The sequence below is a fragment of the Musa acuminata genome, chromosome BXJ2-3, assembly GCF_036884655.1.
Source record: "Musa acuminata AAA Group cultivar baxijiao chromosome BXJ2-3, Cavendish_Baxijiao_AAA, whole genome shotgun sequence".
NCBI classification, from domain to species: domain Eukaryota; kingdom Viridiplantae; phylum Streptophyta; class Magnoliopsida; order Zingiberales; family Musaceae; genus Musa; species Musa acuminata.
This window is the reverse complement of record NC_088340.1, coordinates 10152663-10204457: the sequence shown is the minus strand read 5'-3', so window position 1 is coordinate 10204457 and position 51795 is coordinate 10152663. Positions and strand designations below refer to the sequence as shown.

General features: G+C 41.1%; 7 protein-coding genes and 1 long non-coding RNA gene across 12 annotated transcripts; 4 read left to right on the top strand and 4 right to left on the bottom strand.

The window, feature by feature from the left end:
- Positions 1 to 2843: 2843 nt before the first annotated feature.
- Positions 2844 to 9339, top strand: LOC135583324 (cyclase-like protein 3). Of its 2 annotated transcripts, none has more exons than XM_065099096.1 (6): positions 2844 to 3278; positions 5869 to 5913; positions 6979 to 7051; positions 7751 to 7848; positions 8257 to 8327; positions 9025 to 9339. In XM_065099096.1, the coding sequence occupies exons 1-6, from the start codon at positions 2888 to 2890 to the stop codon at positions 9148 to 9150; spliced, it is 804 nt and encodes a 267-aa protein (XP_064955168.1). In that variant the 5' UTR covers positions 2844 to 2887; the 3' UTR covers positions 9151 to 9339. The 2 variants fall into 2 exon arrangements, with proteins under 2 accessions (XP_064955168.1, XP_064955167.1); XM_065099095.1 differs by lacking the exon at positions 2844 to 3278 and adding an exon at positions 4813 to 5328.
- Positions 9340 to 10581: 1242 nt separating this feature from the next.
- Positions 10582 to 30153, bottom strand: LOC135607340 (uncharacterized). Its single transcript, XM_065099093.1, has 10 exons — positions 26317 to 30153; positions 18182 to 18371; positions 17900 to 18044; positions 16636 to 16714; positions 13787 to 13874; positions 13426 to 13696; positions 13300 to 13342; positions 13108 to 13211; positions 10970 to 11430; positions 10582 to 10860 (listed from the first exon to the last, which is right to left on the bottom strand). The coding sequence occupies exons 1-10, from the start codon at positions 29945 to 29947 to the stop codon at positions 10833 to 10835; spliced, it is 5040 nt and encodes a 1679-aa protein (XP_064955165.1). The 5' UTR covers positions 29948 to 30153; the 3' UTR covers positions 10582 to 10832.
- Positions 30154 to 30503: 350 nt separating this feature from the next.
- Positions 30504 to 31981, bottom strand: LOC135607341 (uncharacterized). Its single transcript, XM_065099094.1, has 2 exons — positions 31474 to 31981; positions 30504 to 30845 (listed from the first exon to the last, which is right to left on the bottom strand). The coding sequence occupies exons 1-2, from the start codon at positions 31621 to 31623 to the stop codon at positions 30606 to 30608; spliced, it is 390 nt and encodes a 129-aa protein (XP_064955166.1). The 5' UTR covers positions 31624 to 31981; the 3' UTR covers positions 30504 to 30605.
- Positions 31982 to 35625: 3644 nt separating this feature from the next.
- Positions 35626 to 37264, top strand: LOC103978143 (transcription factor MYB44-like). The gene has a single exon (XM_009393841.3). The coding sequence runs from the start codon at positions 35989 to 35991 to the stop codon at positions 37102 to 37104; it is 1116 nt and encodes a 371-aa protein (XP_009392116.2). The 5' UTR covers positions 35626 to 35988; the 3' UTR covers positions 37105 to 37264.
- Positions 37265 to 37659: 395 nt separating this feature from the next.
- On the bottom strand, positions 37660 to 42074 carry LOC103978142 (uncharacterized). Of its 3 annotated transcripts, none has more exons than XR_010485148.1 (5): positions 41324 to 42074; positions 40534 to 41206; positions 39294 to 39423; positions 38506 to 39191; positions 37660 to 38335 (listed from the first exon to the last, which is right to left on the bottom strand). It is a non-coding gene; the product is annotated as an uncharacterized LOC103978142 (long non-coding RNA). The 3 variants fall into 3 exon arrangements; XR_010485146.1 differs by having other exon boundaries at positions 37660 to 37962; positions 38080 to 39191; positions 41324 to 42073; XR_010485147.1 differs by lacking the exons at positions 40534 to 41206; positions 41324 to 42074 and adding an exon at positions 39512 to 39646 and having other exon boundaries at positions 37660 to 39191.
- Positions 38516 to 39518, top strand: LOC135607339 (uncharacterized). Its single transcript, XM_065099091.1, has 4 exons — positions 38516 to 38705; positions 38796 to 38895; positions 39006 to 39105; positions 39192 to 39518. The coding sequence occupies exons 1-4, from the start codon at positions 38516 to 38518 to the stop codon at positions 39498 to 39500; spliced, it is 699 nt and encodes a 232-aa protein (XP_064955163.1). The 3' UTR covers positions 39501 to 39518.
- Positions 42075 to 44304: 2230 nt separating the features above from the next.
- Positions 44305 to 47140, top strand: LOC103978138 (GDSL esterase/lipase At4g26790-like). The gene is made up of 3 exons (XM_009393837.3): positions 44305 to 44738; positions 46269 to 46761; positions 46844 to 47140. Exons 1-3 carry the CDS (start codon positions 44364 to 44366, stop codon positions 47035 to 47037), a joined length of 1062 nt encoding a protein of 353 aa, XP_009392112.2. The 5' UTR covers positions 44305 to 44363; the 3' UTR covers positions 47038 to 47140.
- Positions 47141 to 47202: 62 nt separating this feature from the next.
- Positions 47203 to 48652, bottom strand: LOC103978139 (RPM1-interacting protein 4). 2 transcript variants are annotated; one of them, XM_009393839.3, is made up of 4 exons: positions 48497 to 48652; positions 47874 to 48302; positions 47583 to 47786; positions 47203 to 47490 (listed from the first exon to the last, which is right to left on the bottom strand). In XM_009393839.3, the coding sequence occupies exons 1-4, from the start codon at positions 48500 to 48502 to the stop codon at positions 47455 to 47457; spliced, it is 675 nt and encodes a 224-aa protein (XP_009392114.2). In that variant the 5' UTR covers positions 48503 to 48652; the 3' UTR covers positions 47203 to 47454. The 2 variants fall into 2 exon arrangements, with proteins under 2 accessions (XP_009392114.2, XP_009392113.2); XM_009393838.3 differs by having other exon boundaries at positions 47203 to 47786.
- Between the last annotated feature and the right edge of the window lie 3143 nt (positions 48653 to 51795).

The window sequence follows — 51795 nt, the reverse complement described above, 5'->3', positions numbered from 1 at the left end:
AGGAGCTCTGCATATGTTCAAAGACCTTCGAAGATAATGGAAGACAATAGTTGTCAAATCCTCACCAATGGTGATCAGTGTTACTAAGAGTAGATTATCCGCTTCATTTCCCAACGAAATGCCAATCGAAAGCGGAAGTGATGCGAACCTACTTGGATGTGACAACTAAGTGAAAGAAGAGTCAATGAGCAAATTTTCTGGAGGAAGGACCCAAAACTTCAGAAGTTTGCGAGACGATGCTCGTTAAAGCTCCAACAAGCATCCACCTAGTTCAAGCAGCATGAGGAATTTGAGAGACTGGCGCAGTAAAGATGGTCTTTTCCTTCATCTGGGGGATCCGCAGGAATCAATAATGATCAACACAACTCAGCCAACCCCACACCAGAGTCAGAGACATTGGTGAGTTGAAGCAGCATGGCTGATCAAAGGTTCGACTACTCAAAAACAACAACGGAGAGCAGCCAAGAGGCGTATTGTAGCTGGAGTAGAAGATTGAAGACTCAGCAAAGGCGAGAAGTTGCAGTGTCGACAAAGGCTTCAACGAGGACATCGAAGGAATAAGTGGGGGAGAATGTCACGGACAAACTTCTAAACATGATGTTTGATGTAATGCTTATGTATGTCTGTGTCTTTTGGTATGTTCATGCTTTGTACAACATGTAGAGGGATAGCCGAAGGCTTAATAGTCTCATTTCAGTTAGGTTGATGGCCGCTTTAGGCTTGTAAATAAAGGTTATATCATGTGGACACGTGTGAGAGATTTTCGATCTATAATGGACCATTTTACCCTTTTGTTGTGCAACTGTTCAGAGCTTGTAAAGTCTGTTTGTAATTTGCATTGTCTATGAAGTATTTTTTCGGAGATGTTTGCTTGTGGATCCCAATTGAGACGTTTTCTCTAATCCGTTCTCTCTTTTGTGGGTCCTAAGGGACATGGGAGGTTTCGGGGAGGCTGACCTTTACGGACGGACACGCAAGGGTGCCGCACGACTTAGGCAAAACCAGCTAAGTCCGTGACAGACTGGCTAGATGCCGGTCAGGGGCTTTTATACTATTGTCCGAGGATCGATCGTATCCGAATTTGACATATCGGTCGACCTCCCGAGTAGCGAGTTTGTACTTTCGTGTGGTCGTCGTCCGGTATGCGCGGAACGGCGCCACGCGACGTCGTCCCGAGCTTTCCGAGGTGAGACTTACCGAGAGGACGCCTTCTTGTACGAGCTTTAGCTCGGTGTGGGATGAAGGCGGCCCTTGTGCTGAATCTGCAGGGGTGTGATGTGGTGCCTGGTCCATGTCTCGAGGGCCCATGTTCGTGATGACTAGGCTCAGGTCCAAAATATGTTACCGCATCCAGTGATCTCCACCCTCCTAAGACCGGTGCATTGTAGTCATTTCCTCACTAGTTTGAGCCATTTCATAAGATTCACAGGGAATTGACAATGATAGCAAGTAAGCAACATCATCACTGGGGGTAATTTGATATAGTATATTACTATTATATTGGTTATCCGAAATCAACTTGGAAATAGATTTAAACTCATTTGAAAGATCAAAATTCACAACAGAATGTTTTACGATAAGTGGAATATAACTTAGTTAAGGATCTTTCTATATATCAATGGCTCTGTCTCACAATAACTCAATGGCTTTGTCCACAAAGATATGAAAGAGTTAAAAAAAAATTTCAATGCCAAGACATGAAAATATACGTTTTAAATAATCATAAAGAAAAAATATCATATATTAATCCATAAGGTGTTCTCTCTATTAAAAAGAGGTAGTGTTGTGAAACTTTAATGTCATGGTTAAGGAGTTGGCTAGGTTCCGTCTCGAAGTTGCAAAGTCGTCCATACGAGGATTCACTGATGTGGCAAAAGAATCGAATCGGGTCAAGGAGCACCTTATCGGTCGAGTTGAGGCGAGCCTTCGATTGCTGTTCCTCCCTGCAAAGAAAGATCAATGTCGAGAGGGAGATTTCTAACTCGACCCCTTCGAAGTTTATGTCAACTCGAGATGGTATATAAGTGTTTTTAGTGAGTCCCCTTGTCAGCGAGGAGAAGATTAACTTTTAAATATATTTGTCAGAGAGTCGATCGCACGAGGCTCGTTAATAATCTATGATACCTTAGGAGGTCGATACATACTTTTTGCACGACACGGGCCGACTTGTATGACTCTATGTCATGTGACACCATCGTACATCATCACGGATGGTTGAGGTAGGACAATGTTACCTCGTACAATTTCAAACTGCACGGGTATGATTTCCGTCATCTTCAGTTCCGAGGTGCTTTGTTAGTGAGCATGCACCACGTCAGCCATGAGGTGGCTGTCAAAATATGTCCTATCATGCAGTAATTTTTTAGAAACAATAATTCTCTTAACTAATTAGAGATCTTTGATCCCCAATCCCTCTTCAAATTTGGATTTAGTGATAGCCCACCAACTGATTAGATTACATCCTATACATATATACACACTCTTTACCTGACGGTCGGAGTCGCGGGGCCTTCTTTGGGTGACTCATCTGAGCTTCCAACACATGACTGTTGCACCCCTAGAAATGCTCTGTACCCGTGGACTGATTGGTAGACGAAAGGGACCCAATGGACACTAAGCGTGGACCATGTTAAGGTATAAGGACTAGATGCGTATGTAGAAAGTTCAAGCAAGGTTTAAGGAGTCGGTGCGTATCTAGAAAGTTCACGCAATAATTCAAATGTCACCCCAACGCCGTCCAACGCAGTTCGTATGGGGGACCCACCATTGACTTTTATCGGTTCCCCTTCACCATTGCTGTGTCGTTTTGTAGCACCCGAATTGAAATTTCTATTTAATCGGGCGGACACGACACCGACGACCGGCCAGTACGAGCATCAGCAGCGCCATGGCCACTACCACCACACTCCTCCGACTCCTCCTCCTCGAAATAATTTCCTCCGCCGCCGCCTCGGCTCATCCGGGGTACCCGGAGCCGGCGGAGTGCGGCGGCGAGGCGGAATTGCTGGTGGTTCGCAGGGAGGAGTACGGCGGCGGCAGGATCGTGGACATCACCCACGCTTACCGGGAGGACATGCCGGGGTGGGAGCTGGAAGAGGGGCTAGGCCGCTTCCTCTGGCTGTCCAAGTCCATGGAGAACGGCTCCTCCGTCGCCTATTTCTCGGAGATGAAGCTCCCGGCCCACTCCGGAACCCACGTCGACGCCCCCAGCCACGTCTTCCAGCGGTACTTCGAGGCGGGCTTCGACGTCGACACCCTCGACCTGGATGTTCTCAACGGTATGCTCCATATATTGAATCCTCCTTAAGCTCGCTCATGCTGTTTATTTAATCTCTTCGGACGAAGACGAACAAACCGTTCACCATTCACTCTCTCATCGATTCACATTCTTCTAGCTTATCTTTGGGGAAAAGAGCTCATCCTAATATATTCCAGCTTATTCTACTTCTTAGCAAACTTTAGCCCAGAAGACTGCTAAGATGAAAATTTCACATGTTGGCTCAAATATTAGGTGATTATTTTCTCTATCTTCGATCCAAACAGTATCAGATATCTAAGTTCCTATTCTCCTTCCTTTGTCAACCTCCTCCTGTTCTTTTCTCCATCAATACTGGGGCCTGCATTCTCTCTCTCTCTCTCTCTCTCTCTCTCTCTCTGCTTCTGGGGCCTTATTACACAAGTCGGGTTGACCATATCTAGTTGATCAACCTAACTTAGGTCAAATCCAAATTTGACCCATTTTATTATATTTTAATTTTTTTCTTTTTAGAAAATAAAATGTTGCAGACTAACAATTAGAGATAAATAAATTATCGGAGTAAACAGTTCATTAACACTTTCAGAACTAATTCATTAAAACAGATTTCTAAATCTATTTTACATGAATTAAACAATCTAATAAATTCATGATCTCAAATATAAAACTAGTTGAATTATGAAATTTCACACATAAATACTTAAAACAAAGATATGTTTATTTAAATGAATTAAAAATATTATTTCAATACAAAAATAAGAATTGTGATAATTAAATCACATCTTAAAAAAATAATTCATCAAACTTACGATTTATGCTTAATGATTATCATTCACTAATCATAAAATTTCAAAATTAAAATATTATCACGCATCGTAAAATTCTAATATCAAAGATTTCAAAACAATAAACAAAAACTTTGGACGAAAATTTATTTTATTTTTTAACAATAATTTATATTTGTATTTATATTTTAATTTACTTTATTTTATTTTAATACATAAAAATATAATTCGAAATAATTACATACTAAAAATCACATCACTCATTAGAAAAGAAATAAATAAATAGACTAAATTCTTAACTTGTTCATACCATTAAGAAAATTAATTTTAATCGTTTCCTTAATCATATTATATGAATAAAAAATAATATATTAATTAAGGTAATTTGATTTATGATAGGGAGAGAAATCTCGTTATTACAGTGACGATAAAAGTATTCTTTTCGGACCCGTTTATTCCAATCACCCAATTGCCGCCGACGACTGCAGGGAAAGTCTCGCTCTTTCTCAAGTCACGCATTGAAACGTGTACCCATTACCCGACCACGTTCTTATTTAGGAAGACGAGGGTCCCGCCGGACATCTCCGGACACCCAGGGACAAGGTAACTCGTGCCACTGATCGTGGGTCTTCTTTTACTTTTGTTGCCACGTTTGTCGCGGTCTCTGTTGCTTTGGAGAATTCGCGTCACGTCAATATTCGAATTACGACACAAGTTACGACTTTCGCCACAATAGTCCCTTGGTTGCGTCGAAGTGCCGAGCGATACCCCCTTCTGTTATATTCTGTTATCATCTAAGCGAAATATCGTCTTCTTCGATCGCACACCTCCCGATTCCAAATCGAGCAGTAAGCTACGAGGATCACAGGGCCATCGCCTCCGCCATCAGCGCCATGGCCACTACCGTCCCTCTCCTGCTTCTCTTCCTCTTCCTCTGCCGTGTCCTATGCTCCGCCGCCGCATCGGCTCATCCGGGATACCTGGAGACGGAGGTGTGCAGCGGCGAGGCGGATCTGACTGTGGTCCGGAGGGAGGAGTACGACGGGGGGAGGATCTTAGACATCACCCACGTGTACCACGAGTACATGCCGTCGTGGGAATCGGACGAGGGGCTCGGCCAATTCCTTTGGCTCCCCAAGTCCATGAAGAACGGCTCCCTCGCCAACAACTCCGAGATGAAGCTCCCGACCCACACCGGCACCCACGTCGACGCCCCGGGCCATGTCTTCCAGCACTACTTCGAGGCCGGCTTCGACGTCGACACGCTTGACCTCCATGTCCTCAATGGTAACATGCTCGACAGTGTTTGCCGTATGTGGTAACCCTAGACGGCTTTGTCTGACCTCTTCGTCATTTTTATCTGGAATCAAGTGAAGAAAACATAGAAATGGTTGACAGGATATATCAATCCCAACTTTGATGAGGAAGGAGAACTAATCTTAATCGAGAATAGTCAAAGATCTAAGAATCAAAACCATCTAAGCATGAAACAAGCTAGAAAGGGGGTAAGATATCGCTATGATTTTTCCTAGATGGGAAACAAGTGAGTTCACGCTGAAAAGAATAACTTGATTAGTTGGAAAGATGAGGACTATTTGATGCCTTGATGTCTCTACCAGTGAGGCTTAGGACATCTGGAATTAGTATTGTGCTGCTATTTTTAGACTATGAATTCTCGATTTGTTGCTCTTTCTTATACTTTATTTGCTTTTGGTGCAATTATTTTTCTGTCTCTCACTTTTATTGGATTAGTAGAGAAAATACAGTCGCAACTATGCCTAACTGTGACATCACCGTGGGTAATAAACTTTTCTAAGTTTTGAACAGGTCCAGCATTGTTGGTGGACGTTCCAAGAGATAAGAACATAACAGGTAAGAACTGCTTGTAAACTTTCGACATTTTACATGAAACTTGCATCCAGCATCAAATCCAGAAGTGACATATAATATGGCAAAGGGCTTCTGACAATAGCCAAAGCCACTAAGCTGTTGTGTGAAATATATGTCTCTATAAAAATAATAAATAAAAATTATTAATATTATATGTTGCATTCATATTGCTTTGGGAACAATATTAAATTATTCTTTGAGTTCTAAATTTAATAACTCTAGTATTTGAGCTTTAAGATGTACATGACTGTAGTATTGCTTCTATTCTATTGGTACAGGGGCTCGATGCCTTCCTGACAAGTATAAAAAAAATCTATTTTCTTTAGTGATTCAAATGATTTGACCTCATGATTTGGAAAATATAGGATATTGTAAAGTGTTCTACCATGACTAAAACTGCCTGTACTGATGGCTATGACAACTTCTGAGAATTATGATGCTGAAGTAGCTGAAATCTATGATGCAAAAAATGCAACTCTAAAGCTTAAAAGCTTCAAGATGGATATTTGCATGGTTGTGTCAAATGCTATGCTTCTTAAAAGGTATTAATCCAAAAATTTTAATTGTCATCACTATCCATTTGTGAAAATAAATCAAGGAATTTGTTTTCTTTTTGATAATTAACCTAGTAAAGCTATTTTTAATTGCCTAAAAAAATAGCAGGAAACAGAATTCTACTTTCTGCTGATTTAGTTCATGAGGTCTGTGTAATTTGTTTACCATGTACATGTTCAAAAGAGATTTCGTTTTAAAGGTCTGAGAACTGGAAGTTTGATGCTGGCCATGCTACAATGCTGAAAGCTGTTTCCTTTGATTTTAAGCATCATGTTTAAGAAAATTAAATATCTTTGCTTAAGAAGAACAATATTATGTGGCATCTCAACTACAACAAAAGTTATTATCAGACTTTTCAAGTTCATTGATGGGAATTGTAAACATAATTATTTGAACTGCAAGTGCTTATGCTACTTCTTGAAATTGTCTAGGTTCATTTTAAGCTTCATACAAAGATATGATATAGTGGATAACAGTTTTCAATTTATGCAGCTGATGTAATGGAATCCCTACATATTCCAACTGGAGTACGTCGTGTGCTTTTCAGGACATTGAACACTGACAGGTCATAATGTTCATATTATAGTTTATATATATTGCCACCAACACATTGATCAAATAAGTTATGGTACTCAATGTGTTGGCTTTTTTAATCTAGAGCTTTTTTACGATTATCAAGACAGGTTATACTTGTTATTTGGTGAACTGTAGTTGCCATCTATAAGACAATATTGTTAAAATAGAAATCCTCAGTCAATAACTTAATTTCACAGAAAACAAGGAACCACATGTGTGCTAGTTCCTTAAATAAAATGGTTTGGTAATTTTATCGACTCTCAATTCATAGAATATTATCTTGCTAAGTTTTTGGGAACTTTAAGGCCAAACTAAAGCATGCCATTTTACAATTTTTTATCCGTATATATGCGCAGACTAACTTAAATAGACTTTTTCTTACTTAAAGAATCTTTTATAAGATAGAAATGTTGTGCCTTTTAGTTTAATGCTTAGGATATTGAATAATTGTTTACTTCATATATTTATCTCATGAACTTTACACAATGTCAACATGATTGTGCAAGAACTTACACATCAAGGAAAATTCATTTTTTGCATTAAGGTTTATTTCATATAATTATGTTATTTCATGGTTACTAACCATATTCTTGATCATGTGAGGAAAAGAGTAGTGATATTAAATTGGAATGTTGCAGATATGAAGCAAATTGATACAATTTTTAAAAATAATTGAATTTTTCTACAGGCAACTTATGTCGAAGAAGGAATTTGATACAAGCTACGTTGGGTTTATGAAGGATGGTGCACAGTGGCTGGTGGATAACACTGACATCAAACTTGTCGGTGAGTCGTAAACTTGCTGCCTGTGTACCATAGTCTTTTCATAGTGCAAGACTTGTGCACTTTTGATGGTCGATAGGTCATGACTCATTATCTTGCATGCATAAATTAGTAGAAATATTATGACATAGAGGGCACAATATGAGAGAAATGCATAGTGCTGCAACAAATGAGAGATGGAAGACCGTCTCATTTCTAAGTAACATGAATTTATTAATCTTCTATGTCAGTTTTACTCTTGGCGCGGAACACCAGGTCAATACTTATCTCTCTATAGCAACATATTTAGCTGTGCAAAACCTATTTTTTCCCTTATTAGTATTGCGCTGTTTGCTTTCTTATTTATATATACAAGAATAGTGTTTTTTTCATCGTTCGTCACTAGAAACTTTTTTTTGGCACATTTTCTAGGTGTTGACTATTTGTCAGTTGCTGCATATGATGATTTGATCCCTTCTCATCTGGTTTTCCTCAAAAGTCGGGTATGTAATTCTTTCTATCTCATGTTATATCATTATTCTCTTAATAATGAGAGACTCCTACTCACACCTCTACTAAAAAGTTGCAAAAAATATGTTTATCTGTAGTCATCGATCATATCTGCAATGTGGTGTTGTTGCTCGTTGCTGTGTGTCCCATAATTACACATCCATATATAAAACCTTAACCAAAATTCTTCAGCAATGTTTGCATAAGTAAAATCCTATGGTGAAGACACTGGACTTTCACCATATTTACATATTGCACCCCAACAATGATTTCATGAGTTCTTTTGGAGTGGCGGAGACACCAGACTTCCTCATATTTACATTATCGAACACTGGGAATAGTGTTTTCAGAACTGGTTACACCTATTAAATATTATTTTACTGCATTGATGCCTTTTTTTTTTTTTGGCATAAAGACTCCTTTTTCTAAAGGAAACATGGATGGATGATTTTTTTTTAATTGAAAAAAATAACTACATTAAATTGATGTACATGATTCGAACCTGAGATTCTATCATATATGCAATAATGCATCAATCAATCAATCAATCAATCGGATTACTCAACTAAGACACAGATGACTTTAAATTGCTTCTTCCACTGCGTTTGAATAGCATCTTTTTATTAAACAGCATGTACATAATTGTAATCGTGCCACTTATTATTTTTTTAATTGATTTATTTTGTTCAGGAGATAATCCTCGTGGAAGCCTTGAAACTAGACAACGTCAAGCCTGGTATATACACCTTGCACTGCTTACCTCTTCGGTTACGAGGAGCTGAGGGTTCCCCAATCCGGTGTATTCTTGTCAAATGATCGTCGTCACCCCCACATGACTATCAGGAATGTCTTTGACTCCGTAGCTCAACAAATATTGTCTTTAGATAAATAAAGATGAGCGGTGCCGACATGGTTTAATATTTTCCTACAAGAACTGTTGAAGTGGGGCGTAGAACATGTAATCTATCTACTTGGCTGATGATAGACATGTATGAGTTTGCTTTAGGAATTTGTCTTATGGTCTCTCTCTCTCTCTCTCTCTCTCTCTCTTCAAATTAATATCACTATGTGACAAGTAACAACAATGGTTTAAAGGTTTATCCTTCGTCTCAGAGCTAAAAAGTTCACGAGAGGAGATTAAGATCACTAGAATTAAAATGGAGGCATCTATACCTCACCACAGGCAAAACGAAAAACCTAAAGCACGCGTACTGAATTAAATTTCGTTCAGAAAGAAGAATCAATGATTGAGAATGACCAATGATGTTTGATATATCATTGCTCATTTGAGGGACTAATTATATATTACATTATGTAATTAACTTAGCATCTTGGGTTTTATACTTTAAAAATGAAACAATTAGATTCATTTATCCAAACGACATCAATTTTATCGACGAATAAATAAAGCTTCATTTACATCTGTGTTGACGTTATTGTAGATGCCGAGCGATTGATGTCTTCCGATCCATGCTCACTCGACAAACTATGTTTCATGTCCGACCACCTCCCAGGTGAGTGGTCGTTGTTATTGGACAAGATCATCACCTCTACTCGTGCCTCCCTGATCATCCACAGCACCTCCCACATTGACGACTGCTTCACCTCGATCCCCTTCCTCCCTTTTCTACCGTGCACACTGAGGAGGATGCTGAAATTGTAGATGTCGAAGAGCAAGGTGAAGGAGGGCTTGGGAAGGCAAGACATGGTTGCACGGTAGAAGAGGGAGGATACAACAAAGGAGGGGGCAACAAGGTTGTGGGGCGAGACCGATACAAGAGGTGCGAATAATTAAGGAGGCACAGGTGGAGGTGATGCTCTCGTCCAACAACAACGACCACTCGTCGAGGAGATGGTCGAACACGATGCAAAGCTTATCAAGGGAGCATGGATCAAAGGGTGATGACCACTTAGCATGATACAAAAGGGGAGAAATCTACTACCATCGACGACAGTAACACCATTGTCTGTCATTCGCCATCGACACCGTCCACCATTGAATGTTAAAATTATCTTTTTATCATTTATTTTCATGTTTTCGTTGATAAAATTAATATCGCTAGGATAAGTAGATAATTATTTTACTATCATAACTATAAAGATATCAATATAACCTTTTAAAATATAAAGATCGAAACATTAAAAGCAACTAACTACAAGAGATAATATGCAATTAGCCTGTGATTTAAGTTGCACAAAAGTTGAACACGATGACCAAATCCTTGCATATTTGCCCCGAGAATATCATTAGTATCAATATCCAAACACAAATCCCCTTTGTATTAATGACATCCTTTACAATATCCTTCAAATTAACAGACAAGCATTGTGGAGAGATACCTATGACTTACAAAACTTCTGCTGTTTTGTTTCCACTATAAAAAACCACGGCCTGTGACTGTTTCATCATTCATAACCTGACATCCTTGCGAGCAAACGGCCAACACATCACAGCAATGCAGATGTTGTAAAACACGTACCTGGATCTCCAGCCCCCTTCAGCCACAGCTACAGCCATAACCATTGCTGCAGAGAAGAAAGCAGGAGCCTTACCAAAACCATCCACCTGAAAAAGAATTAAATAAAAGAAAACATGATAGAAGAATTGGTTTGATTAGAGAGGGGAAAGAATCACTGGTTGTTATAATTATATGAACTATCGGCAGAGAGTGGCATCGAGTAATCCTTTCTCATGATGCGTATCGGCTTGATTAAAGCATCAAGGTTGTCTTTCTGCATGAGAGAGTTGCCCGAACTGAACTCAGATTGGTGCAAGTCCTTTGAAGCAACAAAACTTGATTCACCATCGTGGTTGTCAAGGCTGAGGCTGATATAGTCAGCAAACCGGCCACCAAAGCAGAAAAGGTCTTCAACCTTCTTGTCGTCTTCGTTGTCCAAGGAAACTGCTAAGGACTTGCCGACGTCACTAATGCTGGAACCAAAGTAACGGCCCCAGCTATTGCTTTGCACTGTAGATCCTTTCTTAGCCTTGCACTTGTTTTTGATCTTAGGATGATGAAGTTTGCACTTGGATCCTTGCAGACACTTCCCTGTTGCTTTATAGAGGGGGCACACGTAACTGTGTTTCTTATGGCACTGCTAGTGGATAAGACACAATTAAAGCACTCAACAAAGCAAGCAAGACAAACAATGAAAGCTAAGAACAAGAAAAACCCTCAAAAGGTTATTGAAGCTATAGTGTTCCTATAAGAACTATGCACAGTTGCAAAAAGAACATGAGCATATCCAATTAACAGAGTAGAACTTCTGCATAAGATAATTCACGTATGCAAAGAGGCGGTGCAGACAACAGAAGATCAAAGGAGGCTTCCGGCCGTAAACATTTTCTTAATTTGAACAATTTTAGTTACAAAAAGATGAAATAACATTTCATTAGAATTATTAAATTATATTAGTTAGGAACAAACATTGGAAATAAGCAATACCAACAAGAGCAATGCCCGAAAGAGTTCAATCAAGGGGGGTTTAATAACAAAATTAACAAATTATACAAAGAAAATAAGTGGGGCGATTTCTCAAGAAAAGCTCCACATTTGTGGGTTTTCAGCAAAACCTATTCAGTGTTACATTAAACAGGTTCCAGTATTAGATCAAAGATTACTAATAAGTCCATTAAGGTCTAGTGTTAGATCAAACAGATTACTATGTTAGCTTCATTATCAAATTTATAGGTATTGAGGTTTCATATAACATCAACAACAAAAAAATGTAGGAAGCAATCTGTCTACAATGTTTTTTAAATAAATTACTGAACAAGGACGCTCTAATGGAGCTTTAATTAATTCAAATCTCCACAAATTTTAATTATCAACATTATAATGGGAAGTTCTATAAAATAATTTATACAAGAGTTTAAGTGATTTTTGATGAAAATTAAAAAATTCTTGATATATTTAAAAATAAAGGATGAAAAATTTTGTAATTTGTTTTATCATGACAAATTTGTAATTTATTTCGTCACTTAACCTTAGATTCAGATCTATATATTTTGAAAAATCCTATAATATTTATATTCATTTATTGTGAAAGAATTATAATAAAAAGGATGATGCTTAACCGATTACAATATTTTTTAATGGACTTGAGTGTTTTCGATTACTAAATCAAAACATTATAACTGGTCCGTCATTGGACTGGTTCAACCAAACAATTGGTCCTAACAGCTAGGTTTCAAGAAGATAACAAGGGTATTTTGGTCGTTTTTCAAGGGAGGGGTTCTCTACAAGCAAAAACAAAAAAAAAAAGGAGGCTTGTTCTAGGAAAATTTCTTCCATTTGAATATCAGTTCTTGTCAATCAACCTGCAAAAGTAGCCAAAAAATTTCTTGTTCAAGTGCATGTATCTTTAACATGATTTATAGTTCTCCAAACATTGTGATTCTTAGAGTAAAAGCCAAAAGTATCCAATCACTAGGCTCATATCAAAAGCTTGTTGGAAAATATGGTAGGCTTTGGTGCACATCCATGCGAATGTCTTATTGCTAACATGTATCTAACACATCCGTGCTAAAGAGCAACATCACAACATCAATGACCATATACATCATGCAGATACAACTTCAATGCAATGACCATGTCCATGTACTTCTTAGTTCTTACAATGTCTAAAACAGCAAAAACAAAGACTAGAAAAAAAACAACATGCAAGAGGAAAGATCAAAATCTAGATGCAAACGTTAAAAGGCAAGGGCAATGAAGTATAATAAAATTATCCAACTACAGAATTAGATTATATATATAAAGTACAACATACCTCATCACCTTCCACACAGTATCCCTTGAGAAATCCTTCACAAACAGAAGCATTGGGATTCACATTTACATGCCTATAAGGGCAACTTGTATTGGTGCATAAACCTGGAAAAGCATCATGGATGTGTAACCAAATACATTTTCTGCAAAATTAATGTCAATTAAGATGTAACAAAGCGCGGAACAGGGTCACCTTGTAAAAAGTAGGAACAATCAGGCATTCTTTCTGGAATAATCTGTAGGGAATCTTTGTGTTAAAAAATGTTGGGAACAAGCAAACTAAGATATCATCCAGTAGATATGTATGAGAATCTTTTACCTTGTGAGTAAGCTTGCAATTAGCGTTTGAACATGAACCACTAAGATATTTGGTGCAAATGGCAACTTTAGTTGGGTCATGGATGTATGGGCATTTCCCTCCCTTTTTATTGCACTCTCCAAATCGGGTAAAAAACTGGCAATATTGTCGCTTCTTTGCCAAGCGCAATCTGGCAGTATGCAAACTCCATCGTACTTTCTCACTAGCTAAAATGCGGATAAGTTTTTTTGGATCCCTCACAAGTTGGTTACCGTTACCTATTCGTATATATCTGTTTGAAAAGATAAAACCAAAATTTTGAAAAAACATCCCGATTGAGTGCAAAAGTTCAAATCAATAAGCATATATGAAAACATCATACTCATTATTGCCACCCAATAATTTCCTTTGAGATAAAGATATCTTCCTGCTGTTTCTTACTCCTTGGTCAATAGCACACAAGTGTTCATCTGCAGGAAATGCCAGAACAAAGTATTCCAACATATTGCATAGTTAAACTGGACTAGAACCATGCTCAAAAGACCGTAAACGGATCTGAACTAGAGTTATAGTTTTATAGTGAAGCAGAACCGATCATAGGAATCTTAAAAATTCTGTATGTAATAATATAGAACATAGTAATTTTTAGAGACTATAAGAAGAATGCATTAGTACTGGAAGTCTGAAACTGTTACTGATTCCAAAGTAAAGATGCCCCTTATGATACTGAAATCATTAATAAACCAATATTTCCCCATCTTGACTTCCTATGACAAGCATATCTTATGCACCACTCTTTTTTTTTCTTTTTTTTTTTTGCATCTGAACCATTATTCATAGAAATTAACTGGTACGTACACTATCAGATAAGGTTTAAAAGTCTAATGCACCTGTATGTTTTTTCCAATAAGCATGTCTTCCCAATGAAATTACCTATGAGTACATCTTTTGGTTTATTGTTAAGACAACCTCTCAGCAGTTTTCCTCAATGATCCAAATAAGCATGGACTGATGATCATGTACCTACTAAGTACTGCAGCCAATAAATCTCATCTGGGCATTGTGGGAGAACATTGTTCACCCTTTCTTTCACATGCACTATAAAGCTATCATTTTGCCTCTGATCACAAGGTACTGAATATTATGGACCATAGAGTTGTTTTTTAATGAATTAGTAGAACGCACATACATGGACACATTATAATACAGCCATCTATTTGTGTGCCTTCAACACTGTCACTTTAATTCTTTGCACCTCTACAGCCACATCATCCAAAAATAGGGAATAAGCTGTGTATTCAATCTGTCTAATTTCCTCCAATTATGATCAATGATACAGCTTGTGCAGGCTTCAGGTTTGGTGGGCCAAGGGTGTGCGGTAACTCTAAGCAGGGCCCAACCTTCTCTACCAAACAACCCATTAAGGCAAGGTCCCCAGAGATGCTCCTGACCTGTAAAAATAACTATTCATGATGGATTAAGATGACCTGTATCAGTTTAGCTTATGAATCGAGGTTGATGCACGCTATTCTTGAAGATAAATGTGGATTGCATCAAATTGTTTCAAAGAAGAGGTTGCCTCCGACCCAAATCGGCTCAATGATATTTAAGGTTGCACTAATCTGTTGTACTGAATAGCTTAAACAGAAAGCGGTTAAAAGTCAGGTCAAGCTTGTCTAACATCCTATGGCCTTGGTGGTCAGTTTAGGATGCTCCAAGAGATTAGCATAGCATAATATTGGTGTTTGAAAGAGATTCAAGTCGCACTTCTTTATGCAAGAGCAATGACAGCCGTACATTACAATGGTATGATGAACTCTGATGCAAGGAGATTGTTTAGCAAAGAAATCAGCTATACTTATTTCATTGACAAATAAAAAAATGGTATAAAAGAGGCAAAGATCATAGGTCCATGGTACATCAAATTTTATCATCAAGGTTTTGTTGTAGTTTCTAACCATGTAACTACAATAATTTATCAAATGAGACTTTCATGATTGTGCATCAAAAGTAAATGCCAAAACAATCTTCAACACAGAAGACAAAACTATTTCTTAAAAGTTATACTTCAAAGGTACAAATAATCAAATAACTACTGGTCACAAATGCGAAATTACTCAAACACTTAAAGCAAGAGCTCTCTTATCCACATGAGAACCAACAAATATAATAATAATCAAAATAACTTCTAGCATTCGACAAGTTCTTCCGACTAAAGGTACAGGTTGGGGCAGGTTGATGAACAACCCCAGTCCAACCCAAGAAATAACAACCCTAACCCCAATCCAACCCTTGGGACCCCTGCCCAACTCCACACATCGAGCAGTCAAATTCATGTTTAGTCAGCTTATAGATGGGCTGGGTACAACCGCATTGACTTATTCAACATTTTATTTGGTAGAAAGGTAAAAGAGAGCTGTCTCCGGACCATTCATCAATCACAATGGACATTTTAAAATCTATGCTTCACATGAGCTCGATCATTGATTACGATGATCAATTAATATATATAACTGCAAAGCGAAAAACATACAATTATGTGTATACTCAAGGTCAGATCAAATTGGTTGGATCAGGATGGGTTGGGTTAGAAATCAACACGTACCCAACCTAAACTCGAGTCAGGTTGAGGAATCTCAACCCTAACCCAACCCCCCGTTAACCAAGTTGGATCAAGCATGTTCAGGACAGACCCAACACCTTTTGCGCCCTTACTTCCAATAGTTGAATGGATGAATCTTCAACATATCAAGATCTTCACGTCCATATCAAAGACATATTAGCAGCTACAACTGCCAAAAAGAATCTAGATTTTCACATGCAATTATATATCTATATGCATGTATATTTGTATGTTTGTATATCACAATCCTGATCCTCGGTCCACCATGAAACATAGAATCTTCTACACTTAAAGTACTCCTCAAATCAATAATCAAGGTAAGCTGGCCAAATTACCTAGAATATACCAAACTAAGTCCATATGAGTTTATGAGAATGCTATTACGAGTGCAAAGCTTAAGCAAAAACAAGATCGTAGTAAGTGACTAAGGACATACAACTTAAAAAGATGTCATGTCAGTGATATATAGTGGAAAACCATTCCACACTTGTATAGGATTTTGAAAAGAAGGGCATTAAAGATCAGTATACTTTGCGAGCAGTAACAATTGTCAACTTGATTTGAAATAAGACTAAAATATAGCTTATGGAGTGAAGAATTTCCATTACTTTTATGGTCAGAAACAGAGGCCAACTTCTCTCTTTCTTTTTTCTTCCTCTCAACTTCAGCAACTGCCAACGCAGCTTCCTGTGATGCAGGATAATAACATCAGTTGAAAATTCAAGCAATTACAGATACATAATCAATATTTGGTATAAGAACTACTAGCTTAATAGAAGTAAAAGATTATCATGCCAAGATTAGAAACAATTAAGTGAGACAGAAAGTGGACTGCAATAATGCAACTAACATTACTGCAGAACTCCACCCTCATCCCCAGCCCTTCAACTAAAAACATAGCACTCCCACATGAACTATTTTGATCCTGTTCATGGCAGTTGACAACCATACACGAAAGATTATGAGGAAATGGTTTGTAGAAATGAAATTCTAAGGTGATAGAGTAATAAAAAACTATCATTATGAGGTTCTGTTTTGCACTATAAATGTAACCTTTTGAAAATGTATGCATTGGAGGTGTAAAAAGGAAATTCTAGGTGTTATAAAGTTGTATACAACTATCATTTCAAGTTTCTATTTTCATTACAAAAGTTACCTTCTGGAAAGGTATTGGAAGATTAACTAGAATTGTAAAACTCAACAACATTTACATTGAACAAAATTTGAAACCTGAAAAATAGAAATATGAGTGCTGACTATGATATGTTTGACTTCAAAAGTGAAACAGGCTGGTTTATCCAGAAATAAGATCCTCTGGATGTGTGGCTACACTTGGCAGAAGCTACCTAGATGACAAAAACTGATGAGAAGAAGAGATATAAGATGGGCTCGCAGTTACAAATCATTAAATGTTTAAATGTCTCAGAAGCTGAAGTTTTAGTTGAATTACAATTAGTTCAATATGAAGACATTACTACAGAAGTCAATCTGCAAAATCAGATTAGTAAAACCAATGTTACTGAATAAGACATTGAGTATATGAATGCATATTTGTTAAGAAATGGAAACAGAAGTACAGAATAGCCGATTTTAATCAACAATTAAGTACAGAAGCATACACCCTTGGCTCGCCTACATAGGAAGACTGATTATTGGCATTGAGAAAGCTTACGATTTGATTCTCAAGTACCATTACAGGTTTAGAACATTCGTTACATAAAAAAGGGTCCATACTAGATGTTCACAAAAGATAACAGACTTCACTTATACAAGCCAGGTTACAACTAAAATTCCACAATTCATGCACAGAGAACAATTAGAAAATTTTGTTGAAGACAAAAACACAGAGAGAGTTCTGATGGTATCACTCACCTTATTAACCACTTTTGAGCGTCTCTGCATGGACCTTGACCATTTCAAACTACATCGACCAACTTGTGACACCCCAGATTTTTGTAGAGAATAACCATCAGTTGACAGTGTGTAGGCTATATCCCTTGTAAGCAGCATTTTTTGACTGGATCCATCATGGAAGATATTTCTCATATAATTAGTTTCAACAGAAGGCAAAGAAATTAAAAAAACATATAATTAATAAATACATGAGAAAATAGGCAGGAATCAAGGGGTCCCAACCTTCATGTAAAATCTTACCTGCACAGCAATAAGGAACGTCTCTTCAAAACTGATGAATTGTTGGTCCAATACGTAGTTCTCTTCCATGGGAAAAGGTGAGGAAGAACCTTCAAGCGAGTTAATGGTGAAGCACCTTTTTTATGTGGTTCTAAGCCATTCAATGTCCAGACACGAGAGAAACTGAAGTGCTTAAGCTGCTTCTCTCGAACTGCATAAATGAAAAATAAATTGAATAAATAATAAAATTCGTAAAAGCTCTATATAACTTTGAGTTATCTGAAAAATATCCAAATGGAAAAAAAAACAGATATGAGGATCATCCGGGTGATTAAAAAAAGCAAACTATATCAGCTAAAAAATTACATGAAATGTTAAACTGATGCTGCTCTGTGCTCCACAACAAAAATTAAGAGTAAATCCAAGAGATAAAAATAATTAAGTAGAGGTTAGAACTTAGAAGGAACTAAAATCAAGGACATCAACATAGATGTTCATAAACTATTTCTCCTTATTGTTCAAACTAGACAAGGTTATATCCAGATAGAGAGAAAGTGAGGTCGGCAGCAGCTTGATAATCTTTTGATTTGATTCACTGATTGGTCACTTCTCAATAGTGACAGATGATTGCTTGGATTGTATCAGCTTGGTTTTTCTTGTACCCATCAACATACAAAGCAACAGGATATTACTATATCATCAAATAATTAAAATCAAATTAGCTCCTTAAGACTTAAAAGTGCTTCACAAACCTTGCTACAATATTTGTGACCTTGATGCATTTGCAAATTTCTTGGCTTTTACATGTGTGAACTTCAACTTCTATTACACAGATAGGCTCCTGCCTGAAATCAACTTGCGTGTTCTTTCAGCCAGGCAATTCATGTTCCACTAGCTGCATGTACATTGGGACCATTGTCCAAGCAACATTTTGATATGAGCTCCACAAAAGAGAAATTTGATATGCAGTAGCAAAAGCAAAGGACTGTTGCCTCATGCTGACCATCCATATCGGTCTCTGGCCACACCAATATGCACCAGTGAGCCCACACACAGCAACTGGTATGCATGAAAGACGAGAAGAGAAAGGAGAAGAGGAAGGAACATATAGCAGCGGAGGAATAGGAGGAAGGAGGAAGAAGGAAGAAGAGAAGAAGATGGAGAAAAAAGGAAGAAGAATGATAGAACCCTAGCAGGTTCTAAGCTTGGGGTTGATCTCTTTAGGGGATCGGCCTCCTTTGAACTCTATAGGGGTTCTTTTCTCCAGGTTGCTGCTCAAAGGCTGCTAAAAAGATTCATCTATTCCTTGAGAAAAGATGATGAATACATGACTATTTATATGATTTCTAAAACACAACTCCTAATAGGACTCCTACTCAAGACTCCTACTTTTAACCAACTTCTAATAGGACTCCTACTCAAGACTCCTACTTCTAACCAACTACTAATGCTTCTCTAAGAAGCAACCTCCAAACTAATCATAACCTTAGCCGGCCTCTTCACCTCTTTAATAGGGGTCGGCTAGGTAGGTTTTACATGAAAGCCCCTTTCAATGAAACTCAATTAGGATTCTCCTAGCTAGAGTGCTAACAAACCCGCCCTCTTCAAATCAACCGAGGTTGACGATTCATGAATTCTGGGAATTTGATCTTCAAGTTGTCATAGTTCTCCAAGTGGCATCTTCTGTTGATAGGTTCGCCCACTGTATTAGCACTTCGGTAGTGGGGTCGTCGTCGTCAAGTCACGATCCGTCGATCATTAATGGCACTCGGTTGGGTCTGGAGTTCTCCTTGAGTAGTCATATTTGGTAGATGACTTTGGGCTGTCTCGTTTTATCCCAGCTTGAGCTTTAAACACGACACATGGAAGACTGGATGGATTCGGGAGCTGGCGGGTAAGTCTAATCTGTATTCTACTGCTCCGATGCACTCTAAAATTTGGTAGGGTCCATAGAACCGAGGTGAAAGCGAAAGCTTCATAGATGCTCTAGTCTGCATTGATGTTTGCTTGTATGGCTGGAACCGTAGGAAGACCCAATCTCCTACTGAAAATTCTCTTTCGCCTTTGTGTTGATCATATTGTTGTTTCATCCTTGCTTGAGCTGCAGTGAGATTATCTTTTAGCATTGTCCTGTAGTTTCCTGTCTACTTGTTCTACTTTAGAGGTGCCCAACACATATTTTGGGATCACAGGGGGAGGTCGACCATACATAGCCTCATTGGGAGTATATTTTGTGGATGAATGATAAGTTGTATTATACCACCACTCGGCCCAGGGAAGCCACTTTGTCCACTCCTTTGGCCGGTCACTGGTGAAGCATCTGAGGTATGTCTCTAAGAACCTGTTCACCACTTCAGTCTGGCCGTCGATTTGTGAGTGATACGCGGTACTCATTTTCAATTTAGTGCCCTGCATCTGGAATAACTCTGTCTGCTCCTGAAGACCCTATCACGATCACTTAAAATAGATCTCGGCATCCTATGCAATTTTATAATATTCTCCATAAAGATTCGAGCAATACTAAAAGCAATGTAGAGATTACGAACATCGCAAAAGTGAGCATACTTTGTAAGGCGACCAACCACCACAAGAATTGTACCTTTTTCCTTGTGATGAGGGAAGCCCTTCGATGAAGTCCATTGATATATCAGCTCATATTGAGTCCGGGACGGGTAGAGGTTGCAGCTTTCCGGGACTTGCCACTGTCTCGCCTTTATGTCGTTGACATACATCACATTGTGCCATAATTTTAGCAACAATATTTTTCATCCCTACCCAATAAAAATTTTGCTTAATTCTCTTATAGGTTCTAAGGAACCCGGAGTGCCCGGCCGTAGGTGTGGAATGCATCTTTTGAAGGATGGTCTTTATATAAGTAGAATTTGGCACAAGCACAATGCGTCCCTTATAGCGCAATTCTTTTGAGTCCCAACTGTAATGAGCCACGGAGCTTGGTGCTTCCTCCAATTTTTTTATGATCTTACTGGTCTCCGGATCTTCCTGTCATTCCCTCTTAATATCCTCAAGGAAGTCGCTGGTCGGAAGTGAAACGACCGAAAATTCAGCTTGCTCGGGTAGCCGCGAAAACGAATCTGCAACACCATTCTCTTTCTCCTTTTTGTAAGTTATTTCATAATCATATCCAAGAAGCTTTGTCACCAATTTTTGCTACTCAGGGAAAGATATCTTCTGCTTCAAGAAATATTTAAAAAATATTTTAGGCTTTTATGGTCGGTCTTGATTTGAAAGCATAGCCCGATCAAGTACGATCTCCATTTGGTCACAGCATGCACAATAGCGAGCATCTCCTTATCGTAAATAATCATCTTGATATGGGAAGGAGATAATGCCTTACTGATATAAGCAAGGGGGCGGCCATCTTGCATTAGTACAGCGCCAATTCCGACTCCGGAGGCATCGACTTCAATAACAAAAGTCTTGCCAAAATCGAGTAGCGCTAGTACGGGCGTTGTCGTCATTGCGGCTTTAAGTTCGTCGAAGGCTTTGTCCGACCATTGGAAAGCATCTTTTTTCAGCAAGAAAATAAGGGGTGCACTGATCTTTCCATAGTTTTTCACGAACTTACGGTAGTAGCCTATTAAACCGAGAAAGTCGCATAGCGATTTTATGTTCCTCGGGGTCGGCCAGTTCTGCGTTGCTTCAATTTTGGAGGGGTCCACAGCCACACCTTCCTTTGATATGATATGCCCAAGATATTCCATCTTTTGTTGAAGAAAGCCGTACTTCGATTTTTTGACAAAAAGAACATGTTCTCGTAAAATCATTAAAACAAGTCGTAAGTGCTGAAAATGATTTTCAAGAGTCGGGCTGTAGATAAGGATATTGTCGGAGAAAACCAACACAAACTTACGAAGATAATTCTGGAAAATATCATTCATAAGGCTCTAGAAGGTGGAGGGAGCATTGGCGAGCCCAAAGGGCATTACCAAAAATTCGTAGTGGGCGTTGTGCGTTCGAAAGGCGGTTTTCGATATGTCTTCTTCGCACACTCGTATTTGATGATACCCGGATCAAAGGTCCAGCTTTGTGAAGACTCGTGCTCCCTTTAATTCATCAAGCATTTCATTTACTACTAGAATAGGGTATTTGTCCTTGACGGTTATGTCGTTGAGAGCTCGGTAATCAACGCACATTCGCCATGTTCCGTCCTTCTTTCGTACGAGGAGTACTAGTGAAGAGTAGGGGCTACAACTTGGCCGAATAACTCCTGTTTTAAGCATCTCTTTTACAATCCTTTCTATTTCATCCTTCTAGAGCTGCAGATACCGATATAGCTGAGTATTTGCTGGAGTTTACCCAGAAAAATCGGTTTACAATGATCATGCCGACGAGTAGGAGATAGGTTGCATAGTTCGTCAAATATATCTGAAAATTCAACAAGCAAAGGAAGTAGGTTTGGATCTTCAAATTATGTTGGCTCTCCCTTAGTTTGCTGCTCAAGTTGTATCAAAAAGTCACTGCATGCTTTGTGCAAAACCTTCTCCATTCGTTGTGTGCAAATCGTCGTTACGTCGCCCCCACGTTTCCCGTGCAGTATCACATGTTTCCCCTTTTTGTAAAATTTCATTATTAGTTTCACAAAATTCTAGGAAACATCACCTAATGTCGTCAACCATTCGATGCGGAGCACGGCCTCATAATCATCAAGAGGGAGGAGGAAAAAATCTGCAATTATCACTTGGTCCTGCAGCAACAGTTTCCCCCGCGGGCACCTATGATCACACTTCAAAATTCGTCCGTCGGCGACCTTAACGTCGAACCTGCTGCAATTCTCGATAGGTAAGGCCATCCGGACAGAAACCTTGTTGTTCATAAAATTATTAGTGCTCCCGGTGTCAATAAGAACGGTAATAGGTTGTTGCTTCAGAAGTCCTCCCACTTTCATCGTTTGCGGGTTCGCGTAACCGACAAGAGCATGCATCGTAATATCAATCGGCTATTGTTCTTCATCCGCGACCTCTTCCTCATACTCCTAGACCTCCTCATCCATGTCTTCAAGAGGTTCAATCAGTAGGAGACGACCCCTTTTGCAGCGATGATCGCGGTTTCACGGCTCGTCGCAATGCCAACAAAGACCCTTTGCTGATCGGTCACGTAGTTCTTCTCTTGTCAATTTTTTTTGGCAGTGAAGGACGACTAGGAGCAAAAGGAGGTTTATATGCCGCGGGCCTGGTTTGGCACTCTTGAATCGTAGAGGATTGTCAAATCTTTGCGAGTTGGCCATCGATATTTTCGTACTCAGTAGGTCCGAAATGATTCAGCAGTGCATTCTTAAATTGATTCCACGTCGGAGCCCCATGATTGTATCCCAGCCAATTGTACCATTGAATAGGATCTCCCTCAAGTTGGATGGCAGCAATTTCCACTATAGAATCATCAGACGTTCGGTTGTAGTGAAAGTAACGTTCGATGCGCGAAATCCACCCCGCTGGGTCTCCTTCTTCCCATCGAGGGAAGTCCACCCTCATGCGTGGTGAAAGCATGTCCAAGGGCTATCCCTCCTTCTCTGGAGGCCTCTCTGAACTCTCTCCTCGCTGAAATTTGGTTGGACTTAGCGGTTGTCCAATTCTGAATTCTGCAAACAAAGCGCGCAATTTGTCCTCCAAGCACGATTCAAGCCACAATTCAATCCGAGATTCCAATGCTTCAAATTTGGCATCAATTGGATCTTGAGAAGCCATAGCATATGCCCTGTAGATTAGAGATGTCCCCCTCTTTTTTCTGTTGATGGGTTAATGGCATGGGGTGGTGGAAGGTTCGAAAAAATTAAGGATCACGGAAAGGTTCTACAGCAGATTTTTACGTCTAAAGTGTAGCAGTTTGGACGTAAAGGGTCAGTGGTTTATATTGAGAATTTTTTGACAAAATCAAAGGGAAATCCGCTGTTAGGAAGTGTCAAAGCTGTCGTAAAAATTTCGTAAAGATTTGGATAGAAAAAACATAGTAACAAGACCAAACAAACTGTGCTATGCGGTTGGAATTCTGCAGTGCATCTTTCGTCATAGAGATGAAAATTTTGCGACGAAAAGTTTATGTAGCAATATAGGAACAATTTTTTTTTTATTTTTGAATAAGGATAACTAAATTACAACATTAGTAAGGTAGGAAATCAGAACCTATTGCAATTCACGAGGAGATCAAAGGATGATCCGCGGTGGTGGAGATGATAGCAGAATTCAACGATGATCTTTTAAGCAATTGTAGGAATTGCTTTGGGCGGCTGTGGAGGGTTGATGGATGGCTGTGGAAGGGCAGCGAGACGCCAAGAACGCTGCTCTGATACCAAGTGCCTAGAGAATTCTAAGCTTGGGATTGATCTCTTTAGAGGATCAGCCTCCTTCGAACTCTATAGGGGTTCCTTCCTCCAAGTTGCTGCTCAAAGACTGCTAAAAAGATTCATCTATTCCTTAAAAAAAGATGATGAATACATGACTATTTATAGGGCTTCTAAACCCCAACTCCTAATAGGACTCATACTCAAGACTGCTACTTCTAACCAACTCCTAATATGACTCCTACTCAAGGCTCCTACTTCTAACCAACTCCTAATGCTTCTCTAAGAAGCAACATCCAAAATAATCCTAACCTTAGCCGGCATCTTCACCTCTTTAATAAAGGTCGGCTAGGTATGTTTTACATGAATGCCCCTTTCGATGAAACTCAATTAGGACTCTCCTAGCTAGAGTCCTAACAAAGAAGAAGAAGAGAAAAGAGGAGGAAGTGAACCCAAAATTGGCAACGACAAGCAACTAGGACCTCCGAGCAGCTAAGCTCACAAGTTTTGCGTATACAACACAGAGGGATCGCATTCCAACAATTGTTTAATAGGTTTTTTCTTTAACAATTCGGATCAAACTGCCCAAAACGAGGGTGAGTTGGGTATCATTCATTTTGTACCGATCCAGGCAAAATTGCATTTTATGATTGCGACAATATAGCCTTCAAGCATTAAAGAATCTCAAAGGCCATAGGTGTCACACCTACTAGATATTTATCTCCATTATCACTCCTCACGCTTGGTATTACCTGTCTTCAAAGGTTTGTTTAGAGATCCAATTCTCATTCTCACAGTTGGTCCATCTAAACAAGGTTTAAAGGTTTGTAGAAAGCTACAATTACCAGGGACCCCTAGAATGAATTAAACATTGATGATGGAGATAGTAAGAGGAACATAAACATTCAAACATCAGGTTGTCCAAGGCTTTTATAATGAATATCAGGATTTCATCTTATGTAAAATTAAAAATGTAATCCTTATTTAATAGAGAAACTCTTTTATGTTCAAAACAAGTTAAAAGACAAATGTGCACCTACACACAACGAATTCTACTTTCATGAATTAGTACATGAAATTTGAAAATGAGATTTAGAAGCAAAATGCAATGACTTCATAAAGTTGCACTCCAAATTAAATATAGGGGCAGTACCTTTTCTGGATACTATCAACTAAGATCATTGTTGCAAAAGATCTGGATTTCAATTCAATCAAATCATGCACTGACAAAATGTTTTGCATAATTTTATTTGGAATAGAATAGTATTTTATTCTAATACGCTCAATACATAAAAGAAGTTTCAATCAAATCACAAGAATTCGCATCATATGTAGGAATCTGTATAACACTAAGGAGAATAAGTGATGACAATTTTCTGTCAAAAAAGGTAGTCGATGATGTTATCATTAAAAAGGCGGGATCCATGTCAAATATCTAAAAAAAACATGTGGTAAAATGGATGTTGTTTCTAACACCAATGGTCTCACTATCTCTTCTGTATAATTGTTACAAGTTGTAACAAACACTACTTGAGAAAAATTGATTCCTATTCCGATAAAAGATATTCAAGCCAAGATCTGTAGCTTTAGAGTTATACAGCTAAATATCTACATCTATTTACCAAGTTTAATATGCCTAGTTGTCTACATCTACTTTACAATTGTTACAATTAGTTGAATAATAATAATAATGGAAATGACAGCAAGGCAAAATAAACAGTCCATACTTGCAGATGCGAGCATATGAACAAAAAAGATGCACAAACAGCAAAAATAAATTAAAGAGAAAAAAAAACATTAGACACGATAATTTATTGGAGTCAAATTATATGTATATAGAGACACACGCAAACACACATACCTTTATTCAATTTCTTCTTGAGTAGACTAGAAGAGCTGCGATTTGAGGTGAATATAGGAACCTTTTTCTCATCTGAACTTGTATTTTCAGCATGAACCATGTCCTGCTTATTTTGACCATCTGAAGAATATATAGTCCGTACAAGCTGGTTCTTCTTTTTCCTGTAGTAAAGATCTGATGATGCCGAGGAAGGAAATGTTTGGGCCTTGTCCAAAGAAGGGTTAGCTGAATCAGTAGGTTTAGGCCCAGAAGCAGCAACCAACTGATTAGACTTGTGTTTCACATATACCATACTCTTAGTACACAAAGGGTCGGATGTTTCATCAATCTTGACATTTTGGTCATCGACACTGCAGGAAGCCAAGTCAAGTGGTCTGCTGTGAACCTCAGTCCTAACTTCACGAATAGAGTTCTCTGATAAGGGATGAGGAGCTTCCAACAAAGGGTCAGCAGTGGAGTTTGATAACTTTGTGCCAAGAGGTAAAGGAGGTGTTTTAGGTCTCTCAAAAGAAGTATTAGAACAAGTAAAACCATCATTGGTAGTATCTTTACTCTCAAAATTCATGCTTTTCTCCATATTATCTTTGCTCAATTTACTCGAAATGCCCAGAGTATGTGATGGCTGAGGAAACTCAATAGATGGTTTCCTAATAAGACTATTACCTTTACGAACATAAGAGCTTTGAAGCTTTCCAGGCTTCTTTGGTGATTGTTTACACAACGAACCAACTCTTTGAGACTGCAGAACCACCTGAGAACTTGAAGAGGAAGCATCATTTCGACGCCATGTCTTGTTTCTCAAATTGTGACGTGAATGAGCTGATTCCTTCAGTGAAGTTACTAAATTAGCTCGACTTGGAACAACTTTTGGAACACCAGAACTCAGAAAGGTTTTCTGGCCCAAATGCACTTGTCCGTTGACTGGTTTTGATTCTGTGATCTTTTGTTTCTCAGAGTCATGTGACAACAAGTTCTTTTGTTTCCCAAGAATAGGTTTACAATTAATGTCTTCATCTGATTTGACGCCTTCAGCTTCAGATACCAAAGATCCCTTAACAGGTAAGGAACAGTTGTCTTCCTTGCTAAGTTTCTGGTCTTGCTTATCACAACAGTTGTTGAAGTTAGCGCAACCGTAGCTGTCAGGCAATCCTGGATGGAGTTGTTCTGGCACTGTAAAATGAGAAGCATCTTGAGTTTCAGACATAATGAAGGAACAAATTGCTAAACTTTTCCCTCCAGGTCTCAAACAATCAGATTGAGGTATTTCAACATGAGCATGAATACTACAACCATCATCTTTTTCAAATATGGCAGTTTCTGGATGGTATTCCCCTGCAACTGCATCTATTAACAGCGGAGGAAGATCTGCTGAAACATTCTGCATTTCCGAGTGTAAATAAGCATCAGCATTTGTAATCTCTCCGTAACCAAAATCCTTGAACTCTTCTTTTGCACCCTTATTGACCTCTGTGAGCTGATCTTCGTCAGTCTTTTTTTTACTTTTCAAGTTCTTTTCTATAGAATCATCTTTGCTGAATGTGGAAGAAATATGATCAACTGGCATGACAAACTGCTCATCGCTCCCCAGTGGTGATGAAGAAGAATGCTCGGATGAAGATGGGACAAAACCATTATCAGGACATCCACACTTTTCGTCGTCATCTGGCCCATCAATATCCTGGTTGTCATGGTTATCAGATATGATATTCTCAGCCAGAAAAATAGCCAATGGCAATTGCTCAGTGCCAGATTCTGGTGCAGCCTCAGGAGCCCCTTGATCAAATGGCCTTGAGCTAGCATCATTTACAGCTCCAATATCAACCGGCGGACTAGTGCAGTTTTGGCCATCATTTTCTCCAAGATTGATAAATTTCTTCTCCTTGTCACTATCATCGCCACCAGCTTTGAATACGCTAACAGATATGGAAAGATTTTCTGAAATCCTCTTCTCTGTAGCATTTGTGTCTGCCTGACAATGCTCTGAATTTGTAGAATTTGTAGAATTAGCAAGTCTAAATTCTGCAATTTCTGCACTATGACAGTTGCTGTCGTTAACCTCACCAATGGCAATGCAGTTGGGAGTCTTTTTTCCTGTTCCCAGAACCTTCGTTGAACAAGTTTGAGAGTTGGCATCATTTGCAGGCTTTATAGAGGAAGCGCCTTGCTTTCCTGACAATTTTAAATCATTTAGTACCTTCCTAGGAGTATCTAATATGGGCTCTTGAGGAATCCCATCCTTCACCGCAGAAACAGATGAACCAGGATCAGTAGGAACGGCAAATTCCTCCCATTTTCTCACCAACTTCTTTTTCACAGTCTTCTTCGGCATGGACTCCTCAGGATCCATCCCATCAAAACTCACAGCCAGACTAGGAGAAGCCAAGACTTGACCTGCCAAATTATTTGATTTAAACGAGAAATCTGGTACACCCATTTCTGCTTGGTGCTGGACAGCGTTACAGGAAGGAGAAAATGGTGCAGGAGAAGGTGAAGATAGAAAGGATGGCTTCTCCTGTATCCTGTTCCAGACAGATATCCCCGATTGTATTCTAGAAAGGGCACTTGGCCTCTTTGTAGGTTGCTTGATTGGTGAATGCGATATACTGTAATCATTTGCTCCACCACACATCTTCCTCTTGCCTCTGTTACCTCTGAAATAATTTTCTTGAGAGCCATAAACTGCACCAGGAATAGGTGCCTCATAGGCAACATCTGCATTATTATTTTCAAGAAACTCTCTATCTCCATCAGAATAAGAATGGGCAGAAGGTTGCATCGAGGGCAGTGGTGGCTGAAGATGACGTTCCATGATAGAAGCAACTTCTCTCCGATCCTCTCTACCTCTGTCGGAATACGAACGCATCAGCGGAAGCTGCTGCTGCCGCCATTCTGTAACGGAAGCAGCCTCCCTGTTTCCATCTGTGGCTACAAAGTGCCTCGTACCCCTCGGGGAAGAAGTGTACGCTGCCCCTAGAGAAGCACCGGGCAACGATTCCGGGAAAGCACGGTGCTGATGGCCGACCTCTCCGTTCCACAACTGGATATGCCTCTGGCTTCGACCACCCGGGTTCTCTTCATGGTCGGGATCTTGCGCCCATCGCATCCTCTTCCTTCCCACCGAGCCACCATCCAGATCCTCCGGATAAAAATTACCCCGACAAGAACTCGCAAGCCGTCGCCTGTCATCTTCCTCCCACCTCAGTCGAATCAAATCCTGGCTCTCATCGACAACCCTAAACTTATTCGCATCAAGAACAGTGCATTCTCGGGGATCTTGGACGAAACCCTCGCCGGGGCCCAGCAGATGAGGCCGGCACGAGGGGTAGCGGTCCTCGGGCAGCGGCAAGCGGTCCGTAATCCGAGGGGAAGGCTGGAGGAAGGGGTCATGGGGGTGAGGGTAGGGCAAAAAGAGGTGGCCACCGTCCTCGACGGGTGCCCGGAAGTCGCGCTCGTGGCGGCGAGGCGGGTTCTGGTTCTGATACGGCGGTGGCGGCGGCAGTGGCGGGAGAAAAGAAGCAGCGTGGTGGGTCTGACGGGGGTAGTAATTGGGATCGACGAATTGGTGGGAGGGGGGAGCATGGTTGTCGTACCTGGATCGTCCGGAGAGGTGAGGGGAACGCAGGGGATCCATCGTCCACGCCGAGCGCCTCCAAGAAGAATAAGAAGGGGCAAAAGGATCGCTTCTCGAAGCCGCAAAGAGACACAGGAGGAGGAAGAGAAGAGCGGCGAAGGGAAGCGCGTCGGCGTCTGAAGGAGAATCGAGAAGAGAAAAAGTGGCCAAGGGAGGCGAATCGGCGTCTGGAGGAGAAAAGAGACGGCTGGCGTAGGCGGAAGGTGGGTGGAAAGTGGCGGTGATTAAAGAACGAGTGCGTGTGAGTCACGATGAGCGACACCGTATCCTACGCATAAGATCGAAAGGCTCACATCAAAACGTGATATCCATCCAACGGTCGCGGCGCCTGCCAACCGAGTGCGTAAGCCCTACGCGTAACTTTACCCTAGCGCGAGGCCATTTTTTTCAAGTTGACGAACCGAACACGACACCTGACGCGACCGTCACCCCAGATCACCCCCCTCTCGATGAGCTCCTTTGGGCCCCACTAGGTAGCCATTGGTTCCTCGAATCGCAAACGGGTTCGTGGGAAGACGGATCACCAGTAACTTCTTCATATTCCCAAAAAGACCAATTGGGTAGAAGCAGTGGCAGCAAGATTTAATTCGCCCAAAAAGATACGAAACGTAAATCTACAGCAGAGGCAATAAATTACTTGTGTAGTTCATCACCATCGTCACAAGCTTTCATCCTCTGAAGACTCTTCCTTCGGAGCTCCGTCGCTTGGTTGATTCTTCTTCTCTTTCTTCCTCTGCTTCTTCTTTTGGCGTTTCAGGCGTTTCTTTGCTGTCCTTTCCTCCGCGGCCTTCAGCCTTTCCTCCCTCCTCGTATTAAACTCTGCTACCTCTTTTCTTCTCTGGTAATCAGCATCCATCCTGGACAGTCGGTCCTGCTCCTTCCTCCTCATCTGTCGATACTGTTAATCACAAACACCTTCGTAAGGCAACAGGCAAGAGATGTGTTTGTCCAATGGATTAATTCAGAGAAAAGAAAACCAAGAAGCAAACAGCTCATCGTTTTGCTGCAAAAAATCTAAGAAAGTCGAAGAATATCAAAATGCTCCCTGTATCGAAGTGGCTCAGTATAATAATGTTCTTTCTCTAACATGGAACTAAAGACCTAGTTGCAACTCAGGAAGATAAAGTTATTGTGCAACACGCTAACTTGGATGGAAGCATGTTTCGATAATCCTTACTGGAGCATGATGGTCTGAAACATGCAGTTTGGTGCAGATAATTTTTCTTAGTGGCAATGCAGTTGTTGGTGAAATAAGGTAGGTTGTGAACAATCAATCAACCATCGTGCATTAGGAATGTGACATAGGGTATACCAGTTAAACCAGTCCTTAGTATGCACATAACAGATACTAAGAAATGAGAATGCGGACTAGCTTCCGAGTTCCAATACGAAAAGCTATGAAAGGAAAGTTGTCATGGCAACGATCGAACACTATCACAATTCCATTTCATATTGAAATATAGGATTAATTATTTAAAATTAATCTATAAAATGGTAAAGATCACGAAGTGGAGGCGGGGAGAGACCTGATGGAAATCGCCGGAGCCGGAACCGGCGGAGCTGCCGGAGGTGTTGCTGACTCGGACCGGGACGTTCTCCATGATTCTTCGAAGCTTCACCTCGAGGTCCTCCTCTTCCTCCCTCAGCATGGGTCCGCTCTTCGTGTACACCACCATTGCGCCACCCCGTCCGCCCCCCGGACCGGCCTCTGCATCGATCGCAGTGCCGGTCTTCGGAGCCACCGCGACGAGCTGGAGGTCGCTGCCACTCCCGTCGCCATCCCTCGACGGCCCGGAGATCGACGCGTCCAAAATGGAAGAACCTGAGACCCTGGTGTAGAGAAGGGGATCGACGAAATATGACGAAAGTAAATATCTCAAGAACCCCGTCAAGAAACGGGAAGGTGATCCGACGAGAAGCTCGAGTTGAGACGCGATCGAGAGGTGCAGAGTGGCACGCGGACGAAGGTTATCTGCGACGGCACGGCGGTCGGGTGGCGACGTAGTACGGAGCGGGAGAATTAGGGCGAAAGGTCGCCAGATACCACGACGACCGGCTCGAGGGTCAGGGCTTGGGTTTTTTTTTTGCCCGGATAAAAGTGCGGTTTAGGAAATGACCAGACCGGCTTGGTCCAGTTCGGGTCGGACCGGTTATCGTCGTGTGCTTCCCTGAAAGTTGTGCATATATATATATATATATATATATATATATATATATCAACTCAGCAAAGATAATTAGATGTCGAACTTTGACTTCCGCGGACAGCGACGACACATATGCTGACGGACTCGGTTGACTCGTGTTCATGCTTAGCCTCGTCGCCCCACGCCAAACAATAATCCCATCCGTAGTTTACTCATCGTTCCACCACAGTGTATCTATATCCCTTTTATATGTTTTAGCATTGAGGTTTAAACGTCGTAAATATAACCTTATATTTTCATAATTATTTTTATTTTTCGTTCCAAAAATAAATGAGAAAGACTAACTGAATCTACAAACATGCTATTGATATTATTTTATAAGCTAAGTTACATAAAATCTTCTATGTAATCAGTTCTCAGCATTTCTCACTCATATATAAATATAAAAAGATTCATACATGCATGCATGTGTCAATGCATGAGAAGTCGCATGTCATCGTGTGTTTTGAATTCTTGTTCATATAGATAAATAAATGAAGGGTAATCTTATTCTTCTGTTTTTACTTTAGATATCACATGATTCATGATGTTCTTCTTATCATACTAAATCATATTGGAGCTTTATTGGTTGTAAAGATTTAACTGAACCGCCATATAAAATGAAGAAATGTGAAGCATGTGAGGCTTTACAGACAAAAGGATTATTTTTGTTTGTTCACTAATTTAATTATGCGTTCGTTTAGATTATTTTGATGGTAATTTTTCGCTTAATTGACACTAGATTTTATTCATTCAATACCAGTCATTGTCAAACTCGATCAATCTTTGTAAGTTATCCAAAAAAATCGTTAGGATAAATTAATTCATTATATTTTTTTTAATGCAATCGATCTAATCGATTGGACTAATTTCTGAAAATAAGTTGTTTTATATTTTTCTTGGGAAACGCTCTCACTTTTAGAATTCTTAAACATCACTATTTTTTTTTTTGCCTAATATCTAAAATATATATTTTTTTGTTTTTATATAGATCGATAACTAGCTCGATTATAATATTTTTAGTAAAATAAAAAATATTATAATATAATAATATAACGTAGAAAAAATGTAATATAGTGTTTTCTATTTTCGACAATACTAAAAAAATCCTATAATATAATATAATAATATTTGTAATATAATATTTTTATATTGTATGATAGAGTTTTTTTTTTGGTATTATTGAAAATATTATAATGTAGTATAAAAATATTATAACTTGACTGATTTACCTTATAGACCAATCAATATAACAAAAGAGGAAAATGTAGGAAAAAAAAGCGTGGGTGATTAGCGGTATTTCAAAAATTACGTAAAGAAGGGTAATGTTTGAGAATTCTATAAATGTGGAACGTTTGTTGAGAAAAATAATAAAAAAAGTTTTTTTTTAATTCACTCGATTTGATTTTTGATTTATCTAAATCCGATCACACGATTCGATCTGGTTATATGCGGTGGAAATACAAATTGTACGTTTCAAACGAGATGTGTAATCGGAGAGGATCCAATCGTACAAACTGTACTCGAACAGTGTTGGCGACGCATCGGCAAGGTGGCCTCGTGAGGGAGGGAGGGAGGGGTTTTTCATTGCGTGAACAGAGTGGGTATGCCGCCCACTTCGTCGTAACCCAATGTCGATAAATACTGTTTATGGGCCAAGGACGACTGGGATTGATGATCGGTGCACCTTAGATAGCGAGGATCACATGACGATACATAACATGGATAAGATAAATGATCTAGCGTAGTATGAATGGTATAGCTTATCATTACAGAAAAAATATATAATTGGTGGCAAACATATTCAGATTCCATGCATCTAAACTAGCTTGAGCATCTTTGACGAGAATCTCGAATTTATTTGTTATCGGTTGATGATGACTAGAAAATAGGTGATTTTTTTCAAAAAAATAAGTTTTATAAATTTTTACATAACATCTCAAATTTTAAAATTTTCGTAATACATCTTTTTTAAAATGACAATCCTATTTTACTCCTATCTTTGTCGGATCTATCACTCTCTCATTCCTTGCCCGTGGTCGACAATAAGGGGGCCAACCTCCCTGCACTACCCATCATTGACTTCTTCCTTGCTCACGATCGACGATGAGAGAATGCAAATAGTCCCTTTTTCTTCTTGACTACATGAGCAACAATGATAGAACGTGGGGTTGTGTCATGCACCATTCCTTTTTTGTCTGTCACTTACAACAAGAGTGACGATAACGAAGAAGAGCCATCAATAGATATGGGTGAGACGAGGATGACGAACAAAGGCGATGCCTAATCAGGATAGTATTATTATTAAAAAAAATTATATTAAAATTTATGAAAACAAGGGTGTTCTTTAAAAAATTTTTAAAACTGAAATTTTTTTCAAACATTCGCTCAAAAAATAACACGTCTATCTGCTTTCGCTCGGAATATTATTACGGGGGACCAAAATTTAGTATCTTAATTTTCCATAAATTATTCGGATGCCAGTCGATCCAACTAATCGATCATAAAGTTAGCGTCGAGGGAAGCACCCTCGCAACCCACCCTTGGTTCTCTAACCATGCGACCGATCTCCATGAGTATAATAACATTTCTTCCGTGACCCCTCGGGTTCGGATGCACGTGCGGGTGTAACTGCTGCCTGCGTTCTCTTCCGCATTCGTAACGGGCAGGACAGGCAAGCGTGGGGGCAGTGGGGGAGACGTCGACTGAGAGACAGCTGTCAACGCGTAACAGTTCGGTTGTGTTCTTTTTGTCCGCTTCCGATCCATACTTTTCTACAGTGAGGTTTGATAGTAATTATTATGCTCGGCGACATAACCAAAACTTTAAAGAAATGACCGGAAATGCGGAGAGGTCGGTCGCAATTTAACAAAGGGTGGTCCAATCAAGTGGAGATGGGATTTCTGCAGGTGTTTGGCGGTTGAGGCGACCAATTAGCATGGGCTGGACGACAGAGTCAGCAGAGAAACGAAAGGGAAGGGGCCGTTACAGAGCTGCAGCTGGTGGGAGGTTGACAGGCTGGAGTGACGGGACGGCAGTAATGATCACCCTCTGATTTCGAGACGAGTTTTGTCGTCTTTTTCTATCATGCAACGCAAACATTATATAAAACCATTAAAGTCAGAAAAAGACGCGCCCGTCACTGTGCTATCGGACCTCCTCAAGTCCAAATCTTAGGCTAACTGATACAATGGGAATATTTACGTGGCAGGGAATACCCAAAAAAAAAAAAAAAAATGCAAGCTGGTGCCAGTTCGGTCCTTGTCAATTGCATACACGAACGAGACCATGAGAGAGAGCCCGCCAAGTGGACGGCTGAGGTGAAGTCCCTGAGAAGGATCATGGGGATATTGAATGAAGAGTCCCATCACCGGACGTGGTGCGTGTACCGTCCCCGATATGGAGCTTTAAAAGCGTATGGGGTGAATACGGTCGTCCGTACGGGAACGGACGAGAACAAAGGTATAAATACACTACGGAGGAAGGGGTCGTTGCTTTCATATTTTAAGAGAAAATACAAAAAAAAGGGGAGGGAATTTGAAGAGGGCGATGAAGAGTCGTGTGACGGTTGCGGCGAGTGACTGACGCGTGTCGGTGTGACAGCTGTGTGCAAGCAACCGTTCGCGGGGAAATGGCCGGTGTGCCCAACTCCCTGCGACCGGTTACCTTACCCGGTTGTTGCCGGTCAACCCAACACGGGCCTTATCCTGCCTATATAGCCGGCTGCTTCATCCTCTCATCCACGCTCCGCATTTTCTCCCACGCTCTCTCACGACTGCGGCACTTGCGAGATAAAACACGTACTTTTCTCGATCTACCGTAGGGGTTTGGGTAGTAGGTCGATAAGTGTTCAGCGATATGGTGGCGGCAGCGGCGGCGACGACGGTGGTGAGTAGGTTCAACGATGTGGATCGGATCAAGGGGCCATGGAGCCCGGAGGAGGACGATGCGCTGCAGAAGCTGGTGCAGCGCCACGGCCCGAGGAACTGGTCGCTTATAAGCAAATCGATCCCGGGTAGGTCGGGGAAGTCGTGCCGGCTCCGGTGGTGCAACCAGCTGTCGCCGCAGGTGGAGCACCGCCCGTTCACGCCCGAGGAGGATGAGACCATCATCCGCGCCCACCGTCGCTTCGGCAACAAGTGGGCGACTATCGCCCGCCTCCTGTCGGGCCGGACTGACAACGCCGTCAAGAACCACTGGAACTCCACCCTCAAGCGGAGGTACTCGGCCTCCGCCACCGCCGTTGCCGTCGATGGTGGGTTCGTCGCAGCGGCGGAACTCGAGCCTGCGCCGGAGCGGCGGCTCAAAAAGACGTGCAGCGACGGGCCGCTCCTCTCGTCGGACGGTGCAGGGCTCTGCTTGAGCCCCGGAAGCCCATCGGAGTCCGATCTCAGTGATTCTAGCTGCCACAGCCATCCGATGATCTCTCCGGTCTCCACCGGTTCGCACATCTACCGACCGGTGCCGAGAACCGGAGCCGTCGTACTCCCATCCTCATCCACACCAAACCACCACCATCCGACGGAGCCCTCTGCCTCAGCCGCAGCCACCTCCTGCTCCCCAGAGATCGTAGAAGATCCGGTGACATCCCTCACCCTCTCCCTCCCTGGATCCGATCCGATGGACACCTGCAATGACCGCCACAGCGGCGACAACGACGGCAACGGTCAGAAACCGCTCGAGCTTCTTCCATCTGTGCCGATACCACTGCAGGCGCGGCCATCGTCTTCAACGACGAGGTCCGCCGAGGCCACCGGTGCAGCCCCCTGTTGTAAGGAAGAACAGGGGTGGCACGCGCCGTGTCCCTTCGGCGCGGAGTTCTTGGCGGCGATGCAGGAGCTGATCCGCAAGGAGGTGAGGAGCTACATGTCCAGCTTGGAGCAGAGCGGTATGATGTGCGCGCGGTTTCCACTGCCGCCGGAGAGCGTTCTTAATGCCGGTATTAGGCGGATCGGCTTCACAAAGATCGAGTAGAAAGGGTAAAAAAAAGGAACCGATGCTTCAAGACAATCGTGGAGTAGAGATTTTCTCCCTTTCTTCCCTAGTCAAAATGACTAAAAGATGTTTATCCTTCCGTTTTTTGCTTCTTAAATCTGCAAAGAAATAAAAGAGCTGGGTGAAATGGTTCCGTGTACAGACAGGCGTGAGATGAGATTGGTGGAAACGAAAGAAAAGGGAAAAAACGCTTCGTTGAAATTTGGAGTATTATCTGTCCATCAGCTGAAAATTAAGTTACGTAGTGAACCAACAGCAAATTGATTGTTCCGTGTAGTGAACGTGTTAGGCCGTCAAGAAGTCGCCTTCAGGATTGATTGATTCGACTGGAAGTGATGGAGGAAACGGAACCGTATTGACGCGATCCTGGTGATACAGCGCAACGACCATCAGTGAATTCAAATCAAGTGATAGCATATATGAACAAACTTATCTTAATGATCGTATAAACACAGTTAGGTTGCGGGTATTATCCGTCATTTTCAGAAACGGTTTCGCAGAAAACAGGTTCGACAACAAAGAAACCGAACGATATAGTAGAAATAAGTCCTATCCATTATCTCTCAAAGCAATATTTTTTCTATACGAAAAAACATGTCAAGAGAAGAGACAGGCAACTAGTTTGAAATATAAATTCAAATTGTATGTGACTGCAAATTGAAATCCGTCCGATCGATCTAATGCTACTAGGGGATCAAAAACCAGAAAGAAACAAAGCACTTGACCGGAGCGGAAAGAAATTGAATCCGTCGATGAAGATTGAGATCCCATTATATATGCCATTTACGCCGGTTCGGCGACGGCGTCGAGCTGTCCCCGCAACCGTCGGCCAAGCAGCTGCCAAGGAATTCGACCGCGGAAATGATGAGATATAAGGGAGGGAAAGGAAAAGATGCGTCGCCCTCAAAAGGAGTGTTTTGCGAAAGGGGAATTCTGGTCCGGGTTGGGTCAGACCTGCCCGCTTGAACGGCCCCTTCAGGCTTCACCAGTTATTGTTTAGGTTCAGGTTCGAATCCAACCGCATCCGCTGATCCCATCCGTAGTTCATCACCTGCCAATGACGGAAACAGAGGACGGGCGGACGGACGGAAACTGGAGCCATGAGGACCGTCCACCGCAAGGGGAGTCATCGTAATGATCCGTGCTACCACCGATCTGCGGCGTGGATCAAGCGCACCGCAACGGAGGCTAGCTTCCCCGCCTCGTTTCCCTGCAGGAATCTTGTTTCTGTTACACCACGGGAGTCGGCAACAAAAAGGCAAAGGGGCAAAGAAGACGACAAGGGATCGCGTGCCCTTCCATCCTAGGCACCGATCGGTTCTTCTTCTTCTTCTTCTTTTCTTCTTCTCTCCCGTCGCCAGAGAGGGGAGATACATTCACCGGTACAGCGATGGCGAGGTGCCCTGGGTGGGGGAAGCTGCCGCGGTCGCCTGCGCATCCTTCGCCATCCCCACACGTCGATGACGACGACGTCGTCGGCATCGGCGCCTCCGCTGGCGGGCGCAGAAGCATCGCCTATTGCCGCCTCCCCGAGCAGCTTCTCCGCCTCTCCGTCCTCAAATTGGATGGCTCTTCCTACGGTACCTTCCGCTACTTTCTTTGACCTTTCCAGAAAGTGCATGTTCTTCTGGATCTGTCGTTGCCAAACCTCAAGACTGCGATGTTGGCAGAGGTGGAAGTCGCAAGGACAGCTTCCGTGGCGGAGCTGAAGATGGAAATCGAGGACATCTTCAGCGAGTCCCCCGACGACGGAGGTTGCAGCATTTCTTGGTACAGTTCGATTCGTCTCTCACCGGTTGAACTGTCGAAAGATTGAGAGAGAGAGAAACACAACCAACTGATGTATTTGGAGTCCATAACGTTTGCGGTAGTGATGGCAGGTCTCATGTGTGGGGTCAGTTCTGCTTATGCTACAAGGAGCATAAATTGATTGATGATGGAGCGTCTCTTCGCACTTTCGGAATCAGAGATGGAGATCAGGTCTCATGTGCCTTACGTTCGACCGCTGGAAATTAGTAGGCCATGTTGTCTTCACACGACTGACCGCTTCGCCTCCCTCCGTGCAGCTTCATTTCATAAGACATCTTTCACCGAACCAGAAGACTAACCGGAGGAGACTCAAAAATCGACGAACAGAGACCGTAGAGGAGAACGGCAAGGGTACATACAAGCAACACATCAGACGCCGCGGATATGTGGATGAACAGCGTCAGGACCATGACCAGAGAGATTCTAGTGCCCCACACACACAACCCAAGTTGGGTCGTTTCTTCCGACGATGGTGCTCTACACCGAGTCCTGGTAAGACAAAACCAGAGAGACAGAGTAAAGTTATCGGCAAAAGCAAAAAGATTTGCTGGGCAATATGTAGGTAATCCAGCAATACCAGTTGTATGGTGATCGCTAGCGGAATTGCTTGTCCTCCCAAAATAAACATTGTGTTTCTTCGTGGCAATGACTAGTACTTGGGATAATAATTTGTAAGGTAACTATAATTGAAGATAGTTACCATTTGACAGCTAGCAGTTTATAAAAAAATTTAATAATTTATCATAAACTTTTGGACTCCAATCCCACTTTCATCATTAATTCTTTGCACACAAAAAAGGAAAAAAAAAAGGCTCTCCTCATTGCAACCTATAAACTTCCTATTGCTAACAAGACGATCAAAATAATGATCGAATGTAGCTTCTTATCAGTTTCCACTATAACAAAGGTACTATGGTCCTCAATTCTTTACCAATAAAAAATAAACAAATGCAATGCATGGAGTATTTGTGTCGCAACATAATCTTCTATCTAATTGTTATGACATGATTCGATGATCACCCTTGAGCTGAATGAACAGCCCCACCTTGTCCCCATGCTTAATGTTTCATATTCATAAGAGAAATAGACATCGATAAGTGCCTACACTTATGATCCCTTTTCAAAAAACAAGAATCATGCGACATCTGTATTTTTCCAATCTAGACCGAAGTCTCACATTGTAATATGATGCATTCATTTGTATCGTCTATTTGATTTAAAACATGCTGAAACAGAACACTTTCAGGTACTTGCAGCATTGTTGTGCCTTCCATACAGTCATATAAACTGATTGACAAGTGTTTTAAAACATATTTAATTTAAGATCCTTCGAATGATAAATTCCCAAAGAAACACATATATAAACTATGATTGGAAAACAAATAATCTGTGCCCATAATGTCACGGGACACTACGAAACAACAAATATGGCAGTACTCAAAATCTTGCAAAATCCTTTCCATGAAAAACAAAAGAACATATTTGAATGATAAGATTCAGCAGGAAGATATGTAAGACTAATTGAACAATAAATTCCTGTAAAGAACACATATATAAAGTAGAAACTATGGTTTAGAAAGCAACTATAAGTCTCCATACTTTTATTGGCCATGACGAGAGACAATACTGATGCAAGAGTTCAGAAGCTTGCACATTCATCTCCAAGAAAGAAACATAATGTCACCTTCATGCCATAGCAATCCCACCAAATCAAACTATAAGGAAAGGAGAAAAAAGAAGCAAAGTTGGAGGTATATGAAGACACTACCAAAAAGCTTCAAGCTTGACATTATTAATTTTGAACAACATGAGCTTTAAAACAAAAGATAAGAGTCATGCACATTATTGTTCGGGGGGACAGTAATCTAGAATAAGGATGAGCAAGTATTTCTCTTAATGCATGGTGGAAGTTCCATGTAAATGGACATTAACAGAATTGCTAAGTGAAAAGCAAATTATTCTTCAAAAAGAGAACAAATAATATATTGGTATTTAATCATCAAGATTGAAAAGTTAGAATTTTAATGGGCAATGGATGCAAAATGAAGGACAATAAAGCATGATTACAAAGTTTAAGGTGCTAGCTAAGACAAGAAACTAAGTTAAGCAGATAATATGACATCCATGACTCCAAAATTTCGCCTGATCAAGATCAACACCAATCTTGTACCTTTAAAAATGGCACCTGCATTTGAGCCAATTTTCGCACCATTCCACCAAGGAAGCACAGTATCATTCTCACGACCGAGTGCACACACCCACCTCGTTGCTTCTGGAAATAGACACCCTTTGGCATTTCAACGAGCGCTTGATAGGCTAATAATAGATTACTTCTTGTACTTTAAATTAATATTAGAATCTTCATAATTATGAAAGTAAAATAATTCACCTCAATTTTCTTGATCGCTACGGCGGCGGTGGCCGAGGCGAAGGGCTTTCTTGCACGACAGATCTCACGAAAGGCTGTGATCCCACCGTGGGATCCGATGATGACCCGTTTTCCTTTGTTAGCATTAGGGTTTGGAGGGCCACGAAGGCCTTTTCCTTTGTGGCGCCTCCCTCAGACTCCAGACGCGGGAAGGGTGGTTGAGGAGGGGCGGGCCCTCCGCCAGCAGGAGGTGGCGACAGCTCTGCATGGGCGAGATCCTCCTGATCGCCGCTGCGGCCTTCTCCCTCGTCTCGTGGTAGGAGAAGGCACCGACGGCGGAGTCCAGAAGATGGACCAACGTCGGTAGCAACCTGTTGGCTGCAGCGAATACGACGTTCTTATCATCCTCGGGAGAAAACGAGAAAACCCGTCGGAAACCGACTCGTCAAACCCGTTTAGCCTCGACCTACGACTCTAAACGCATGACGATCGTTTGTCAAAAGTTCCCAAAGAGGTGCAACCCTCGACAGCCACACCGCCATCGGGTAAACCCCTCCTCCTTAGGGTTGCAGCACAGGACTGCAGAGGTTACGAGAGGGGAAGACAAATAAGAGCAGGTGACCTTGATGGACCCGGTGGAACAGGCGACCTCGTCCATGACCGACCCGGTCGTGCTACCCGCCGATGGTGCCCACCGAGCCCTTCAAGAATCGAGAGCAGAGATCACCGAAGCATTCGATGGTGTGAAGAAGAAACGAAGGAAGCGGTAGGAACCTTCTCGAATTTAATTAATTAATTATAGTAATCTATATTCTGATTAATGGATATAATAAATTGGAAAAGGAACAAAAAGGCCGGTCCAAATATTGGGCTCATCAAAGCCCAATACACACACAGGGCCGTCTAATTCTAATGTCTATAAATATTTATATTTATATTTATAGGACGAGTGTCTTCTAGAAGCATCTAATTCTCTGTCTTTGGCCATTTCATTTAATTTTAATCTCTCTATTTTGTGCTAAGAAAGGAGAAACCAAAACAGAGAAACTCAGATATTAATAAAATAATATTCATATAAAAGTATCATAAGATTTTAATAGTTCAACACTCCCTACCTACATCAAAAATTAAAATTTTTTACTGTATAAAAAATGAATACATAAACTCAAAGTCAAGCTGAATTCTCTTTTTTAAACTCGAAAGAATTTTTCTCTTAATTGTTTTTAATTTAGTAAAAAAAATATCTTCAAAGAACATAAACTGTATTTCTTTGACTCTCGCATGAAAATTTTTAGACTTAATAGCATATTTATAAAAATAAATCATAATTCACTAAAAACCCTTTTCTATTTAATTATTTATATAAATTCTAATTTAATCTACCATGAAATAAAATCTAATTAGTACTCTCAAAATATTTACCAAGCTAAACGTTTTTCATACGTATTAACTCACATATACAAATCTCTAATTAAAACTCTTCCAAATAGTTAAAATACTTAAAGAATATATATATATATATATATATATATATATATATATATACACACACACACACACCTGATTTAGTTGTGTTTGATACACTGCTGACTTCCCCATCATAAACTTCTTTTTGGAATTATACGGCGCCTTAATCTACCATCATCAAATGGGATGGATTGATGTGAGAAGCATACATTAATTCATGTACTTAAATGGGAGAGTAAGAGACAGGTCCAAAGTCCACATCATTAACAGTGCAGCACCAGCTAAACATCACCGAGGGAACATGACAAGAATATAAAGAGGAGAAGAGCCAACGCAAGCTGGCCTTGCAAAAGGGGCGAAGCCTTCGACCATGGCAGCCGCATTCAATGGTGGTATGATGGCCTCCTTTTCAGTTCGGGAGAAGATGCTGCATGCGTTCGCTTTCACCAGCGCTGCATGCCTCCTCTCTCTCTCTCTCTCTCTCTCTCTCTCTCTCTCTCTGTAATACATCGGCCGGTGTCAAGCTTCAGCTTAAGTGCAACCCACCACCAAACATTGCAGCTATATTAACTTCTTCTCATTGCTGTCCCTTACGGTCAGTGTTCAACCACATCACAATGCTTCCATCAGAAACTCACATGAAGCATCAGTAAAGTGCCATGAGAATCATGTCAGTTCAACAAGGAGACCAGTAAAGTGAAGCTCGTTGTGACTCCTGTGAAGATTCACAGGTGACATTTACTATCACTTCTTTGACTTGTAGACACATATTAGGGTTATTCTTGTTCTTCTAACCAGTAGGATAAGGTTTCCGGCAGCGTGGAATGGATGATGGTGATGTTTGATGAAGAAGAAGAAGAAGAAGAAGAAGAAGAAGAAGGCAATCATACACATCTTGGAACGTACATGATTGATGGTAGTAATTAATTTTCATGTGGTGGATGAATTTGCAATTATTGCTCTAAAACAACAACAGCCTTAAAACTATTATTTGCACGATCAAACACAATAATATTAACAATGTGATTTTTACAAACGATATATTTACTCTTCCGAATTTTAACGTAACATATATATCCTCTAAATATTTAGGGACATAATATTTTCGCACTAGAATGGTTCTTGTTCTTCTAACTAGTGAGACAGAAGTTTCAAGTAGAATAGAATTGATGATGGTGGTGATTGAAGAACAGGAAAGGTAGCTATTAATTTTCATGTGGTAGGATGAACATGCAATTGCTTCTCAAATCTACAGCTTCAAAACTATTGTTTGCATGATTGGAACCAAATAAAATGTTCAGAGATGATGATGATATTTAGAAACACATATTTATTCCTCCAAATTTTTATATAACCATCTAATTACATATAGCAATAAATAGCATTTCCATAAACCAGTGAACAGATTGAACCAAACACAGTTCCAACCACTCTTCTTACTCTCTCTCTCTCTCTCTCTCTCTCTCTCTCTCTCTCTCTCTCTCTCAGTGGCTGTTGTGGCCTTCCTTCCTCTATTTTATATAATGTCAGCCTCCCAAAAACACACCACCTGCCAAAAGCACTCCATAATCTCCGTCGCTTGCCGCACGCGCCAATGGCCTCCCGCTTCCGCAACCTCTTCTTCCACCGCCTCCTCCTCCTCTGCCTCCCGTCCCTCGCGGTCGCCTCCGCCCGCGTACCCGCCCTCATCGTCTTCGGCGACTCCACCGTGGACGCCGGCAACAACAACCAGATCCAGACGGTCCTCAAGAGCAACTTCAGCCCTTACGGGCGCGACATCGCCGGCGGCCGCCCCACCGGCCGCTTCTGCAACGGCCGCCTCGCCACCGACTTCATCTCGGAGGCCCTCGGCCTCCCGCCGCTCGTTCCGGCGTACCTCGACCCCGACTACGGCATCAAAGACTTCGCACAAGGAGTGTGCTTCGCGTCCGCCGGCACCGGGCTCGACAACGCCACCTCCGACGTGCTGGTGAGTCGGTCCACTTCCGAGAATAATGTGACGGTAACGTGCGGTATCAGCAGAAGTAATACATATGCCCGTAGACTATCTACGTGACCGTGTATTAGAAACCACTTCATCATGAACGGGGACAAAGCTTTGGCAGATCTTAGGGTAACTTCGGATTAGAGTTCTACTGCACGAGTGATGAGTCTAAATCAGAGAGTTGCAATGTTGTTGACTACTAGAAAGCTAAACCCTAAGGGCATAAAACTCAGGCCGAGTTGGAAACATTGGTTGGAAAGCTCAAGGCATAAAGTTGCATGATAGGTGGTCTAACATTGGTTGGAAACAACAGTCCGAGTTGAAATCTCACCTAATGGCACGAAGAAGCAGATGTGTGATCAAATTAGATTGCCATATAAGAGGGAACACAATACTTCCGACGAGTAAGTATGCCTGCATTTGTCCTTCGCCACCGTCTCTCATCTGAAATGGCGACTTCATTAAATGGATGTCGACTACTTTTTCTTTTTTTTTAGGTTTTCTTGGGTAGTATATCCATTTTCAGAATTTTCGGATAATATATTTTTTTCCTAATACTCAAAAAATATTTTTGTATTAGGATAAATTGGTTTAGTTACAATACTTTTATATTATGTTGTAACATTATTGGTGATACCAAATAATAATAATAATAACATAATACAAAATATTATGTTTTACAGTGTTTTCTTGATTTTACTGAAAACACTATAACATATTATTTTTAGGGTTTTTAAAAATGTTATAAAAATATTATGCTATATATTTTTTTGATATTACTGAAAATATTATAATGTTGTGTAAAAACACAATAACTTATAAGAAAAATACAAAATATACTGTAGATATTAGAAAAGAAGAGATGTTATTAAGAAATTCTGAAAATAAAGATATTTTTATTAAAAATATAAAAGGAGGAGTGTTTTCAGGTAATTCACCCTTTGTTTTCTTTTTTCCCACAGTACCCAAAATACCCATAAGATAGTAGAATCATTGTTTCGATTATAATATTTTTAAATAAGATTATAGTATTTTCAATAACTTAACAAAAACATTATAATCTCATATATAGATAGAAAAAAAGAAGAAGCTCAAAGCACAATACAAATCAACTTGTTATGTTATCGTATATCAATAAAGGAAAAAAAGAGTAATTTTTGTGATTATATTTTAGTTTTTCAGGAGAGATTTCAAATATATATTTTTATTGGCTTAAGAATAACAACATGCAAAACAAAATTTTTTTTGACTGGTTTATTTGCTATAGTGTTTTTTTTCGTATTATAAACTTAATACAAAATCATTATAATCGGATTGTAATTTATGTGGTGTTTTACTAGAAATTCATTATCATTAAAATCATTATAACAACATGCAAAACAAAAAAAATGTGGTGTTTTAGTAGATATTCGTAATTTCATTTTATGCTCAACATCGATTGAATGTCACCGAAAAAGACACGACGTGGGAGCGAGCTGATGCAGCTTTGTCTTCTGCCGATGGGTCGTACCACAGTCGGTGATACCCTTATGGCAGGAGGTGGAGTACTTCAAGGAGTACCGGAGGAGACTGGGGAGATACGTGGGGAAGGCTCGCGCCATGCACATCATCCGGGAGGCGGTGTACATCGTCAGCATCGGCACCAATGACTTCCTCGAGAACTACTACTCCTACGTGACCGGGCGCTTCAGGGAGTTTAAGGTCGAAGAGTTCGAGGACTTCCTCATCGACCGCGCCGCCGACTTCCTCACCGCCATCTACACCGTGGGCGCCCGCAAGATCTCCTTCACCAGCCTCGGCGCCATGGGGTGCCTTCCCCTGGAGAGGACGACCAACGTCCTCCACGGCGGCGACTGCATCGAGGAGTACAACAAGGTGGCCAGGGACTTCAACATCAAGCTGCAGGCTTTGATCCACAGGCTGTGCTCCTCGTTGCCGGGGCTGAAGCTGAGATATGCTCCCGTCTACGATGGCTTGCTTCGTATCATCCAGAACCCATCCGCCTACGGTGAGTGAGTTCGGCCCGCCATGAGTTCCTGCGTTTGAGGCACGCTCGCTTCTCACCGTACGCGCACGCTGCTTGGAAACAGGGATCGAGAATGTGGCCGAGGGATGCTGTGCGACGGGGAAGTTCGAGATGGGGTATCTGTGCGATCAGTGGAATCCATTAACGTGTAAGGACGCGGACGAGTACATTTTTTGGGATGCTTTCCACCCCACCGAGAAGATCAACCGGATGATGGCACTGGCAACGCTGAGGACGAGCTTGGCGGAGTTCATATGAAGGGTAGTACATGTATAGCAGTATGAGATCGTCTCCTTCCTCATTTATCATTCACCAATTTGAGAGGACAGTTTTGATTCAATAATTCATATGCATAAGCGTTTCAGATCAGATCCTTTAGAATTTATGTTGGATTGTAATGCATGACGCACTGAACAAAATTAATGGAAGAAGATAATGAAGTGTTCAAATGCATTGATCTTTTTTGCTTGATTGTTGGCCGGATACTAATAACGAGACCTCCAGCTTTCGGACCAAAACAATGGCAGATGACAGCCCCACTCACAGTACACACATCTCGAGTTGTGCCAAACATATCTCGTTGAACAGACCATGCTGAGCGTATCCAACCCATGCAACCACAAGTTGTTCGATCGAATTCGTCGCACCGTCTTCACCATTTGGACTTCTTCTCGATCAGTATCTGACGCTGGGGCGTAGGCATGGGAATAGCTGCCGAGCGTCGGTTGTACACACAGGGTTAGAAGATGGAGTGCATCTCAAGTAACGCATGGAGAATACAGGAAACCAAGCTTGGTGCATACCCCAATCCAGTATGAATCATTGTGGTGCGCCCTCTCGGTGGCCGGAGATCGTGCAGGTTGAACCGGAACTGCGGGGACCCAAGCGACGGCTGTCTTCTTTTCCTCTTTGACCTGGTTGAAGATGACCGTGTATCCTGCGGATGATTTCGGGTCCGCTGCATCCCATTCGCCGAACTTGGGTACCGTCGCGGGTCTTTGGCGCCCCTGTCGCCATTAAGCATGCAGGTCTCACAGGCAGAACAAAGATCAACGTCGGGAGAATGGACGAGAGGGAGAAGAGAAGATTCTCACAGCGACATTTTGTCGAGAATTTGCTGCTCTACCCTGTGTTACCGGCGATGGAGACCGGACATAGCCAGCTTCACCTGGGTTCCTGCGTGCCCCTGTTCTCTGACCACCGCTACCTCGAGGCTGCGGTGAAGCTTGTGGGTATCCTTGGAATTGCCTCTCTTCCCTCCTCTCTTCCCTGACATAATTTGCTCCCTGATGATGCTGATTCGCGATATTGAACTCCACGGCCTTGTCCCTGCGGCCTTGCTTAGGATGCTGGGGTTCTGCAGCAGCCATTGCAGCAGGCTTGTGGAGCTCAGGGCTCTGCTCTGGATCATTTGGGTTGACGATGTTGCCTCCGGCAACTTTCCCCTTGCGTGCCGTGTCGAAGCATATCGTGTAGGCAGCGTTCTCGTTCCAATCACCGAAACGCGGTACGTGTCCTCGTTGCTGCAGATCACAAATGACAGACAGTGCTTAAGTAGAGCCGATTGCAGGCTTCTAAAGATCCGCTCCCCCCCGTGACAAGGATTTTCTTCCTTACGAGAATGGGTGTTGCCAAAGCAAACAGAAGAAACTGAACGAAGAAGGCTACTTCACAAGCAATCAAAGAAACCGAACGAAGAAGAGGAACTTGGACTCACAGCCATGTCGATGTAAGGAGACGAGGCACTTCTCCCGATGCAGAGCCGAGAGAGAGAGAGAGAGAGAGGGAGGGAGAGAGTCGGGAATTTGTGGTCGAAGCCTTGTCGAGGGAGGGAGCAGAGGAGGCAGCTATGAATAGTCGGTCGAGGTCGCGTGAAGAAACCGCGGACATGTCAACACGCGACCCAGCCAACGCATGCCCCTCCTGGTCGATGCCATACCTGCGCACGGCTCCGCTTCGTTTGGTCAATTCCTTGGGGATCGTTACGTATCACTACCGAATGGTCAACTGCTTGAACAGGGAAGGTCAACTGCTCTCCCCATTGACCGAGTCTTAAGCTGATGTCAATCCAGAGACATGCCCATACGCGATCAAGAAAGAGTCAGATGTTCCTAATCATATATACAAGTCAGTTGTATCGATCTATTTAGCAGCTTGTTCGACAGATCATATTACTAAATCTCCTGATTTCTTTGTCGTGTAATTATCCTCGAAGCATGTGTATTGCAGGGTCGATGCATCAAGCAGTTTTCATATCTCGACTTGGTTCCTTCTTCGACATAGTTCGATAATTTCATGTAGTTTCGTGGGTTATAATAGATCGATGATTAAGATTATCCAACAAATGTAGAAATGAAGTGCACTCCACGAGAATATAATGTGAGCAGCGATACTGCACCAAAATTTACAGCTTGACTGACTATATGCATAGTTTAAAGGCATTTTATTTTAACGTGAGAAAAGCCTACCGGTTGTCATCCATGCCGAGTAACAAATAATCATTTCGATTTGAATCAAAATTGAACCGAAATCAAATCGGATCGATTTTAAATTAATCAAAAAAATAAAACATAAATTGGTTGTATGTTCAAAATCTAATAACCTACATTTGAATCTACCAACACCAAGTCTAATTTTAAATACCAGTCTTTTAAATCATGATCGAACCAAATAACTATCTCGAGATAAACCCAGAGTCCAATCTGATCGCGAGCACACGCACCTCGGGATTCTCTCACACGATGATGACAATTTCCACCCCAAGGAATACCCTGGAACTTCTTAAAAGAGAATTATGCTTGATACCATCATAGCTGAGTATGCCTTCCACGTTTCAGACACCCTCAGCTGGCAATACTTGTAAGCAATCTATCGGGCTGGATTCTGCCCATTACATACTCTTAAGAAACTTCTAATTTTCCTCCCGTAGATGATTCGTTTCATTCATTGTTCCATCAAATCGAGTCAACACGATAGTGGTGACCTCTAATTTAGCATTGCAAATGATCTTGGTATCTTAGATTCCAAAAGACTTGGAAATTTCCAACCCACTTCACAGATAAAGAAGGGCAGATGAGGCCACATTGGGCATGGAGACAATGTCAAATCTACTGGTAAACCCTTTAGCTAATGATCTCAAACATACATTACCACATCTTTCTTCAGCTCCCCAGAAGAGGTAAAACCGCTTGCATAAACCTGCCAATTCTAAATGCTAAACTGGAATCACAGCTTCAAAAGAAGATTTTAACGTGGAGTAATTTCTGCATCAGATTGCTTCACGAACTGGGGAAGGCAAGAAGAATTCTAAAACACCCAAAGCCGATATCTATCGTGTCAATCACTTGCTCTACCCGCTGGGAAAAGAGGTTTGAACAAACAGCAACTCAAAAGCCTCCAAAGAGTCTACCCAAATAAGGGAGAAGCGTCTGCTTGTTCTCGGGAGGCTTAGGAAAGAATCAAACAATATGTTGTTTCATGTTACTCCCCTTAAGAGAGCCAACTGTGTTTATAACAAACACCACCAAGAAAATGCAGTAGTAATCTAAAAAGGAAAAATATGTTGGGGTAGATGAGATACAGATGCATAATAGCTTACTTCGAACTTACCAATTTTCTCCACACCTTTGCTGAATTAACCAACACAAAAGATTAAGACAGTCGATGACCTAAAGATGTTTGAAAGTATATAATAAACCCGACAGAATCAGACAATCATAAATCCAATCCACAGTTTTTGGCAACTCTTACTAAAAGTTTTGGTTTGATACCATTATCAACATTTTTCACACAACCTCACTGCAATGCTACAGATATATGAGAACGAGAAAAATCAAATGATCGACTCAGTACCACAGAAAAGGTAAGAGAGAACAAGACAAATCTGGAAGAATTATATGAAGATTTGAGACCTTGCGTTTAAGTCTTTCAATGGATAAGTAATTGTCAGCCACATTTATCCTTCCACTTGTAGATTCGCAAATTGCTGTTGGCATTATCATGTATACCACTTAATTTTCCCATGAAAAAGACTATTAATCACTCAAACACCAGTTATTTACAGAATTCCAAAAGGCTATTACTAGAGATAACAGAATTGTAGTAATTACCCAATAACTAAACCAAATGCCTAAGGTGCTATGAAGCAAACTAATGATTGTGACACCAAGTTCAAGGAAGAAATAGCATATGATGTATAAGAGGCAACTGAACGAAATCAAATTCAAAAAGATTTAAATGGAGAACAGTGCACGGAGACATTTTGCATAATCAAACAAAGAAATCAAACGGACAATGAAGTTGTCGGACGATCATTTAGGCTTTTATCTATTAATCAGCATTTCAGGAAGGGAAGAACTAAAAGCAAAATGTTAATGGTCTCTAAACATGTCTGTGCATAAAAATTTTCAGTCTGATAATGTTTGTGAAATGAGTGGCAACACATTGCTGTCCTCAAGCTCTGGGATTGGTCTTAGCCTGTCCTCCACCACTCTACATCACATGGAAGAAGCTTCCTACCCCATTGTAAGTGGGGCAGAAAAGAACTAAGATGTTTCTACGAAGATCCTCAACAAATTCCTTAACCTGAATATTAATTTTTTTCCCCTCTTACAAATTAATTTACATCTCACTTCATGCCATTTTGGAAATAGCATCTACCACATAAAGAAATTGGTAGGCATATATAGCATTCACTTTTCACTGAAAACTTTCTGAAAAAAGAATTCCAAGAAATCTCAGCTTAATACAGATAGGAAAGACCAACTAACAATCTGCCCGACCCTGAATCAGCAGGAAGAAGGGAAGGCTCAAGGTAAAAACAAATCAGTACCATATGACACACTCCTGTGATAGCTGAAACAAGAACAATATGTCCTTATAGAGAAACTTTGGTTGAACAATCTCAAAAGGCAATCAACATAAATCTCAGCAGCTTAAATGCAATATTATCACAGTAAAAAACTAACAAAAAAGGAACCACAGCAGCTTAAACAGCTTTTATAAACACATTCGTTT

Excerpts from the sequence above, each read along its gene's own strand:
- LOC135583324 (XM_065099095.1), top strand. The coding sequence starts at position 4,935 with ATGGCCACTACCGTCCCTCTCCTGCTTCTCTTCCTCTTCCTCTGCCGT. Across the intron at positions 5,914-6,978 it reads AAGAGATAAGAACATAACAG|CTGATGTAATGGAATCCCTA; the intron begins GTAAGAACTGCT and ends CAATTTATGCAG. Across the intron at positions 7,052-7,750 it reads AGGACATTGAACACTGACAG|GCAACTTATGTCGAAGAAGG; the intron begins GTCATAATGTTC and ends ATTTTTCTACAG.
- LOC135607340 (XM_065099093.1), bottom strand. The coding sequence starts at position 29,947 with ATGGATCCCCTGCGTTCCCCTCACCTCTCCGGACGATCCAGGTACGAC. Across the intron at positions 16,715-17,899 it reads GCTCAAAAGTGGTTAATAAG|GAAGCTGCGTTGGCAGTTGC; the intron begins GTGAGTGATACC and ends CCTGCATCACAG. Across the intron at positions 13,875-16,635 it reads CTCTGTTTCTGACCATAAAA|ATGAACACTTGTGTGCTATT; the intron begins GTAATGGAAATT and ends CATTTCCTGCAG.
- LOC135607341 (XM_065099094.1), bottom strand. The coding sequence starts at position 31,623 with ATGGTGGTGTACACGAAGAGCGGACCCATGCTGAGGGAGGAAGAGGAG. Across the intron at positions 30,846-31,473 it reads GCTCCGGCGATTTCCATCAG|TATCGACAGATGAGGAGGAA; the intron begins GTCTCTCCCCGC and ends TGTGATTAACAG.
- LOC103978143 (XM_009393841.3), top strand. The coding sequence starts at position 35,989 with ATGGTGGCGGCAGCGGCGGCGACGACGGTGGTGAGTAGGTTCAACGAT.
- LOC135607339 (XM_065099091.1), top strand. The coding sequence starts at position 38,516 with ATGGCGAGGTGCCCTGGGTGGGGGAAGCTGCCGCGGTCGCCTGCGCAT. Across the intron at positions 38,706-38,795 it reads ATTGGATGGCTCTTCCTACG|AGGTGGAAGTCGCAAGGACA; the intron begins GTACCTTCCGCT and ends CGATGTTGGCAG. Across the intron at positions 39,106-39,191 it reads GAATCAGAGATGGAGATCAG|CTTCATTTCATAAGACATCT; the intron begins GTCTCATGTGCC and ends CCCTCCGTGCAG.
- LOC103978138 (XM_009393837.3), top strand. The coding sequence starts at position 44,364 with ATGGCCTCCCGCTTCCGCAACCTCTTCTTCCACCGCCTCCTCCTCCTC. Across the intron at positions 44,739-46,268 it reads ACGCCACCTCCGACGTGCTG|TCGGTGATACCCTTATGGCA; the intron begins GTGAGTCGGTCC and ends GTCGTACCACAG. Across the intron at positions 46,762-46,843 it reads CCAGAACCCATCCGCCTACG|GGATCGAGAATGTGGCCGAG; the intron begins GTGAGTGAGTTC and ends GCTTGGAAACAG.
- LOC103978139 (XM_009393838.3), bottom strand. Across the intron at positions 47,787-47,873 it reads ATTCTCGACAAAATGTCGCT|GGGCGCCAAAGACCCGCGAC; the intron begins GTGAGAATCTTC and ends TAATGGCGACAG.